This window comes from Oryctolagus cuniculus, chromosome 13, assembly GCF_964237555.1.
Source record: "Oryctolagus cuniculus chromosome 13, mOryCun1.1, whole genome shotgun sequence".
Classification (NCBI taxonomy): domain Eukaryota; kingdom Metazoa; phylum Chordata; class Mammalia; order Lagomorpha; family Leporidae; genus Oryctolagus; species Oryctolagus cuniculus.
In genome coordinates, this window is record NC_091444.1 from 132,903 (window position 1) to 202,094 (window position 69,192).

Genomic DNA, 69,192 nt, shown 5'->3' on the forward strand with positions numbered 1-69,192 from the left:
CTGAATAACGCAGGCTGGATAAAGCCGCAGCACGACATGGGAGGGCCTGCGTATTAGATTGTTGTTGTTTGCTTGTTTCCATTACAGCACGCTCGAAGCTAGGTCAGCGGTTTATTTTGCTCATAGTCCTGGAGGGTGAAAGTGCAGAATCAGGCAGCCCCAGGCTACCGAGGACTGGAAGCAGGAAGAGAAGCAGCCCCAGGCAGACGTGAGCGAGAGCTGATGGCCTTGCTGCCGTCCACTCCCACGAGAACTGCCCAGTCCCATGATGGCCACGTTCATCGCTCCTGACCTCAAGACCTCCCACTGGCCCAGTTCTTTGAGGCCTCATGACTCTCAGCCTGGCCCTACTGAGGAGTCCTGGCTGCTCCTCTTCCGATCCAGCTCTGCTATGGCCTGGGAAAGCAGCAGAAGATGGCCCAAGCGCTTGGGGCCTTGCCCCCGCGTGGGAGACCCGCAAGAAGCTTCTGCTCCTGGCTTCCATCTGGCCCAGCCCTGGCTGTTGTGGCCATTTGGGGAGTGAACCAGAAGATAGAAGATATCTCTCTGTCTTTGTGTCTCTCTCTCTCTCTCTGCCTCTCAAATAAATAAATGAATCTTTTTTTTAAAAAAAGGACCCAATAGCCCAATAGCAGTAGAATAATCTGAAAAGCTACACTAGCAGAATTTGGTGATCCCAGTCATCCATTGTGACAGGGGACAGTCTCACAGGACCAAATGCTTCCTTTGTAGACTGACTTCAGGTGTTAGGCCTGCACTGGATCATTAAATCCACTTATTTGGAGCACACTGGGGATGTCTCCACCAGCTTAAAATCCTGTAGAGAAAAGGTCCCAGACATCTGGTGCTGGACCCTGCTCCTGACGCCATCACTCACAGCACCTCACAGTGAGCAGTGAGCCTCTCGTCACAGGGGATGCCTCCCAGGGCAACTTGAACGCGGGCCCCTTCTGCCTGGGCAGACTGATCACACACCAAGTATCCTGACTGTGGGTTCTAGGGGTGCTTCCAGCTGTTCAGGGCTGCACCTCCAGTCTACAGGTAAACCTCCCACTTCAGGGCTGTCCCAGCGTCACCTGAGTGGTCCAAATGGGACTCCTGGTCAACTCAACCACTAACTTGGCACACAAGGCCAGGCTCTGGAGGGCCTCCTCCCTCCTTTCCCCAGCTGGGTCTGGGAGGGAGCCTCACTCACCGGGAGGGAGCTGAGGGCCGAGGAGGCACACGCCTGGCTGGCGGCACAACCCCAGTCTGGCTCTTCACCCCATGTTCCTTCCATGGACTCCACAGTTTCTGAAACGGCCGGAGCGTTTACGGGCACCTGACAGAGACCAGACAGAAGGCTGGATTCTACAGGAGAGACACGGGTCCACAAAAACTTTCCTATCTCAAGCCCTTTTAGAATCGATGAGGAAGAAACTTACAGATGCAGAAATTATGGGAAATGCGCAGAATACGATGCCTGGAAGCGCCATGCGGCCATGAGGCCCCCAGAGATGGATGGAAGGAAGTCGGTGCCTACGGGGGAGGGTTAGGGTTAGGGTTTAGAGGTGGGGGCCCCATGTCCTCCCCAGGTCCAGCAGCCACTTCCTGTCGGCTAGAGGCCTGGGGTGCTTCCATCCCGTGCTTCCAGGAGGCAGAGGGCCGAGAACGTCCAGACCAACTGCAGTTCTCTGAGCCAGCAAGAAAGAACCAAGCTCGGTGTTCTGGACACAGAAAACTTAGAACCTTACTTTAATTGGAAATAATTTCTCAATTGGAATGTTCCTGAACAAGACTATGAGCCAGGAACCTTAGTTTGCAATTCTGGCCGCCATCACTTGATCTTGTAAAGCCGTCTGCAGAAGTGCCTGGGACAGGAAGCGGCACAGGGCTGTCAGAGCACACAGTGGGAGTGAGACTAAAGCCAGGAGCCAGCCTTCCTAATGCCTCCCAGTGAGATTCTGTGCTCAGAACTTGGGAAACCTCCGCTGTCCTGTGCTGCTGTTGTTGTTTTTTTTGGGGGGGGGGGGGCAGAGAGCCGTTGGATAAGTGAATGCGTGGCCTAAAGGTGGATCTCAGACAGCACTCCCTTCTTGAGACGTGTGGTGGCTGGGTGCAGGTTGTTGTCCTTTGCCAGACAGAACATGAGGATGAGGTGCAGGTGCAGGTCAGCAGAGGCGAGACTCCCGTGCAGGGTGGAGGCACCATGCCCAGACGCAGCACCTGCAGGCAGGGGTGCTGTCTGGGGCAGGGCTGAATCCAATTCCAAAGCAGGTGGAGTTTGGAGCAGACCTTGAACGCTGCCCATTTCCTCACCTGGTGTGGATCGCTCAGAAATGTCGTGGCGTCAGAGCATGGTGGTAGTAGAGTGTCAGCCTCGGTGATTTTATTGTAAAGCTCATTGTGTGGACACAGCCATCCATCATGTTTGCTATTTTCAGCCAGGGCTGGTTGCTGTGGAAGCTGTGGCTTTTTTGCTGTGGGGAAGGGGGTTTGGGCAGTGCAGGGGCCACAGGGCGAGGCTGGTGACTTCAGCTGCTCCTTGCTATTGGACTGAACGTTGCTCTTGAACCTGTGCCCTCATCAACGTGCTCAAGGTCACTCCCCTCCTACACAACCTCTCCCACTGCAGTTTGGTTCTGAGCAGAAGCCATTGCTCTGGGCTGCAAGCGTCCTAGTTTGCCTGCTGTCCTGACACCGGCCTCTCTCCCTCATTAAGTCTTCGGTTGCAAAGGGTACTTGCTAACGTAAAGAGAACTAAGCCCCTCGGGACTCCAACATCTGGTGGCATAAAGGAGGGTCCTTGGCAACCATCGCCTGGCACAGACACTGCCATTCCTCTTGCCCTGCCCACGAGGCCGAAGTGCCCTCTCCTGGGGGTAAGATGTTTCCAGGCCAGGCTGGCAGGCACGGTGCCGTAACATGTTTTACCTCTGGGGGCAGGCATTTGGCACAGCAGTCAGGACACTGCCAAGGTTTGATTCCCAGCTCTGCTTCTGACTCCAGCTTCCGGACAACGTGCACCCAGGAGGGAGCAGGTGACAGCCCAAGTACTTGGGTCCCTGCCACCAGTTCTGGGCTTCTGGTTTTGGCTTGGCTCAGCCCCAGCTGTTGTGGGTATTTGGGGAGTGAACCAGCAGGTGGAAGATCTCTTTTCGCTGGTCCCTGTCTTTCTGCCTTTCAAATAAAAATAATTTTTTAAAATGCCCTATTTTCCATCACTGTATACTGCTCCTCCATTGTCTCTCCTGGAAACCTGTTCCCTGGGGGAGAATGGCAATTTGTTTCCTCCAATTCATGAATTCAACATGTGCGTGCTGAGGGAGACCCATGCCTGCCATGGACAGCACTAGGTGCTGACGGGATCCAGGGGCACACGGCAGTTAGTACCATTTTTCCATCCTGCCTGCTACAGGAAGGAAGTTTGCCAACTTCCTCTGATTTATTAGTGTTCCACACATCGTTGTCATCCATCCACTCACCCCAACACCTTAACAGCTCTTCCGCCATCCAAGGTGTCCCTTGGGCCACCGCTGGGCTGGACACTGAGGGTGCTCAGGGCAGTACTGGTACAGCAGCACTGCGACATGGCCAGTGTCCTGGCTGCCTTGGAAGCAGGGCCATAGGCGGAGGAACCGAGCCGCAGCCCCCAGCAGCTGAGGCTGGACAGGTGTCCTTTTTGACTGTAAAAGCAGCAAATCCAGAATCCAGTTTGCCATGCACGATCTCTTACACTTCAGGGACACAGCCTGGTCCTTGGGTCTCTCTGTCCACCTTTATCTTCCAGACGCTGTGCTGCCCATCTGATCCCTTTGTTCAGCTGTCCCAGGCATCCCCATTCCAGTCACATCCCCCTCACGACAGGAGATGCTTCAGGACCCCAGAGGGCCAGGGGGCAGAGCAAACAGACATGTGGGAGTGGGTGAGGCATCGTTCCAGGGAAAATGAGGAGGAGGGCAGAAGAGGGGCAAGGGTGATGTGGAGACAGAGGCGCGTCAGCGAATGAGGGGAGAAGTACAGGGGCCGGGTGCCCTGCTCCGACCTCGTCAAGGCCACGTGGCAGGTGCCGGCCTTTCTGTGAGGGCTCAGGTGCCTGACAGGGCCGGGGCGGCCAGCACAGCACGCAGCCAGTCTCCAAGGGTGACGTCTGCTTCGAAACTGTGAACTGGGAGAAGGAAGCCCTCCCAGCATCCATCATGAGCTGCTTTTGAAAATCACTGTTTTGGAGCACAGCTGCTTCCTGTCGCTCAAGCCTGCACTCTGCTCCCTTCCAGGTGGAGCCTGCTGCCTGCTGATTTAATCCCCGGGGTTCCCTCTGCCTCCAAGATCTCACAGCCGATTCTGGGCCCAGCTTCCCTTCACGCTGCCGCTGCCCCCAGGCTGGAGGGGGGCTCTCTGCTCCTCAGGCACAGACAAGCTAATTCAAGACAAACCTAATTCTCCTGTCCAATTAGAAACACACAAACAATGTAATATTGGCACAGGAACCAATCATAACAGCTTAAAACCTTTTACAAGCCTTAAAAAGAAGCACACAAAAGAACCTCATCATAAGGACAAGGGACAGCCCTAGCAGGCACAAAGGTGGGCAGGGGTACGGGGACCCCCGCCCTCCCCCGGGCCACACGCACAAATTGAGGGTCAAATGGAAGACGACCCAGAGTGAGAGTTGCTGGGGGCTCTGACCTCAGGGCCCCCGGGGATTCTGAAGCCTGAGGAGGGGCAGGGGCAGGGACCCCACGGTTGCACCCTCAAAGGCGACACACTGATCTTCCTTGATGGATTTGAAGTGACGCCCTGACAAGAGGGACTGCATTTCAGAGCACCCAAGAGTCCCTCTTGAGAAAGCACCCCCACCGTGAGACCATGGTCTAAACTCAGACAGGAACAGCCGCTGCATCCCACTGGGCAGGAGCTCAGGCTTCAGACAGATGGGCTGCACCTGGGTTAATGATCCGATTGTAATTTGTCCATGTTCCACATATGATTTAGGCTGACACCTGGATTAATGTCAAGAATATAATTGTGGGGCCGGCGCTGTGGCGGCTCTGGCCTGAAGCACCGGCATCCCCTATGGGCACCGGTTCTGGTCCTGGCTGCTCCTCTTCCTATCCAGCTCTCTGCTGTGGTCTGGGAAAGCAGTAGAAGGTGGTCTAAGTCCATGGGCCCCTGCACCCACGTGGGAGATCCGGAAGAAGCTCCTGGCTTCAGATCAGCACAGCTCCAGCCGTTGCGGCCAATTAGGGAGTGAACCAGCGGATGGAAGACCTCTCTCTCTCTCTCTCTCTCTCTCTGCCTCTCCTCTCTCTGTGTGACTCTGACTTTCAAATACATAAATAAATCTTAAAAAAAAAACATTGCTTTGAGCTTCGGGGTTGAGAGTTCTCTAGGGCATGGGCCACTCTGCACTGGCAATAAAGGACCATCATTTTATCAGCGTGTGGGGCTCCTCCGTTTGCACAGCAGATTCTGGTGTGGAACAAGGCTCCTCCCATGTGACTTCAAGGGTACTCTTCTAAACAAACAGTGATCTCTCGGTGTTTTCAGGGAAGCTGAAAGCAATGATCTCTCGCCGACAGAGCAGGACTCCAGAGAGGCTGGCAAGAGATCCTGGCGAAGGGAAGGCTCCGGGAGTCTTACAGCCGCCCGTCCTCAGCAGAGCTCAGGGTGCTGTCAGCACCAGCGCCTGTAATGCCTGAGCCTGCCCGTGTGCTGCAGCAGGTGTCTGCACAAAGCCTTTCTCAAGTGTGCACAGTCCACACGGCGTGGGTGTTTCTGAAGTGAACAAGCACTCGTGTTAGAATTCAGATCAGTGTTTCCATCTAAAAGGGGTTCAACACAGCCTATCAGCCACACGACCCATGGGGGTGGTGGGCAGAGGTTGAGGGGTCTCCTGCTGGCTGGAAGAAATACAGGCTGCCCCTGAGTGAGGTGCTGACACCACCAACCTGCAGGAAATGTGTAATCAGGGTAGGCAAGCAACTACCTTCTCGGTAAGCACATACTCCCAACAGCACGGTGGAAAAAAGCAGAGATCAAGGGTGGGGGTTGGCGCAGCAGCCGGGACCCCGCTCGGGTGCCCACGTCCACGTCGGAGTGCAGGGCTGCAGCCCCTGCTCCTTCCCTGACTCCAGCTTCCTGCTACTGGGCGCCCTGGGAGCAGCAGACTTGCCTCACATTCCCCGGTCCCTGGACTGGACGGAGTGCTTGGCTCCTGGCTCAGCTGCTGCGTGCATTTGAAGAGTGAACCAGTGGATGGGAGATCTCTCTTCAAGTATTAGAAAAGCACAATTGTCTAAAGTCAATCTATTTTATGTAAAAAATAACTTTTGCAGGGAAAGGGATAGGACAGGGCCATGACTATTATGGTCCAGGGTGAGATAAAACGAATTTGCAGTGATGTGTGGGTAGTAGACCACTAGAATAACTTATGTGACACACGGTAGCTGGCTGTTTGAATATCTGAGTCTCACACTTTGCGGCCTTTCAGTGTGCTTATCTCAAGGTTAACAGTCCTCTGATGTCATGGTGTATTCAGGGTGTGGATGTGAGTGAGGCAGGAGGCACTCACAACAGTGTTGCTGGCAAGTGAGAAGCAAACAAAACACAAAACAGAGATAGCGTTACCACAGGATACTGATTAGCACTGTGGTTTTATTTAAAGTTTTTCCCGTTAGACACACACACACACACACACACACACACAGCTCCCATCTGCTGTTTCACTCCCCAGATGCCAGCAATGGCTGGAACTGGACGAGGCAGAGTCCAGGAGCCTGGAAGTCCACCACGATCTCCCATGTGGGTGACAGGGCCCAAGTACTTGAGCCATCTTCTGCTTTCCCAGGTGCATTAGCAGAGAGCTGGATCGGAAGTGGAGCAGCGGGGACTTGAACAGGCTGATACAGAAGGTCACCACTGTAAGCGGCAGCTTAACCCACTGTGCCCCAGTGCGGGAGGGCGAGTCAGGCACCCCAGGAGCTCCCTTTGTCTCCCTGAGCCCAGGCCCCCTCGACCCTGACCCTGACCCTAACCCCCACAACCGCTTTGTAACTGCCTCTGGGCTACCCAGCACAGGTCCCTGTGGCCGTCACTCACTGAGTGCCTGCCGCCCGCAGCCCAGCCTGTCTCCCTCTCCACCGGCTCCAGGCAGCTGCCCAGCACAGCTGCCAAGTGCAACACTCCCCACGCCGGGCTGTGGCTCCTGCCACCTAACTCCCCGGCACACAGCTTCTTAGGTCAGACCTCCTCGTACCTGTGTGCCTGCCTTCCCACCACGGCCGCTGTAGGGTGAGGAATTCTGATAAGGAACGCACACACAGGTGCCGGTGTGATGTGAGCTTTGCCTGTGTTCTTACAAACACTGAGGGCAGCGCTGTCATTATCCCTGTGAGGCAGAGGGGAGGGCTTTGCACAGGTCACGGGGAAAGTACGAGGCGGGCTGGGATTCCAGCCCTGGAAGCTCGTCTCAGCCTAGGCTCTGGGCTACAGGGTGGTGGTGCCGCGAAGTTCTCTAAGTTCCTGGAGGGGGCCCCGGGTTTCAGCAGCATGCCTGGCCCCACTCCACAAGCTGTAGGCCAAGGCCCCCGACTGTGAGCTGGCCAGAGCAAGTCCGGGATCTCAGCCAAGCACAGCGCCTGGTAAAACCCTGGCGCCGACCAAGCCAAGCGCTGCGCCGGTTCCGGAATGTGTGGCTGCCATCACCTCCCACATAACACAGCAGAGGCGCGGGGCGCAGAGCTGCAGGGAAGGAGAGGGCCCCGGGGGTGCTGACTGCGCTCGGCCTCGGTCACGGTGCTGGACAGCCCGGGGTGACGGTCAGTGCACTAAATCCCGGAACATCCCCACTGCTATTCATCTTGACTCTAAATTAAACTATGACACCATCATGGGCCCCCTGTGCCTCCTTACGTGTAGTTGTCGAGTGCGCTAGGTTCTCCCAAGGGTGCCGCTGGGTCTGTGGTGGAGTACAGGGGCCGGGTGCCAGCTGCGGTCTGCAGAGGAGAAGCCCTGTGTCCCCGGTGAGGCCGGCCGGCGACTTCAAGGGTCGGCCCCGTGCTCGGACGGACGCTGGGCACCTGTGCGCCTGCAGGCTCGGTCGGGGGTGCAGCCGCGGGCAGCGGGCAGCGGGCAGCAGGCAGCGCAAGCCGGGCCCCTCCGCTGAGCTGGCCCTGCCCGCGCCAGCCGGTGCAGCTCAGCCTTTCGCACACCCCGCCTTGCTCCCTTTAAAGGGCCAGCTCCGCGGGGTTCGCGTTCGAACGCACCCGGCGCCCTGCTCGGGCTCCCATTGGCCGCGCGGCCGGCCCGACGGTTGGCGCCATCTGTGATTGGCGGCCGGGGCCCATATAAGGCGGGGCGGCGGCGGCGCCGCCGAGGCCGGACGCGGGCAGCGGTGCTGGACGCGGGCAGCGGCTGTGGCTGGGCAGGCGGCGGGAGCGGCGGAGTGTCTCCGGATCCGCGCTGCCGGGCACCGGCGGCATGGAGTTCCAGCGGGAAGCCCACCGCATCGTCAGCATCTCTCTGGGCAAGATGTCCAGCGCGCGGGCGCAGCGCGGCGGCGGGCGGCTGCACAAGAACCTGCTGGTGTCGCTGGTGCTGCGCAGCGCCCGCCAGGTGTACCTGGGCGGGCCGGGGGCCGGGGCCGGGGCTGGGGCCGGGGCCGGGGTGGGGCCGCCCGCGCGCCCCGCCGCGCCCCGCGCGCCCCGCGCCGACGGCGGGCCCCTGAAGCGCGTGGCGGCGGGCGCGGGCGGCGGCCCCGCGGAGCGCCCGGCGCCGCTCAAGAAGCCGCGGCGCGCGGGCGCGGACGACGAGGACGCGGACACCGACGGCGTGGCCCAGCTCGTCAGCGTCTTCGGCTCCGGCTTCTCGGGACTGGTGCGGGATGAGGCGGCGGAGGCGGCGGAGCCGCGCGCGCTGAGGGACCTGCGGCCCCGGAGCGCGGCCGTCGTGGCCCTCTAGGGCCCGGCCGCGGGCGCGGGTCCACTGCCCCGCAGCTCGCCGGAGGAGGCCCGATGGACGCCCGCATTCCGCGGCGGAGCGCACCCAAGCCGGCGCGGGAGCGCCCTGCGGGCCTCCGGCCTTTGTTGTATAAAGGTCGGGAGCCAGGCGGGGTTTGTGCGGCGTGTTCTCCGTGGTCGTGTCGGGTTTTGTATGAAGACGTACTTGCGTGTCCCACGCGTATTAAATATTTTGGAACAGCGTCACTGCCTGGTCTGTTGCGGGGGAGGCGCGGCGAGAGGCGCTGATGCCCTGGCCCGCAGCCCCTCTGCGGACCCTGTGCGATGTAAGGCCAGGCTTACGGTGTCTGATTAATGCGGACTAGTGTAGCTGTCATACACATACCAAAAAAGTTTTCTTAGCGGTGCTTTTGTCTTTGTGCATCTTCTGTTGTTACTGAAAAGGAAAAAAAAAGAAAACTGGTCTCGGTAATAGCTTGCTTTAGGAGCCTGTCTGGATCCGACCTGAGCCGTCCAGGCCCGGTGAATGTCAGGAGGGAAATCCCGTCTGCTGTGAAATTGTAGAAAACACGTTGGTGCAAGGGGACTTCCTCGGTCAACCAGAGAAGCTAGGCAGGTGCATGTCGGGAAGCAGAAATTCCAGACTTTGTCCCCAAGTGGTGACATCATTGTTCCGGGCGTGGTGACAGCCAAGGCACCTCTAGGTTTGACTACAATCATTGTTCAAAGCTGTCTAAAGGAAAATGTTCAGTGGTTGAAAGAGACGCAGTATTTCAGAAGCAAGCTGATGAGGGAATGGTGTCGCCAGTCCCCTAACGGTGGCACTGGCGTAGCAGCTTGGAGTAAACTGAGCAGGAAGTAGACAAAACCGCAGGCTGTGGGCATTGGGCAGAAGGAGCTGTGAGGGTACCCTGGCCTTAGCTGAACCCCAGCCCTGAGAGCTTTGGTATTTCTGCAAATCCAAGTGGTTCCTTGCGCATAGTGAAGTTTCTGTGTTACGTAGTCCTCCATCTCCAGGGAGGGTCTTGTTAAACTGACTGCTTTTTCCTTCAGAAATTAGCTACTGAAACTGTTTTGGCCACCAGGGGCCATTGCGAGTGCTGACTGCTTAACCTGGAGGTGTCCCAGCACTGATTGTGCAGGCATTTCCCCTCTTGAACAGTATCCTGATACAGCTAGCGTTTGCTGAGGGCAGGGGAGATGCTTTCAGCGAGACCAGAGTTCCTGCTGATTCTTGGGTCTGCACTGAGATGAACCCTCGACCATGAGTCTGCTTGATGGAAGTGTAAGTGGACATCGGTGACAGGGAGGACGCCTCGCAGGGGTCAGAAAACACCGCTCTCTTCTGCTGTAGGTGGTGCGATGGTTAGACAGAGTACTTGGGTGTTTGTGTTGTGTTGTTTTGTCATCTTAACTCTGCCCTGAGCCAGGAACCTTGGACAAGTTCATCTCTGTGCCTCCGCACTTTTCAAGTGTGAAACTCAGATGATTGTACCTACCTCGTGGCTGTGAGAATTAATGTGCGGACACTCTTCAAAAGTGTTTCATGCGTAGTAAGCACTCAGTGGCCACTCACATGAAAAAATACTTGAAAGATCTCCCACCCACTGGTTCACTCCCCAAATGCTGTGACAGCTGGGGCTGGGCCAGGCTGAAGCCGGGAGCCTGGAACGCAGTCCACGGTCTCCCGTGTCGGTTCCAGGAACCCAGGTACCTGAGCCCTCACTGCTGCCCCCGGGTGTGCGTTGCAGGAAGCTGGAGCTGGGAGCAGAACTGGGACGGACCCACACACTCCCGAGTGGTGTCTTAGCTTCTGTGCCAAGCGCTGCCATGTGGTTGTGCATTGTGTGTAGTTGTGAGAAAGAAGGAAGGAGGATGTTTTGAAGTTCAGTCTGTGAATGCTGGGTTGTTTTTCTTCAGGGCACCGAGAGCCAAGAGGCACAGTTTGTGGCCAGGTGTGCTACCCTGAAGCCTTCGGGTTGTGGTTGACAACCTTTGTCGGGGGAGTAAGCGGAGTGAACAACTCTGGAGGGAGCAGAGTGCTGTGGAATGCAGGTAGTTCCTGTGGGGAGTGAGGGAGACTGGCTCAGTCATTTTCGGCCTGAGTGCTTGGTAAGCCATACTCGATGGGGTCCTGGACGAAAGCCTTCCCACCGCCGAGATATGGTTTTCACACAGCTAAGTCAGTGCTGGGACTCCAGGTTTTGGCACCAACCCTGTCTTGACCACCGTGGGAGAGCAGGACCTGGTCGTGTGATCAAATTAGCCTTAGTTCTGCTACGGGAAAAAGGCTCTGACAGCCACATCAAAAAACCAGCTCTCTGAAGTTCTTTTTGAAAAGTACCTCGAGAAAAGTCCATCTATCGGGAGTAAGTGATGTGTCAGCACAGTGCCGTTCAGACGTGTCAGGCTAAACCTGGCCCTTTTCAGAGACTGTCAGTTGTACTTGGGTGGGGGGATACTAAGCGGGAAGCCTGACCTGCCCCCCAAGTCGCCCAGCTGTGCTGTATGGCACTCAGTAACCCTGCTCCCGTTCCCCCAGGCTGGATGTGGGAGCGAGCACTGGGAGGGAATGGGTCGAGAGGCTTGGTGGGATAAAGATGTAGAAGTATGCGGACGATGTGAGTGGCAGCTCCGTCTCATCACTGGCATCCAGAGCTTGCAAACCTCAGCCTGGCAGCCTGGGCAGCCCGAGCTGGAGCCTGTGTGATGCAGTTGGCGTGGGGCTTGATGGACTTTTTTTTCTACTTCAAAAATTTCAGTTCACTGAATAACCAAAGAATTTCTGATCTCTTGCCCTAAATATTTTGCTCTTGTCCATGAATATTTTTATTCCCTAGCCTGCCTTTTATCACAGCAGTTCTTGAAAATGAGAACCAGGGCAATGCTGAGCCAGCCTTCCCATGACTGAGACACCGTTGCTGCGAGGTGGGAGTGAGGCCACCCGGGGGCCTGGCCCGCCGCGGGAGCAGTTGGCCGCCCAGCCTGTGAGCCGCCAAGCAGATTTAGAGTTCTACAGTAGAAAGCCTTGGGAGGAAAGCGGTAGCGGCAGCGGCACGGTTGGTGCTGAGTCGCTGTGAAGGCAGGAGTTCGGTGCAGTGGTTTAGATGCCACTCAGGACGCCTGCATCTCCGTTCCTGGCTCCGGCTTCCTGGGAGGCAGCAGGTGATGGCCCAAGTACAAGGCCCCTGCCCGCTGCGTGGGAGGCCTGGGTGGAGTCCAGGCTCCTGGCTCCAGCCTGGCCCAGCCCAGCAGTTAGAAGAGCTCTCTGTCTTTCACATAAGGTTGTAAGTTGTGATCTAACTCATGCCCCAGAGTTTTCCAGAAACAACTGTTGAAGATGCAGTCGAGAATGAGCATGGGAGAGCAAAGTGTGAAAGGACCCACACATTCGCGAATGCCTCCAGTTCTTTGAACTTCCGAGTTTTGACAGATCTCACTGATTCACTCCCCAATGCCTGCGACAGTGGGGCTGGGCCAGGAGGAGGCCAGGAGCCTTGAAGTCAGGCTGGGTCTCCCACACGGTGCAGCACCCAAGCGCTCGAGCCACTGCCTCTGCCTGGCAGGAGTGCTTACCAGGACCCAAACCCCGGTTCTCTGGCATGAGCTGTAGGTGTCCTAGGAGCAACCCTAGCCACTGCACCGCCTGCTTGTCCTGCTCTCACCTCACCTCCCTCCTCCATGGGCTGAGGGTTTCAAAAACTTAGTCCCTGTACAGCACGCGCTTTCTCCCAAGAGACACGGGCCAGCGTCCTCACAGGGCTGCACCCCTGGGGACATCAGCCAGCGTCCTCACTGAGCTGTATCCCAGATGACATTGGCCAGTGCATCCTCCCTGGGCTGTACCCCAGGGGACATCGGCCAGCGTCCTCCCTGGGCTGCACCCCAGGGGACATTGGCCAGTGCGTCCTCCCTGGGCTGCACCCCAGGGGACATGGGCCAGTGTGTCCTCCCTGGGCTGTACCCCAGGGGACATCGGCCAGCGTCCTCACAGGGCTGCACCCCAGGGGACATCGGCCAGCGTCCTCCCTGGGCTGCACCCCAGGGGACATCGGCCAGCGTCCTCACAGGGCTGCACCCCAGGGGACATCGGCCAGCGTCCTCCCTGGGCTGTATCTGGAGTTTGCCTCAGACCTCTGGATCCCTGCAGGAAGGAGAAGCCTCCAGGGCTGCATTCCTGGCAGAGCTGGTGGTTTCTGCTCTCAGGTCGGAGCTGGAGTTGCGAGTGGGGGAGAAAGTTGATTGGCAGCTTTGGAAGGTGTGGGAAGGGCTGGTTCTCACTGCTGCTGGTCATCTTTATCAGGTGAGTCCACTGGCCTGGCCGGGAGCAGGCCTGGGGTGTTTGCTGGTAAATGTACTTACTGCGAGTTTTAGGTGATACTGCGTCAGGGGACTTGGTCGTAGGAAGCTCCCAGGCTGTGATGCGCCCTATCCCTCGTTTATAGGATGAGATGAGACTGCTGCCGCGTTCCCGTCCATGTAGAATGAATCAGCCCTGGCCCCAGCCACACTTTTTCCATATAAACTGCATCTCTACCAGAGTGTCTCAGTCCCGGGACCGCCGTTGGGCAGGTGGGCACTGTCCAGCCCCTGGTGCCTCAGCGTGGTCTGTGGGCAGCACAGGTGACCTCTGAGCTCACTAGAAAGGCAGTCTCAGTCTGCAGTGCAAAAATCTGTCTGTGGTTTAGCAGGATGCGTGGGTAATTCGCCCAGAGTAAAGTGTGAAAAGTGGCTTATGTCCACTGCTCTCAGCATCAGGTGTGAACCCCTCAGGCGTAGGTCACCTGTGTCAGGTGTGAACCCCTCAGGTGTAGGTCACCTGCGTCAGGTGTGAACCCCTCAGGCGTAGGTCACCTGTGTCAGGTGTGAACCCCTCAGGTGTAGGTCACCTGTGTCAGGTGTGAACCCCTCAGGTGTAGGTCACCTGCATCAGGTGTGAACCCTTTAGGCGTAGGTCACCTGTGTCAGGTGTGAACCCCTCAGGTGTAGGTCACCTGTGTCAGGTGTGAACCCCTCAGGCGTAGGTCACCTGTGTCAGGTGTGAACCCCTCAGGTGTAGGTCACCTGTGTCAGGTGTGAACCCCTCAGGCGTAGGTCACCTGTGTCAGGTGTGAACCCCTCAGGTGTAGGTCACCTGTGTCAGGTGTGAACCCCTCAGGTGTAGGTCACCTGTGTCAGGTGTGAACCCCTCAGGCGTAGGTCACCTGTGTCAGTGTGAACCCCTCAGGCATAGGTCACCTGTGTCAGGTGTGAACCCCTCAGGTGTAGGTCACCTGTGTCAGGTGTGAACCCCTCAGGCGTAGGTCACCTGTGTCAGGTGTGAACCCCTCAGGTGTAGGTCACCTGTGGCCCAGCTCCCTCTTTCCCACACAGGACTGTGCAGGCTGAGTCACTTTCCTGTGCTGCTCTGGGCTCCCAGGAGGGGGCGTGGTCAGGGTCAGAGACTGCCCTGGAGGGAAGGGTGGGGCTGGGAATGGGCTTGGCCACAGGGAGCCCTGGAGGAAGAAGGGGCAGTCTCTCCAGGGAGGGAGGTGGGCGGCAAAGGAGATGGCTCCTGAATGCAGTCGCCCTCAAGGTCTGGTGAGGGTGGGCGGGAAAACCAGAATAGGAGGGGAGTGAGGGGCACGGAGGCTGTGATTGCAGCCTCTCCAGGAACAAGAGAACCAGGGCCAGCAAGAAAGGACCCAGGTGCAGGCCTTCAGGCTGCCCAGGGTGCGGGAACAGTGGAGCGGGGGCAGCGGGGTCTGACTCAGGAACTCCTGCGTGTGTGTCTACAAACACGTTTCCTTCCCCTGCCAAATAAACATGACCAGAAACACTAGGACCTCGTCACGATCGGCAGCTCAGCCCCAGCAAGGCAAACGGCCAGGGGCTCCTGCCCAAGCCCTGGTGCCACTCAGGGTTTCTGAGGTTTCGGTCCCTGATGCAGTAGGACTTTAAAAATCTGGCATTTTAGGCCGGCGCCGCAGCTCACTAGGCTAATCCTTCGCCTGCGGCGCCGGCACACCGGGTTTTAGTCCCGGTTGGGGCACCGGATTCTGTCCCGGTTGCCCCTCTTCCAGCCCAGCTCTCTGCTGTGGCCCGGGAGTGCAGTGGAGGATGGCCCAAGTGCTTGGGCCCTGCACCCCATGGGAGACCAGGAGAAGCACCTGGCTCTGGGCTTTGGATCAATGCGGTGCGGTGCGGTACGCTGGCCACAGCAGCCATTGGAGGGTGAACCAACAGCAAAAGGAAGACCTTTCTCTCTGTCTCTCTCTCTCTCACTGTCCACTCTGCCTGTAAAAAAAAAAAAAAAAAAATCTGGCATTTTAGCATGCGTTATGAGCAAGACAGGATTTGGCATCCTTGCCGCAGAAAATGCACACGTGTGCTCACTGCTCTCTCTCTGTCACGCACACACACCGCCTCTTATTTGGAAAGCCAGTTATGAATGACGGTGGTTTCGTGGTGAGAAATTTTCTCCGCCCTCCCTCCCTGCCACATCTGCCGCTTTCGGTACTGTGCCAGGTTAGTCTGAGGCTGGCGGCAGGTTGGGGCTTGTCTAGCACGGGGGCCCTGGGTGCTGCGAGGACAAGGAAGAAGCTGGGCAGTCGGGTAAGGAGATGAAAGTAAGAGTGGGCAGGAGACACAGATGGCTGTGATGGTTTAAAGGGAAACAAGATAAAGTAACTCCAGACTCAGACCAGGAGGAATGTGAGACTAGGAAAACGGAGTGGACCCTAACCCTAGCTTGTGCCCCTGTCAGGTGGAGAGAGTTGTTGGGAACATGGGGAGGAGCAGCTCTGCGTGGTGTTGGGGTCCTCTCACCCCGAAGTTGTGAGAGTGCAAAGCAACACCACCCCTGTGCCTTTTCACGGTGTTCTGCGAGAAGGGGATGCCCAGACCACCCCAGGACACAGCTCGACTGGAGCCCAAAGCTTCCTCTGGCCTTTTTTGCTTTCTGTCCTGAATAGCTGCAGCTGTTTCTAAAAACAGACAGCTCCATCTTGTTTCTCCTGCAGCCACCGGCGCCTTCATCTGGTGCCTTCTGACTTTTGGTTGACTATGCGGGCCCAGCCCGGGAGCCAGGGCTGCACAGCCTGGCCTAGCCTGGCCTGGCCTGGCCCCGCCCTCCCCCCCGCCCCCTCTGCCAGCACAGCCTGGCCCGGCCCCCTCCCCGCGCTGCCAGCACAGCCTGGCCTGGCCCCGCCCTCCCCCCCGCCCCCTCTGCCAGCACAGCCTGGCCCGGCCCCCTCCCCGCGCTGCCAGCACAGCCTGGCCTGGCCCCGCCCTCCCCCCCGCCCCCTCTGCCAGCACAGCCTGGCCCGGCCCCCTCCCCGCGCTGCCAGCACAGCCTGGCCCGGCCCCCTCCCCGCGCTGCCAGCACAGCCTGGCCCGGCCCCCTCCCCGCGCTGCCAGCACAAGTGCTGTAGGAGCGGTGCCGCTCCACTGTGGTCACTTCCGCTGTTGTTTTCCAGGTCCCACCGTCACCATCTTCATTTTTACTGTAAACGCGTTCCTTCAGTCTGTTCTCTGCCCCAACACTTCACTTCCTCCAACCTCAGCTGTGACAAGAAAACACTCAGCCGCATACGGCTCCAGTGATGTCAGCAGCCTCTGACTCAGAAGCCTCTGTGACTTCCTGCTGTCTCTGCACTCTGCTGAGCCGGGCACCAGGTTCCGTGTCCAGAGGCGGGTGAGCAGCTGGTCATCATCGCTCCACTTGAGACCGGACGCGGGGATATTTACGAGGGGTGCCTAACCCGGGAAGGGTGTTAGGGGAGGGTGATGGGAAGAGGGCGCTGTTTCCGTGCTGAGCCCCAAGCCGTGCTGGAGTGGGCCAAGTGGGCAGTAAGGGAGGAACCATTCCAGGTAGCTGAAGCCGCTGTGCGAAGGCCCTGGGGCCAGAGAGCAGGGGTCGCTGGATGACAAGTGCTTCCCTCTGGTGGAGAATGAGTATAACTAAGGGGGATCATCCCGGCTGGGGGTGCTGTGTTGGGGGGGAGCTGAGGAAGGCTTTTAAGATCCATCACTGGCTAAAAAACAGACAACTGAGTGAGAGAAGAAAAACTGGAGGCAAGGAGAAGCAGCGGCCAGCCAGCGGGCAGGAAGTGGCCCCACGGTGGCGCCTCTGAGGCATCTGTTGTGGTCGCCTTTTGTTGTGATTTATGTGCATATTTTTTTTTTAATTTTATTTATTTGAAAGGCAGAGTTAGAGAGAGAAGGAGGAGGAGGAGGAGAGAGAGAGAGTCTTCCATCTGCTGGTTTACTCCCCAAACGACCTCAACGGCCAGGGCTGGGCCAGCCTGCAGCCTGGAGCTTCTTCCAGGTCTCCCGTGTGGGTGCAGGGCCCAAGCACCTGGGTCATGTCTGCTGCTTTCTCAGGCCATCAGCAGGGAGCTGGATGGGAAGTGGAGCAGCTGGGACTTGAACCCCATATGGGATGCTGGCGTCACAGGCAGCAGCTTAACTGGGGATGCCACAGCACCAACCCCTTGTGTGCATATTAGTAACTTTCCTAAAATTCCTTACTTCCCCATCCTGACCAAGTTGTACTCTGTTTAGATAAGTGCTGGATATTAATCTCAACTCCGTGGAAGCTTTTGCATGGCAGATCTGCCCTGGTCTCCAGAGCGGGTGGGGCGGGGCCGGTTCAGAGCAGCAGGTGGGACCCCACACTTCCTGCAGCCCAGCTGGGCTTCCTGTGATTTCTGAGAAACAAACTTGAGTTACCCCTCCTCCCCACGGAGGACAGAGGACCCTCTGACGCCCTACCCTTCTCACAATACGGTCACCCTGGGAAAATGGCTGCTGCTGGGATCAGCCACGCTTGCCCAGCAGCTGAAGGCACAGGCGGTGCACGGGCCTCCAGGAGCCGGGGGGAGGCGGCCGTCCCCAGCAGGGGCGGGAGGCCCAGTTTGGGCTCTGCTGCTCACTGCTCGTTCACCCACTCCCCGGTTCTCAGGCTGCCGGACCCTGGCTGCTCTGGGAGTTGTGGCCTTGCCTGTCCCCTCCTCCTCTCCTAGAACCCACTGGGAAGTACACAGAGTTCAAGCCAGCGAGGTGGAGGGGACAGATGGCATTGCTGAGGTCACCGACCCAGGCTCAGAGGGGCCCTGGAACCTGGGAGACGCCCTGTGGGGGCCCTATTTCTCCCCCAGACGGTGTTTGGATTAGAGATGTGATAAACAGAAGCATGCAAACTGTACCCACAAGGAGAGCTAAGTGACTCCCCCTCAGTGGAATCTGGAGGGCCCGAGCCCTGCTTCCCTTCATCACACGCGCTAGGCGGCAGGCCTGGGGGCTCCCTGGCCGTGGATCCCCACCCTGCCGCCCCGCACCCCTGCGTGGCCACTCGCTCAACCCTGCAGTCACGAGTTTGTCTTCCTGGCCTGGACTGGGCCCTCCCCACCTCTTCGTCACAGTCACCTCTCCGTAGTCTGGCCCAGAGCCTGGCAGCAGTGAGAATTACACCTTGTCTGGGGCGACCCGGCTCTGAGTTTTGTCATTCACCATCTCTGCTCCATCATTTCAGAAGAAACCTGGCTGATTCCAGCTCCTATCGCCGCCAGGGAGGTGCTGAGCAGAAGGCAGGTGGGGGGGTGCCTGCAGCTAGGGGAGGAAGTGCCAGGGCCTGGGAGGTTGAGGCGAGATCGTTTTCCTGGTGTCTGGAGCCTGGAGTCGACATCCGGCACAAGTGCTGGGATCCGGGGAGGGGCCCCTTCTGGGTGTGCAGGGGCCTGGCGTAGGGAGAAGGTGAGAAGGGCCTGGCCCTGTTGAGAGCACCATGCCCAGCCTGGGCTTCAGCACTGTCACCCCCACGGTCGCGCCCCCCCCGCCCGCCTCCAGGATTTGTGGCTGCACTGAGTGGGTCATGACTCCACACGGGTGTACACTCATCTCGGTGACAGCACCGGCTCTGGCGTCACCTGCAAGAAGTGGAGGCTGCACGCGCTTTGCAGGACGCCCGCACCTGGGCTCCACTGCCACTCGCTAGACCCTGGCTTCCCGCTGCGGGACCTGGGAGGTGGCAGGAGGAAAGAGCGGGAGCGCAGAGCGCCGCATTCTGCAGGAGGGGCCCTGAGAGGCAGGGGGCACGTGTCACGCCCGTGGTGCCGGCACACTTCCCTGGGGCGTTCTCCAACTCAGGACGCGCACACAGGGCAGTGGACCCTCCCACAGCGCCTGAGGGCCCCTTCCCTATGCGGGTGCTGGAACCGCGCAACCCTGCACAACTCTTCCCACCCAGGGCCCTGGAGCTTCCCAGCCCACCTGCGAGGGGTAGAGGCCCTGCGTCCTTCCCCGGTCTGGGTACCCTGGCCGGGGGCTCTGGGAGCACCACATGCGGAGCCGGTGCAGGGTTGGCGGGAATGGGCTTAGAGTGAGGGCGAGGCTGGGAAGTAGCCGGGGGCTGGGCCTCCATCAGGGCCTGACGCTGGGTGCCTACAAGTGGAAGCAGGAACCCGGGTGGAACCACACTGGCCACGGAGGGCACGGATGCCAGTGCCCTCCTTGGCGTCTTCAGCACCAGGCCCCAGCCTCGGTTTTTAATGTATCGTATCTTTTTTCTGTACAAAGTCAGCTTTTATCTTGCCTTTTCTAACAAAGACAGAAGGCAAGCTCCAGGGTGGAGCCACGCCCGACATCTCACATACACACACACACACACACACACACACCCCTACTGGGTACAGCAGGTGTCCCAGGGGCTCCCACTTATGGCCTACTTGCCTCCGCCCTTATCACCTAGCTTGGTCCCTGTCGCTCACCCCTTGCTCGCCCAGCCATTCAAGGCCAGCCCTGTAGGAGGAGGCAAGAGGTGAGTCAAAACAAGCTGTCACTGAGATCCAAGAGCATGCTGGGAGACTTTATCTCCCTGGGTCCTTGAGAAAGACGAGTGTCGGGCAGGGGGCCCGGGCTCAGCAGGCAGATCTGCCCAGGAGCCTGGGGATGGAGCAGGTGGGGGCTCAGGAACGCCCAGAGCCCAGTGCGTGTGCAGCCCTTGGGAAGCCTCCAGCAGCTGCAGTGACCCAGCACGTGTAGGGGAGCAGGCGGTGGGCCAGGGGTCCCGAGGGTCTCGTCTGCTCAGAAGTCAGTTCTGCCTGCTTCCTGAGCGTCCTGGGGTGGGAACGCTGCCTTGCTGGTGTCTGTGTGTCCCAGAGGAGCCTGCAGTGTGGATCTGTGGACTCTTAGGCCCAGGACGTCCTTCTGGGGAGCACCTCTCGTAACTTGGGAGGACTTGGGCATGATTCCAGGGGTCTTGGGGAGGGAAGGGACACCTCTGACCCCTGACCATGTGTCCTACCAGCCCAGGACTTCCTGTGGGACATTCTGGTTTTGAAGCATGATTTTTAGGGCTCACTGCAGTGCAGGGCAGATGCTGCCTTTGCAGAAATGGGCGCCCTTGAATCACCGTCCCCTGAACAGCACAGACGGAGGCTGGAGGAAGGGGATCCAGGACCGGGACACTTTGATGGGGTGAGGGCAGATCCCAGGGAAGAACATCGGTCCCCAGGGTCAGGGCCGGAAGCCTTGGCTGTCCTCACTTCCTGCTTGGTGGGGAGCAGAACTCTGGGGATGCCCTGGCTCCTGGACGCCTCCGTGCGCGTGACGGCCGCGCGTGCTGAGGGGGACTAAATGTGTGTAGGGGCTGCTTGTGCGCCCCATGCTCTGGTCTGCCTTTGATCCTCTCTGAACGGAAGCCAGGCAATCAGTGGGATCGACAGGCCCCATGAGGGAGGCAGCCAGGCCCAGGCTGCGTTTCTGGGATGAGCTCCTGCTGGTGGATTCCAGATGGAAAGCCCTGGCAAGTGTGTCCCAGAGCCGAACAAGGGTGGAGGCACCTTCCCGGGGCTTGGGGGCCCCATGCTGCCGACACCAGGAGGCGCCCCTGGGGGAGGGGCTGAGCTGGAGGCTGGCAGAGGTGGAAGAGAGGGTGAACGGACTACAAGCAGCGTGGCCGAGGGTGAGCCCTGTGTCTTGCCAGATTTTGAAGAGTGAGTGATTGACATGTGACCCAGACAACTCAGGCCCCAAGCCCGAGGCCCTTTGCCTGCACGTGTCATCCCAGCCTGCGTGGGCCTGTTTGGTTTTATCTTCCTCCGAGGTTGAGATGGTCAAGACCACATGGACTTGGAGGACGGAGACAAGCTGGTGTCCATGTTCAGAAGAATCCAGACCTCCCAGTACTGGATGCTCGAGCTTTGTAGCCCTTTCCCTGCCTTCCTGCCAGGCCTCAAATTCCGGCACCATCCACACCCAGAGCCGGGTTCTTCCCCCTGGAGCTTGGCTGCCCCACTCACCCCAACGCCTGCTGAGGCCTTCAGGTGAGCAGGGGTCTGACTTGTGCAGGGAGGCCTCCTGACACGGAGTCCCTTCTCCATCCCCCAGGGGAGTGTACGTAAGCCCTAGTTATGACAGCTGCGAATGCCTTCTCCTTGTCCCAGGGGAGCCCACCTCCGTGCCCTGGTTACAGCAGCCAGGAGCTCCTTCTCTGCCCCAGGGGAGTGTGCACAAACACCCCATTAGTGTGGCCTGCACAGAGTGTGGACTGGGATCCTTTGTCTCCCTGGAAAGAAGCGAGGTTCCTGGGGCTTCCCAGGATGTGCAAAAGGGCTGCTGGGGAGCCAGCATTCCTTCAGGAATGTGGGCTCCAGGAGAGCAAGGATCTTCCTTCCTGCGAAACCCTGGGGTCTCCACATAGTGCCAGGAAATAAAGACCTGTGGAAGGCAGGCACGGGAGCAGTGCGCTGTGATCCACTCTTGGCTCTTCCCGAGGGCCCTGGTGACACGCAGGGCCCCTCTGTGCGCCGGCTGCCGCCTGTGTTGGCAGCTCTTCCAGGCTCCTCTGTGTGGAGTCTTTCTTTAAATGTTTACATTCATCTATTTGAAGGGCAGAACGACAGAGATGGGGGAGAGAGAGAGTGGGAGCGAGCGAGAGAGCGAGCTTCTATCCGCTGGTTACTAGCTGAATGTCCACAACAGCTGTCTGGAACCAGGAGCCAGGACCTCTCCAGGTCTCCTATGTGGGTGGCAGGAGCCCAGGCACTTGAGCCATCACCCACTGCCTCCCAGCATGCATCAGTGGGACACTGGGTCAGAAGTGGAGTAGCTGGGACTTGCGCGAGCACTCCAATGCAGAAGTGGAGTAGCTGGGACTGGAGCGAGCACTCCAACACAGAAGTGGAGTAGCTGGGGCTTGAGCGAGCACTCCAACTCCAACACAGAAGTGGAGTAGCTGGGACTGGAGCGAGCACTCCAACTCCAATTCAGGAGTGGAGTAGCTGGGGCTTGAGCGAGCGCTCCAATAGAGGATGCAGGGGTCCCAGGCCGGGGCGTGGCCCACCGAGCCTCAACTCCCACCTCTGCTGCTGCGGTCATTCTGTGCAGCGTTCCCAGCTCTGGGCAGGCTCCCAAGGACAGGGACACTGCTCCCTGGTGGGCAGCTCTTGCCAACAGGGAAGCAGAGTGTTACCTGTCGTGGAGGGGAGGGCGGCTGCGAGAGCGAGTGCTGTGGGTTCTTTTCCTCAGCTCGGTATAGAAATAAAAAGCTGGCAAATAACTTGCAAAGAGGCAGAAACTTCTATTAGACAGAAAAGAAACTTTTTTATTTGATTGGCAAGAGACAGAAAAGTGTCTGGCCCAAGAGGAGAGCAGGCAGAGTGCCCGAGCTGGTCACTGGCTTTGAGGAAGTGTCCCGGGTTTTTAAGGCATTGCTGTCTGTTCATTGGTCATCCTACTGGGGTGCCCATTGGACAGGGGTTTCACATACGTATGTTGATTGGCTTGGGGCCCATGGAGATAGCAGGGGTCTCCTGGAGACTGTCCATCTCCTTAGGGGCTCAGCCCCCTCCTCTGGTAGCTCTGCATGATTTCACACATGCAACACGAGAAGCTGTTAGTGGGGGAGATGCCAGTTAGTGTGGTGACAGCTTTCCAGCCACAGCTGGCAGCCTGCTTGTGCAGGACGTTCTGCCTGTGTCTGAGGGGCCCACGGACCCCCAGCCCACTGGACGGCCTGTGTGCTTTCCCCTTTCTTCCCAGGGGTCATCCTGGGGTGTGCTTTAGTTTGCTTGTGTCCCCAAGGGTTGAGTAAAGAGCTGGGACTCGGGGACTCCCTCCAGGGTGCTCTTGCCTTTCCTGCTTCTGCCTCCTGGGACCAGTCCCCAGATGCACCTGACGATAAGCCTTTGTGGCTGTGTGTGTTGGGGGACAGCCGGGTGATGTCACCGTCACCATCACCATCACCATCACCATCACCATCACCATCACCATCACTGTCACCATCCTGGCTCCAAGCTCGTTACCTCTGTCTCTGCTTCTGCTTCCTGGGACCAGTCGCCAGATGCACCTGATGATAGCCTTTGTATCTGTGTATGGGGGTGGGGGGACAGCTGGGTGACGTCACCATCACCGTCCTGGCTCCAAGCTCATTACTTCTGTCTCTGCTTCTGTCTCCTCAGCTGAAAGATGGGCAGCAAGACGCCTGGCGCTCGAGGTTGTGTAACACGTGAGGGTGTGGTGTGGTTCACGCAGGACCAGGAAGCCTGCTGGGCCCTGGCTGCAAGGCCTCGGGCACGAGCACAGCTGAGCCTGCTCCAGGCCCGTGGAGCGGGAGGTGGCTTGGTCATGTGACACAGGGATCTCTGGAGCAGTCTGCAAACAGTGGCTGCTGAGTCTTACAAACAGGCCTGCAGGTGGGAGACAGGCAGAAGGGAAGGTGTGCAGGGTGTGGAGGCAGGGAGGGGCCAAGTGTGCCGCTCCCGGGGCGTGGGCACGTGGGGGTGCTCTGTCCTCAGGGGCGGGATGAGCCTGGGACGTCTCAAGCTCTCTGCTTTCCGTCGGCTCCACAACCTCTCCCAGGTGACGTCCTTTTGTGGTGGAGGAAAGCCCAGGGGTTCTCCATGTTCCACCATCCAAAATAGCTAAAAGTCCCAGGCAATAAAAACTAAGAGGACAGCTCTGGCCTTACGACACGGGAGCTGGAGAGGGTATGGGAGGAGAGCTCTGCACAGCTGTCCGGTAACTGACTTATGCGTCCCCTGCCCCCTGCAGGGCAGGCACCTGGCCTCAGCCACTGGCTCCCCAGGGAGGCCTCAGGAGCGCTGGGCCTGCCTTGCATTTGAGCACAAGGGCCCCACTCCCTGTGCTCATGGCCTGCAGGGAGGTTTGTTGTCCTGTGAAGGCTCTGTCACCCCAAGACAACCACGTCTTGGCTGGGACACGGACAGGGGCCAACCCTGGGAACCTGGCTGAGGGGGCCCAGGAGGCGTGAGGGGCAGTAGTCTCCCACCGGCCACACATTGGTATTTGCTGCAACCCTGCATACATCTCCCTGTCCTGTGCCTAGGCAGTGGTATGTGAGCAAGGCCCAGGGCCCCTTGCTGCCTGGACAGTGAGCTATGGAGCGCAGTGCCCTGGGGTCCCCCTGCCTGGACAGTGAGCTGTGAACTGCAGTGCCCTGGGTTCCCTCTGCTTGGACAGTGAGTTGAGGAGTGCAGTGCCCTGGGGTCCCTCTGCCTGGACAGTGAGCTGTGGAGCCCAGTGCCCTGGGATCCCTGTGCCTGGACAGTGAGCTGTGGAGTGCAGTGCCCTGGGGTCCCTCGGCCTAGACAGTGGCCTGTGGAGCCCTGTGCCATGGGGTCCATCTACCTGGACAGTGAGCTGTGGAGTGCAGTGCCCTGGGGTCCCTGTGCCTGGACAGTGAGCTGTGGAGTGCAGTGCCCTGGGGTCCCCATGCCTGGACAGTGAGCTGTGGAGTGCAGTGCCCTAGGGTCCCCCTGCCTGGACAGTGAACTGTGGAGCCCCGTGCCCTGGGGTCCCTTTGCCTGGACAGTGAGCTGTGGAGTGCAGTGCCCTGGGGTCCCTCTGCCTGGACAGTGAGCTGTGGAGCCCCGTGCCCTGGGGTCCCTCTGCCTGGACAGTGAGCTGTGGAGCCCCGTGTCCTGAGGTCCCTCTGCCTGGATACTGAGCTGTGGACTGCAGTGCCCTGGGGTCCCTCTGCCTGGACAGTGAGCTGTGGAGTGCAGTGCCCTGGGGTCCCTCTACCAGGACAGTGAGCTGTGGAGTGCAGTGCCCTGGGTTCCCTCTGTTTGTACAGTGAGTTGAGGAGTGCAGTGCCCTGGGGTCTCTCTGCCTGGACAGTGAGCTCTGGAGTGCAGTGCCCTGGGGTCCCTCTAGCTGGACAGTGAGCTGTGGAGCCCAGTGCCCTCGGGTCCACCTCCTGGACAGTGAGCTGTGGAGTGCAGTGCCCTGGGGTCCCCCTGCCTGGACAGTGAACTGTGGAGCCCCGTGCCCTGGGGTCCCTTTGCCTGGACAGAGAGCTGTGGAGTGCAGTGCCCTGGGGTCCCTCTGCATGGACAGTGAGCTGTGGAGTGCAGTGCCCTGGGGTCCCTCTGCTTGGACAGTGAGTTGAGGAGTGCAGTGCCCTGGGTCCCTCTGCCTGGACAGTGAGCTGTGGAGTGCAGTGCCCTGGGGTCCCTCTGCCTGGACAGTGAGCATTGGAGTGCAGTGCCCTGGAGTAACTCTGCCTGGACAGTGAGCTGTGGAGCCCAGTGCCCAAGGGTCCCCCTGCCTGGACAGTGAGTTGTGGACCCCAGTGTCCTAGGGTCCCTTTGCCTGGACAGTGAGCTGTGCACCCCAGTGCCCTGGGGTCCCCCTGCCTGGACAGTGAGCAGTGGAGTCCAGTGCCCTGGGGTCTCTCTGCCTGGACAGTGAGCTGTGGAGACCACTGCCATGGGGTCCCTCTGCTTATACAGAAGGCTGTGGAGCCCCGTGTCCTGAGGCCCCTCTACCTGGACAGTGAGCTGTGGAGTGCAGTGCCCTGGGGTCCCTCTGCCTGGACAGTGAGCTGTGGAGTGCAGTGCCCTGGGTTCCCTCTGTTTGTACAGTGAGTTGAGGAGTGCAGTGCCCTGGGGTCTCTCTGCCTGGACAGTGAGCTGTGGAGCCCAGTGCCCTGGGGTCCCTGTGCCTGGACAGTGAGCTGTGGAGTGCAGTGCCCTCGGGTCCACCTCCTGGACAGTGAGCTGTGGAGTGCAGTGCCCTAGGGTCCCCCTGCCTGGACAGTGAACTGTGGAGCCCCGTGCCCTGGGGTCCCTTTGCCTGGACAGAGAGCTGTGGAGTGCAGTGCCCTGAGGTCCCCCTGCCTGGACAGTGAGCTGTGGAGTGCAGTGCCCTGGGTCCCTCTGCCTGGACAGTGAGCTGTGGAGCCCCGTGCCCTGGGGTCCCTCTGCCTGGACAGTGAGCTGTGGAGTGCAGTGCACTGGGTTCCCTCTGCTTGGACAGTGAGTTGAGGAGTGCAGTGCCATGGGTCCCCCTGCCTGGTCAGTGAGCTGTGGTACAGTGTCCTGGGGTCGCTATGCATGGACAGTAAGCTGTGGAGCCCAGTGCCCTGTGGTCCCTCTACCTGGACTGTGAGCTGTGGAGTGCAGTGCCCTGGGGTCCACCTGCCTGGACAGTGAGCTGTGGAGCCCCGTGCCCTGGGGTCTCCCTGCCTGGACAGTGTGCTGTGGAGTGCAGTGCCTTGGGGTCCCTCTGCCTGGACAGTGAGCAGTGGAGTGCAGTGCCCTGGGGTAACTCTGCCTGAATAGTGAGCTGTGGAGTGCAGTGCCCTGGGGTCCCTGTGCCTGGAGAGTGAGCTGTGGACTGCAGTGCCCTGGGGTACCTCTGCCTGGACATTGAGCTGTTGAGTGCAGTGCCCTGGGGTCGCTCTGCCTGGTCAGTGAGCTGTGGAGCCCACTGCCCTAGGGTCCCCCAGCCTGGACAGTGAGTTGTGGACCCCAGTGTCCTGGGGTCCCTGTGCCTGGACAATGAGCTGTGGAGTGCAGTGCCCTGGGTTCCCTCTGTTTGTACAGTGAGTTGAGGAGTTTAGTGCCCTGGGGTCCCTCTGCCTGGAGAGTGAGCTGTGGACTGCAGTGCCTGGCGTACCTTGCCTGGACAATGAGCTGTGGAGTGCAGTGCCCTGAGGTCCCTCTGCCTGGACAGTGAGCTGTGGAGTGCAGTGCCCTAGGGTCCCCCTGCCTGGACAGTGAGCTGTGGAGTACAGTGCCTGGATTCCCTCTACCTGACAGTGAGCTATGGAGTGCAGTGCCCTGGGGTCCCTCTGCCTGGACAGTGAGCTGTGGACTGCAGTTCCCCGGGTACCTCTGCCTGGACAGTGAGCTGAGGAGTGCATTGCCCTGGGGTCCCTCTGCATGAACAGTGAGCAGTGCAGTGCAGTGCCCTGGGGTAACTCTGCCTGGACAGTGAGCTGTGGAGTGCAGTGCCCTGGGTTCCCTCTGTTTGTACAGTGAGTTGAGGAGTGCAGTGCCCTGGGGTCCCTCTGCCTGGAGAGTGAGCTGTGGACTGCAGTGCCTGGGGTACCTTGCCTGGACAGTGAGCTGTGGAGTGCAGTGCCCTGGGGTCCCTCTGCCTGGACAGTGAGCTGTGGAGCCCAGTGCCCTGGGGTAACTCTGCCTGAACAGTGAGCTGTGGAGTGCAGTGCCCTGGGTTCACTCAGCCTGGTCAGTGAGCTGTGGAGCCCAGTGCCCTAGGGTCCCCCTGCCTGGACATTGAGCTGTGGAGCCCAGTGTCCTGGGGTCCCTGTGCCTGGACAGTGAGCTGTGGAGCCCAGTGCCCTGGGGTCCCTGTGCCTGGACAGTGAGCTGTGGAGTGCAGTGCCCTGGGGTCCCTGTGCCTGGACAGTGAGCTGTGGACTGCAGTGCCTGGGGTCCCTCTGCCTGGACAGCGAGCTGTGGAGCGCAGTGCCCTGGGGTCCCTCTGCCTGGACAGTGAGCTGTGGAGCGCAGTGCCCTGGGGTCCCTCTGCCTGGACAGTGAGCTGTGGAGTGCAGTGCCCTGGGGTAACTCTGCCTGGATAGTGAGCTGTGGAGTGAAATGGCCTTGGGTCCCTCTGCCTGGACAGTGAGCTGTGGAGCTCAGTGCCCTGGGTTCCCCATGCCTGGACAGTGAGCTGTGGACCCCGGTGCCCTGTGGTCCCTCTACCAGGACAGTGAGTTGTGGAGTGCAGTGCCCTGGGGTCCCCCTGCCTGGACAGGTAGCTCTTTAATGCAGTGCCTTGGGTCCCCCTGGCTGGACAGTGAGTTGAGGAGTGCAGTGCCCTGGGGTCTCTCTGCCTGGACAGTGAGCTGTGGAGTGCAGTGCCCTGGGGTTCCTCTGCTTGGACAGTGAGCTGTGGAGTGCAGTGCCCTGGGGTCCACCTGCCTGGTCAGTGAGCTGTGGTACAGTGTCCTGGGGTCGCTATGCATGGACAGTAAGCTGTGGAGCCCAGTGCCCTGTGGTCCCTCTACCTGGACTGTGAGCTGTGGAGTGCAGTGCCCTGGGGTCCACCTGCCTGGACAGTGAGCTGTGGAGCCCCGTGCCCTGGGGTCTCCCTGCCTGGACAGTGTGCTGTGGAGTGCAGTGCCTTGGGGTCCCTCTGCCTGGACAGTGAGCTGTGGAGCCCAGTGTCCTGGGGTCCCTCTGCCTGGACAGTGAGCAGTGGAGTGCAGTGCCCTGGGGTAACTCTGCCTGAACAGTGAGCTGTGGAGCCAGTGCCCTGGGGTCCCTGTACCTGGATAGTGATCAGTGGAGTGCAGTGCCCTGGGGTCCCTCTGCCTGGACAGTGAGCTGTGGAGTGCAGTGCCCTGGGGTCCCTCTGCCTGGACAGTGAGCTGTGCAGTGCAGTGCCCTGGGTAACTCTGCCTGAATAGTGAGTTGTGGAGTGCAGTGCCCTGGGGTCCCTGTGCCTGGAGAGTGAGCTGTGGACTGCAGTGCCCTGGGGTCCCTCTGCCTGGACAATGAGCTGTTGAGTGCAGTGCCCTGGGGTCGCTCTGCCTGGTCAGTGAGCTGTGGAGCCCAGTGCCCTGAGGTAACTCTGCCTGAACAGTGAGCTGTGGAGTGCAGTGCCTGGGATCGCTCTGCCTGGTCAGTGAGCTGTGGAGCCCAGTGCCCTAGGGTCCCCCTGCCTGGACAGTGAGCTGTGGAGCCCTGTGTCCTGGGGTCCCTGTGCCTGGACAGTGAGCTGTGGAGCCCAGTGTCCTGGGGTCCCTCTGCCTGGACAGTGAGCTGTGGAGTGCAGTGCCCTGGGTTCCCTCTGCTTGGACAGTGAGTTGAGGAGTGCAGTGCCCTGGGGTCCCTTTGCCTGGACAATGAGCTGTGGACTGCAGTGCCTGGGGTACCTTGCCTGGACAATGAGCTGTGGAGTGCAGTGCCCTGAGGTCCCTCTGCCTGGACAGTGAGCTGTGGACTGCAGTGCCCTGGGGTCCCTCTACCTGGACATTGAGCTGTTGAGTGCAGTGCCCTGGGGTCGCTCTGCCTGGTCAGTGAGCTGTGGAGCCCAGTGCCCTGAGGTAACTCTGCCTGAACAGTGAGCTGTGGAGTGCAGTGCCTGGATTCCCTCTACCTGACAGTGAGCTATGGAGTGCAGTGCCCTGGGGTCCCTCTGCCTGGACAGTGAGCTGTGGACTGCAGTTCCCCGGGTACTTCTGCCTGGACAGTGAGCTGAGGAGTGCAGTGCCCTGGGGTCCCTCTGCATGAACAGTGAGAAGTACAGTGCAGTGCAGTGCCCTGGGGTAACTCTGCCTGGACAGTGAGCTGTGGAGTGCAGTGCCCTGGGGTCCCTCTGCCTGGACAGTGAGCTGTGGAGTACAGTGCCCTGGGGTCGCTCTGCCTGGTCAGTGAGCTGTGGAGCCCAGTGCCCTAAGGTCCCCCTGCCTGGACATTGAGCTGTGGAGCCCAGTGTCCTGGGGTCCCTGTGCCTGGACAGTGAGCTGTGGAGCCCAGTGTCCTGGGGTCCTTCTGCCTGGACAGTGAGCTGTGGAGTGCAGTGCCCTGGGGTCCCTGTGCCTGGACAGTGAGCTGTGGACTGCAGTGCCCTGGGGTCCCTCTGCTTGGACAGTGAGCTGAGGAGTGCAGTGCCTGGAGTCCCTCTGCCTGGACAGTGAGCTGTGGAGCCCAGTGCCCTAAGGTCCCCCTGCCTGGACAGTGATCTGTGGACTGCAGTGCCTGGGGTCCCTCTGCCTGGACAGTGAGCTGTGGAGCGCAGTGCCCTGGGGTAACTCTGCCTGGATAGTGAGCTGTGGACTGCAGTGCCCTGGGGTCCCTCTACCTGGACAGTGAGCTGTGAAGTGCAGTGCCCTGTGGTCCCTCTGCCTGGACAGTGAGCTGTGGAGTGCAGTGCCCTGGGATCCCTCTGCATGGACAGTGAGCTGTAGAGTGCAGTACCCTGGGGCCCTCTCTCTGGACAGTGAGCTATGGAGCCCAGTGCCCTGGGGTCCCTCTGTCTGGACAGTGAGCTGTGGAGCCCACTGCCCTGGGGTCCCTCTGCCTGATAAGTGAGTTGTGGATTGCAGTGCCCTGGGGTCTCTGCCTGCACAGCGTGGAGAGCAGTGCCCTGGGGTCCCCCTGCCTGGCAGTCTGGTGCCCTCAGAGACCCAGCATTTGCCCCCAGTGGCCTGCCCTTTCCCAGCCCCTACCCAGCTGTGGTACCCTACCCAAGCCAAAGGTGGAGGACTTTGGACAGCAGGGAGGGCAGACAAGGAATGGGCCACCGAGTTGCCCCCGACTTTGACCTCCAGGGTCGTGGCTCCCAAGCTGCCACCCTCATCCCAGGGTGAGCATTGCCTGCACATGCACAGGACTGATGAGAGTGGCCGGTGACTCCCTCCAAGCCCCAGTCTCCTCTCCTACCTGGGGAAGGCCCCGTCCCCCAGCCGCCAGTCCGTGGGTCACGAGGGTTGTGTCCTTCGTCACGCGGCTCAGGGTGTGGTTTCTTGGCCAGGCAGGAGGCATAGGAATCACCCGGGAGCTTGCAGTGCCTACCCACAGCCCCACAGGCTGAACCAGCAGCTCTGGGGTCTGGGCCCCGGCACCACTGCTCCACCACAATGCCCGCCGGCTCTGAGCCTGGGAGCCACTCCGGGGCAGAGGGCTCCAGCAGGTTGTCTCTCCTCTCTGGGGGAACGCTCTTCCCCCGAGGGCATGGAGAAGCTGGGAGAGGGGCAGGGGACAGAGGGGGAGAGGACAGGACAAGGGAAGCACAGCTGCTCCCCAGAGCGGCAGGGCAGGGACGCAGGACTTGGCTCAGCTAAGTGCGGAGTGGGTCCAGCTGTGAGTGAGGCCTCACCACGAGCGGCAGCCGCGTGTGGTTAGAGGCAGGGATGTGCGTGCTCCCAGGAGGCCAAGCAGTGGGCAAGGGGTCCAGACATGGGAGCCCTTCCCTCACCCTTCACCTCGACACTGGGAGCACCTCTTTCTGGCCCATTTCCCAAGCTGCACAGCTGAGACGTGGCTTCAGGGATGGGATAAGACCCTGTCCTTTACCAGGGGCAAAAGCTTCCCAAAAGTTGAGAGTATTTGGTGTCTGAGCTCTGTAACGCCAGGCTTTTTAAAATAACTCTGTGTCTAGGGTCGGACCCCAGTTGCAAACATAATCAAGGGGCAGGTGCTTTTGAAGGACTGATGGAGCTCGGGGTGCCCGGCTCTGATCTCACTTCCTCCAGTCAGCGGTGACTGGGGCCGACGGCCTCCCTCTCCGGACCTCAGTTGCCCGTCTGTAATGTGGGGTGTCAGATGAGGCCATGCCTAACCTCAGGCCAGAGCTGTGCAGCTCAGGAGCCCATGGCCGGCTTGTGGTCCCCTGGGCCTTATCCTTGCAGGCTCTTTGCCTAGCGGAGGGAGAGAGGCCGGAGGCTGCCCGGAAGGGCAGAGGGTCAGTTGGCAGAAAGTCTGGTTTTTCAGGTCGGCAACTCACAGCCAGGAGAGGCAGAGCGCTGGCTGCAGAGGCTCCCGGCTCCTCCCTGCTGGCTGGTGACAGCTGGCACAGCGGAGGTCAGGTGGGAAGTGGCGCTCCCGCCTCCACATCTCCCTCATGCGTAGCCTGGCCCTGAGTGGGCTGCTGGCCTTGGGAAGGAAAACAGAAACGAAAAACCAAGCCCAGCATCCCCTCGCCTGAGGGCTCCCTGCCGCCCTCCCCCACCCACGCCTTCCTCCCTGGGGAGCAGCTGAAGGGGCAGGACCGGTCTGCAAGTGCCCTGGACTCTCTGAGCCACAGCTTTTCCTGGGGGCAGCCAGAAGCAAGGTGGGCGGGATGAGGCCCTGGACACCCACGGCTCCATCACCCCGGGAGCAGCACCTTCCCCAGGGGCCAGGCCTGCTCCTTGTAGCACAGGTGGTATGTGTGTGAGTGTGTGTGTGTGTGCGTGTGCATGTGTGTGAGTGCACACGTGTGTGTGAGTACACGCGTGTGTGCGTGTGTGTGTGTGTTTGTGTGTGCATGCTGCAGGCATTACTGCTGCTGGCACCGGGCAGCTGTGTCTGAAGGGGTTAGGGTTGGGGTCTCTTGAGGAAAATGAGCCCGGGGCTCTTACCTCCTAAGTCTCTCACCAAGGAGGACCCTCCTCAGCAGGAGGGGCAGGGGCTGGCCTGAGCAGGGCTGGGGGAACTGAGGGAGGGAGCCGGCCAGCCTGTTGGCCAGGACTCTGCTCGGAAGTGCTTGTCTTCACTGGAGAAAGTTCGGGCGTCTCAGAGCCCGGTCTGCACCCCGACTGCAGTGTGACCCTGTTTCTTCTCCCCACCCTCTTCTGGGAGGTTCTGGGTCGGGGATTTTCTAGGTCTGGAATTCCCACAATCCTCCATGACCTTATCAGCACGGTGCCATGGGGCCCAACAGCCCCCTTGGCGCAGGGTGGGGGGGGGATTCCCCTGAGCTGCCCCCGGAGCAGGCTGGGACCCACTGGAGCTGCTCTGCCTCAGGCCTGTGTCTGCACCCCCCTTCCCTCTTACACACACAGGCGAAAGTCACAGACCCAGAGCAGAGGCTGGCCCAGCAGCTGCCGGTGCAGCTGAACTGCGGTGGGCTCAGGAGAAGCAGCCATGCTGTCTGCCTTGGGCTGGCCACGGCAGTCTCAGAGGTGGCGCGGCTGAGAGTCCGTGCGGAGGGAGCAGCTGTGTGAGCCGGCAGTGTCCCGTGGCAGGTGCCAGTGGGTGACCTCCCCTCCAGAGCTCTGTGGACTGGTTCAGGTCCATGTCCTTTGAACATTTCTATCTAAAGCCAAGCTCACGACCACAGGCTCATGGGCTCCCTGTGTAGCCGACAGCCCCTGGCCAGCTGCGGGATGCCTCCCTTCCTCTCGATCCCACTGTCCGTGTCACCCAATCCATTATCCTTCCCTGGTCTCTGCCACCTGTGGGGTACTTACCCTTTGTCTGCCAGGTCCTCAGAGAGGCCTCAGGGCCAGTTCCTGCCAGAGCCGTCTCCACCCTGTCTGTCCACATGCCATGTCCCTGTCCTGTGTGCTCACAGACTCCTGTGTCCAGGACACAGCCTGTCTCCACCCTGTCCATCCACATGCCATGTCCCTGTCCTGTGTGCTCACAGACTCCTGTGTCCAGCACACAGCCTGTCTCCACCCTGTCCATCCACATGCCATGTCCCTGTCCTGTGTGCTCACAGACTCCTGTGTCCAGGACACAGCCTGTCTCCACCCTGTCCATCCACATGCCATGTCCCTGTCCTGTGTGCTCACAGACTCCTGTGTCCAGGACACAGCCTGTCTCCACCCTGTCCATCCACATGCCATGTCCCTGTCCTGTGTGCTCACAGACTCCTGTGTCCAGGACACAGCCTGTCTCCACCCTGTCCATCCACATGCCGTGTCCCTGTCCTGTGTGCTCACAGACTCCTGTGTCCAGGACACAGCCTGTCTCCACCCTGTCTGTCTACCTGCCATGTCCCTGTCCTGTGTGCTCACAGACTCCTGTGTCCAGGACACAGCCTGTCTCCACCCTGTCCATCCACATGCCGTGTCCCTGTCCTGTGTGCTCACAGACTCCTGTGTCCAGGACACAGCCTGTCTCCACCCTGTCTGTCTACCTGCCATGTCCCTGTCCTGTGTGCTCACAGACTCCTGTGTCCAGGACACAGCCTGTCTCCACCCTGTCCATCCACATGCCGTGTCCCTGTCCTGTGTGCTCACAGACTCCTGTGTCCAGGACACAGCCTGTCTCCACCCTGTCCATCCACATGCCATGTCCCTGTCCTGTGTGCTCACAGACTCCTGTGTCCAGGACACAGCCTGTCTCCACCCTGTCCATCCACATGCCGTGTCCCTGTCCTGTGTGCTCACAGACTCCTGTGTCCAGGACACAGCCTGTCTCCACCCTGTCCATCCACATGCCGTGTCCCTGTCCTGTGTGCTCACAGACTCCTGTGTCCAGGACACAGCCTGTCTCCACCCTGTCCATCCACATGCCGTGTCCCTGTCCTGTGTGCTCACAGACTCCTGTGTCCAGGACACAGCCTGTCTCCACCCTGTCCATCCACATGCCGTGTCCCTGTCCTGTGTGCTCACAGACTCCTGTGTCCAGGACACAGCCTGTCTCCACCCTGTCCATCCACATGCCGTGTCCCTGTCCTGTGTGCTCACAGACTCCTGTGTCCAGGACACAGCCTGTCTCCACCCTGTCTGTCTACCTGCCATGTCCCTGTCCTGTGTGCTCACAGACTCCTGTGTCCAGGACACAGCCTGTCTCCACCCTGTCCATCCACATGCCGTGTCCCTGTCCTGTGTGCTCACAGACTCCTGTGTCCAGGACACAGCCTGTCTCCACCCTGTCCATCCACATGCCGTGTCCCTGTCCTGTGTGCTCACAGACTCCTGTGTCCAGGACACAGCCTGTCTCCACCCTGTCTGTCTACCTGCCATGTCCCTGTCCTGTGTGCTCACAGACTCCTGTGTCCAGGACACAGCCTGTCTCCACCCTGTCCATCCACATGCCATGTCCCTGTCCTGTGTGCTCACAGACTCCTGTGTCCAGGACACAGCCTGTCTCCACCCTGTCCATCCACATGCCATGTCCCTGTCCTGTGTGCTCACAGACTCCTGTGTCCAGGACACAGCCTGTCTCCACCCTGTCTGTCTACCTGCCATGTCCCTGTCCTGTGTGCTCACAGACTCCTGTGTCCAGGACACAGCCTGTCTCCACCCTGTCCATCCACATGCCGTGTCCCTGTCCTGTGTGCTCACAGACTCCTGTGTCCAGGACACAGCCTGTCTCCACCCTGTCCATCCACATGCCATGTCCCTGTCCTGTGTGCTCACAGACTCCTGTGTCCAGGACACAGCCTGTCTCCACCCTGTCTGTCTACCTGCCATGTCCCTGTCCTGTGTGCTCACAGACTCCTGTGTCCAGGACACAGCCTGTCTCCACCCTGTCCATCCACATGCCGTGTCCCTGTCCTGTGTGCTCACAGACTCCTGTGTCCAGGACACAGCCTGTCTCCACCCTGTCTGTCCACCTGCCGTGTCCCTGTCCTGTGTGCTCACAGACTCCTGTGTCCAGGACACAGCCTGTCTCCACCCTGTCCGTCCACCTGCCATGTCCCTGTCCTGTGTGCTCACAGACTCCTGTGTCCAGGACACAGCCTGTCTCCACCCTGTCTGTCTACCTGCCATGTCCCTGTCCTGTGTACACATAGACTCCTTGCCCAGCGCACAGTCTGCAGCCTTCCCTGAGCGTCCCAGCCGCGTCCTCACTCCCCTCTTCTGTGAACTGAGTCCTTTCTGGTTGTCATTCTTCCCACTCCATTCTCTCCCCACTCCTGTTTGTGCCCAGGGACACCCGAGTGCTTCCTCTGTTGCCCCTGCCTTGTGCGGCCTGGGCTCTGCTGACCACAAGTGGAATTGTCTGGTGCTTGACCGTTGTAGCTGCTGTCTGACAAATGAGCACCCTTAGGAAACAGTGTTCTGACCAGTTACAAAGAGGAACTTGTAGAGCCACATGTATACATCGTGTGGCTCGTTGTTCAGAGGGACTCAGTCGGTGGCTTCTGAAGCCCACTGCGGCTGTGCCAAGGCCCTGTGGGTGCCACCTCATCACAGCAGCTGTGCTGGGCAGAGGCCTAGTTGGGCGTCCAGCCACACTCACCAGTCACTCAGCTGCACCTGGGCTCCAGGCCAGCAGATGTGCGTCTCCTGTCCAGGGTGAGGGTCATCTTCTGGCTGTGGCAAGAAGGCCATCAGGATAGGGGACGGGGCCCAGACAAGCAGCCGGGATGTCCAGGGGCCACAGTTCAACCTGCCAACAGTGGTGTTCCTACTACACCCCACTCTGCACCTACTGAAGCCGTGGGGTGTTGCCAGGAGGCCTAGACACAGATCATGTGACATGGGCTAGGCTCCTTGGGTCCGTGCCCGGTGGCCCCTGATCAGCCTGGAGACGGACAGACACGGAGCCTGCCCCGTCCACCTGCCTGCCTCTTCCCTCAGCCCTCTTTTCTGATCCCATTTCCCCGCCTGGGATTTGGGGGTCCCCTTGAAGATGCACGTTCAGAACTTTCCCACCAAACACCCACTGGGTGCTTTTCTGCTTTGCAGGAAGAAGGAAGGCTGACAGCCCCTGCCTGATGCACAGGGGCTCCCACAAGTTGGACAGGCGGTGACAGGTGGTCACAGGGTGTGTGACTGGCATGTGATTAGTAGTGAGAGTGGGAGGGGCATCCAGGAAGACTTGGGTGGCTGGGATTCAGGAGGACTTCTTGGAAGAGGTGGCAGCGGGACGGAGTCCCAAGACCTTGCAATGGCTCCTTCAGGCTGCACTAAGACACGTGGTCTGGGGGATGAAGTGATGGTGAGGGCCGCTGGCCACGGCTCTCCGGGCGCGTGGCATGCCACCGGGAATCTCATGCAACCGTCTTGTGAAGCTTCTGTGGATTCATGGGGAAGAACAAAGCAAACAAAAAACCCCAGCAGCAGTTAAAGAACTTCCAGAAGCTGTAAGAGCGGAGAGGGGACGGCCCGGCGCAGATGGAGGGGAGGCCCAAGTGCGAGGCGCCCAGGGCAGGGAGCAGCCTGGGGCAGGCAGGGGCTGGTGTGGCCGTGGGGGACCAGGCCCAGGGGCCGGATCCCTGCCGGCCGTGAGGGAGGGGCAGTCTCTTGAGAGAGAAAGGGGAGGCCAGGCCTTCATTGTGGGTGGTGCCAGCCTGGCCGGGGCAACAGAGGGGGGACACCTAGATTCGAGGTGGGTTTTAGGGGCTGGCACCGTGGGGTCCAGAGCCCTGGGGTTGAGTCCCAATCCCCACCCATCGGCTGTAGCCTTGTGTGGGTGGACGGATGTTTCCGTCAGCATCCATCAAATCAGACAGCCCCTGCCTGGCGTCCCCAGGGTAAGTGGGGTTCTGGGTGGTCCAGGGGGGCATTACCTGGACGCTGCTTCTATTCTGTCACTCAGGTGACAAGGAAGGGACCTAGGTCAAGCCCCCGCCAGGCGACTCAGAGCAGGGTCAGTGCTGACGGGGAACAGTGTGTGTGGAGGTCATTTGTCACCAGTAAACGGAAAGTGGCCTTAGGTGGGGGCTGGTGGTGGCCTGGACCTGGGTGAGCCTGTCACTCACCTTGAGAGCCTATCATTCACCAGGGGAGCCTGTCACTCACGAGGGGAGCCTGTCACTCACCAGGGGAGCCTGTCACTCACGAGGGGAGCCTGTCACTCACCAGGAGAGCCTGTCACTCACCAGAGGAGACTGTCACTCACGAGGGGAGCCTGTCACTCACCAGGAGAGCCTGTCACTCACCAGAGGAGACTGTCACTCACGAGGGGAGACTGTCATGAGGGGAGCCTGTCACTCACCAGGAGAGCCTGTCACTCACCAGGGGAGCCTGTCACTCACCAGGGGAGACTGTCACTCACCATGGGAGCCTGTCACTCACCAGGGGAGACTGCCACTCACCATGGGAGCCTGTCACTCACCAGGGGAGACTGTCACTCACCAGGGGAGCCTGTCACTCACCATGGGAGCCTGTCACTCACCAGAGTAGCCTGTCACTCACCAGGGGAGCCTGTCACTCACCAGGGGAGCCTGTCACTCACCAGGGGAGCCTGTCACGAGGGGAGCCTGTCACTCACCAGAGTAGCCTGTCACGAGGGGAGCCTGTCACTCACCAGAGGGGCCTGTCACGAGGGGAGCCTGTCACTCACCAGGGGAGCCTATCACTAGCCAGAGGGGCCTGTCACTCACCAGAGGGGAGAATGTTACTCATAATGGGAGCCTGTCACTCACCATGGGAGCTTGTCATTCACAGAGGAGCCTGTTGCTCACTAGGGGAGAGGGTCTGGCTGGCTCTAAGCAGCATGCGCTGGCGGTGAGAGGAGGAAGGCCAGGCGAAGTTGAGGGACTGACAGAGGTTCAGGGCCTCTCATGAGGGCTGGACGCTGATTTCCTTCAGGTGTGGCGGTCACTTCCTGGGAAGCTGTGGGAGCAGCAGTCTCACCTGGAGGTCCCAGTCCATGCTGTCTCCTCTCAGTGGAGCTGGCAGCCCCAGGAGGACACGGGCAGTGCCCTCTCTAGCTCTGTGCAGTACAGCTGGACCCTCAGGCTTCCCGAGGGAAGGGAGGAGAAGCAGCTGCAGCCGGCATCCACCCAGCTCCTGCTCCAGCCGTCTCACGAGGCCCCAGCACCTGCTGTGGAAGCCAGGTCATGATGGGCCGTGTCTGCAGGCGTTGCCTTGGCAAGGCTGGAGGGAGCCCTGACTGGGAAGGGGACTGAGCCAGGCTCGCCCGCTCCCGAGCAACCTCTGGCCCTCGTTTCTTTGTCAAGTGGGCCGAGTTGACCGAAGGGTTGGGGAGATGGCGCCAATGATGGGACAAGAAGCCTGGCTCCACTGAAGGGGTGGTGGCTGCCTCATCACCTCACCCTTGGGGTGGCCTGGGGGGCCTGGGGGGCCCTCCTCCTGTGTGACTGCAGCAGAGGAAGAGCAGTCACCACACACTCCCCTGCTCCCTGGTGTGGGGCAGCCGTGCTGGGAGCCGGCCTCGTGCCGCGGAGGCTGGCCCTGTGCCCTGCCCCTCTGCCAGCTGGGCCGCTGCAAGCAGCAGCTTGGACGGCTCGAAGGCTCAGCAGGGCCTCTGCAGGCCAGCTCCCGAGCCCAGCCATCTGGTGCCTCCGTCCCCTTTGTGTGCCAGCCAGAGGAGGGGCTCTCGGTGGCCCGAGGAGGAGGGGGTGGGCCTGTGGGAGGCAGGCCGTGCGCTCTGGGAGACCCAGGAGGGGGCGGCCAGGAGAGCCAGAGCTGAACGCTGTGTGGAGGAGGAGGCAGGAGCTCTGCGGGTGCTCTGTGCTGTGCCACATGTCTGTGGGACAGAGGAGGTGGGGTGGGGCCCTTCCGGCCGACCGAGGATGAGAAGGGGAGCCTGGGTTTCCCAGCAGAGCAGCCTGAAGTCCAGCTGGCCCGTGCAGGTCAGGCCTGGCCAAGCTGGCCATCAAAGGCAGCTTTGGACAAGGCCTCTCGGAGTCACGTGGGCGAATGTCCCCTCCGACACTGTCTGTGGGGGCTCTGGTGTGGGTTTCACAGTGGCTCTGCAGGAGCTGACCCTCAGCCCACGCAGGGAGTGCACACAGGCTGTGCCCCACTGCCCTGGTGGGGCCTCCCCTGGGGGACTCGGAGCACTGGCTCCCCCCTGCTCCTGGCAGGGAAGGGCTCTTCCTCGACTCCTTTTCCGGAAGACTTCACTCCCGGATTCTGCTCAGAATTAAGCTCGCCTCCCTCTGACTCTCCGGGGTCTGCCCATCAGCGTCTGGCTTCCGGTCCCATATGGAAAGCAGGACTAATCCCTGTTGTGGCCCTACCTCCTTTTTTAAAAAAATTTATTTTTTTGACAGGCAGAGTGGACAGTGAGAGAGAGAGACAGAGAGAAAGGTCTTCCTTTTGCCATTGGTTCACCCTCCAATGGCTGCTGCGGCCGGTGCACCGCGCTGATCCGAAGGCAGGAGCCAGGTGCTTCTCCTGGTCTCCCACGGGGTGCAGGGCCCAAGCACTTGGGCCATCCTCCACTGCACTCCCAGGCCACAGCAGAGAGCTGGCCTGGAAGAGGGGCAACCGGGACTAGAACTGGTGCCCCGACCGGGACTAGAACCCGGTGTGCCGGCACCGCAGGCAGAGGATTAGACTATTGAGCTGCGGCGCCGGCCCAACAAAAGCCTTACCTTCTTTTAAAAAACGATTCATTTATTTCTTTGAAAGGCAGAGTTACAGAGAGAGAGGTCCTCCAACTGCTGGTTCACTCCCCAGATGGCTCAGAGCGCTGGGCCAGGCCGAAGCCGGGAGCCTCACCCGGGTCTCCCAGGTGGGTGCAGGGGCACAAGCACTTGAGCCATCTTCTGCTGCTTTCCCAGGCTGTTAGCAGGGAGCTGGATTGGAACCGGTACCCATATGGGATGCCGGCATTGCCGGTGCCAGCTTTACGCGCTATGCCAGGACGCTGGCCCTGTCCACTGTGTGCTTGGAGCAGGAAGGGAAGCTGGGCGAGGTCGAGCTGCCGCCGAGCCCACCACGGCCTCCCACCCTTATCACCGGATGACCACAGCAGGCAGCTCTGACTGGGGCAAGGGGTGCGTGGGAGGCTGTGGAAGTCTGGCTGCAGCCTGTGGGGCTCGCGAGGGGAACTGCCTCGGGGGAGGGGCAGGCCACGGGGGCACTCGGGGCCCAGAAGCAGTCACCTCCAGGGAGCGCAAGTGTGCTGGGAAAACCTGTGGCCAAGGCCTGCACGGGAGACGCCCCCCACGGAGGGCAGGCCAGGAGGCAGCTGCTGAGCTCCGTCCCGGTGTGGGCCTCCCACACCCTCTCCTGCAGAACAGCCCAGGGTCCAGGGCCTTGGGTTGTCTGGGGGCCAGGGGTAGGGCCGTGCTGGGGCCACGCGGCAGCCACTGTCCAGGCAGTGGCCTGAGGGGCGAGGCAGAAGGGACCTGTGCAGGATGTGTGACCAGAGTGCTGGCCGAGCATCTGTGACAGAGAGGGGCTTTCAGATGGGGAGGAGGTTGTGACTCTGAGCCCGAGAGGGGTCAGCCGAGAGTGGACAGCAGGGACTCCCTGAAAACCAGCCCCTGAGGGCTGAGCTCACCCAGGGACCACCGGAGCCCACACCCAGGGGAGCCCAACGGCGCCTCCTGCTGCACAGCACCTGCAAGGAAGTTGACTCTAGGAACATCCCTGGCCAGGGCTCCAGGGGAGCCCAGGCTGCCCCACTGCCCCAGGGAAGACTTCTGGCCGGAGTGGGAGGAGGCAGGGGGTGTGTGGCGTCTACTCTTCCTCTGCTGCAGCCACACAGGAGGAGCTGCCCCCCCAGGCCACCCCCAGGGGTCTGGGACAGTGTGGACAGCAAGCACAGGCCAGGGTGGGGGTGTGAGGAGTGGGGTTGGGGAGTTGGGGGGCAGGGCAGTCCCTGTGAGCTGCATCGGTCCCTTCTCAGGAACTCGGCTCGCTCCCTGCAGTGCGTCTGCTGCAAACCACAGCTCTGAAGCCAGGCTGGAGATGCCCCCTCCCCCTGCCCACACTCAGGGTGCAGCGAGAGGGGCAGCCCAGCAGTGGGGGGTGCACAGTCAGCTCTCCTCATCCTCCAGGGTCCTCCAGGAGCCAGCGAGGTCCCTGCTGGAAGTAAAGCCTCTCTGGTTTCCAGGGCTACGGTTTGGGCAGCCTCTGTCTCCTCCCTCCCCTGCCCTACTGAATCTTTCTGGAAGGTTTCAGTTCTGCCTCCAGTCCTGTAATGTGGGTTTGCAGACATGCACAGACACACAGATACACCCACAGACACACAGACGCATACATATAGACACACATACAAACACACATAGACCCACAGAGACATACAGCAGACATAGATACACATAGACCCACAGCTACACACACACACAACAGACACAGACACAAAACACACACAGATACACCCACAGACACACACAAACACACATAGACCCACAGATACACACATGCACAAACACACACAACAGACACAGATGCACAAAATACAGACACACATAGACATGCAACAGACACAGCCGTAGCAGACACACGGATACACACATACAGAAACACACAGACACACAACAGGCACACAAAACATACACAATAGACACAGACACATGCAGACACATAGACACACACATAGACACCAACAGATATACACACACAGAGACACACACACAGACACACATAGACACAGACACACAATAGACACACAGACAGCTACAGAGACAGACACACAGAGAACACACACAATAGGCACACATAGACACACATGCAGATACACATAGACACACACAATAGACACACATAGACCTACAGATATACACACGCAGACATGTACAGAGACACACACACAGACACCTACAGAGACACACATGCAGACACATAGACACAATAGACACATAGACACCTACAGATACACACACGCAGACACATAGACACACAGAGACACACACATAGACACATAAACACACACAGTAGACACACAGACACCTACAGAGACACACATGAAGACACACGCACACAACAGATACACACGAAGCACAGTGGCTGATCGCACCCACTGCTTGCTGGTCATCCTCCCTGCACTCTGATTCCAGGCCCTGAGTCGTCCCCAACGCCTGCCCTTGCTGCTGCCTCTGCTGGTGTGGGCCATGCCCCCTGGGCCAGCCTGGCGCCTCCCACAGGGGGCCAGAGGGACTTTGCATGCTGCCTCGGCACTGACCCTTCTCTCTGGACCCCAGCCCGCCCTGGCTCTGGGCTGCTGCCCCAGGCACCAAGGTCTTTGTTGGCGTCCCTCTCCTCTCTGGTGTGGGCGGGGGCCAGTCCTGCTTACTGGGGAGGCGTCCGTGAGCTTGTAGGGGGGCATTGGGGGAGCTGCAGCTGCAGGGGCCCCAGCATCTCGTCGACTGGGGGCTCATGGGCAGTGCAGGCCAGGCCCAGAGTGTGGTCAGGCCTGGATGTGCTGCCCCATGCTTCACAGCAAACACAGTGGTCGGGCATACATAGGCCTTCCCTGGTCTGCGTGTGCTGATGCCCGTGTGGGAAACAGCGCTGGGGCGGATGGCCGCACAGCTGAGAGCTGGGACCTCGGCCACACATGTGCAGAAGCAGGCCCAGATGTGTTCACGAAGAGAACCCAGGTGCGTGAGGTTTGGGGGTGCAGAGTGTGGGGGGCAGGGGGCCAGCTCTTCGGCTGCCTCGAGACAGGGGGAGCCAGCCTCACTCAGACATGGACGGGCCCTCCCCTGTCGATCACGAGGCTCCTGGTCTCAGAAGCAGGGGCTTTGTGGCTCCAGGGGAACCCCAGCATCTGGGAGCAAGGAAGGCCCCTTGGCTGTGCCTGTCCGTCTGGGTGGACGAGCCCACAGCAAGCCAGCAGACAGCACTGGTGAAAGGCAAGAAGGCCCGCATCCGTGCCCTGACCATGGCCTGTGTCCAAGCTCAGGGCTTCCTTGGAAGAAGAAGGGTCACCATCCGCAGCTGGGAGGGGAGAGTGCCTCGAACCCCAGCCGCCCAAGGACTGGGGACAAGGTTGGGGGGGGGGGCTGCGGGTTGATGGGAAGTGGAAGGAGGAGGGGCTCATGCCCCTGTCACACTTGGATCCCTGGGAAGAGCCCCTAGTGTGTGTCTGAGCACGGCCTGGTGGGAAGCTGGAAGCTCAGTGGGCCTGAGACAGTGACCTGTGTGAGGGTGCCTGGGATGTTCCAGGTGACCCATGGGGTATTTGAGGAGGCCAGTAATTAAGAGCAGCAGAAGGCCTCCCAGGGGTGACTGCACCACTGGGAACCCCTTGGCGGCATCTCAGAGTGGACAACTGCAGCTGGGGCCGGCAGGAGGAAGTGGCTGAGCCCCAGGGGCCAGCATTTGGCAGGCACGGCCTCCATGGAGAGAACAGGTCTCAGGCAGATGAGGGGTGGGAGAGGATGTGGGAAAGGCACTGAGGGGCTTTCATTTGCGATGAGGTCACAAGCCCAGCATGCTAAGGGCTGTCTTTCCAGTGTGGTCTGGCCTGTCCTCCCTGGGCTGGTCAGCTCTCTTCTAAGTGTTAACCCCCACTGTGGTCCAGCTAGGGACTGAACAGAGCAGCTGGACCCCACACCCGGGGTTGCAACGGGAGAGCCGCTTGCTGGAATCCAGTGCAGAGTCTGGAGGAGGAATGGGGCCACCGGCCCTCCCACCGCAGCCCCGGGGCCCGCTGTTACAGGGAGGGAGACTGCAGTCCAAACCCCAAAGAGCCAGCAGCTGTGAACCGGCAGGTGCTGAACCAGGGCTCTTGCTGGACTTGGTGTGTCCAGGTGAACGCTGGACGTCGGGCAGGGCACTCAGGTGCCAGCCTGGGCCATGGACCTCACGGCCTGCAGAGTTCCTTCAAGCCTCAAAGTTGTGTGGTGTGTGTGTGAAATTCTGAGTTCGTGATTTCCAGCTCAGGCACGGGGGCTCAGCCCCCTGCAGACAGGCAGCTGTGGCGCCTGGGCCCAGCTCTGACTCTGTGTGTGCCCTGGACACCTTCCTCATCCTCCACCCCCGGGTGTTTGCCGGGCGGGGCTGTGTTGGCTGACACGTGGTGAACCAAGCCGGTGCTGGCATTGGGAGTCCTGTGAGGCTGCAGTCTGTCTGTTGGTTAACGAGCCCAGGAGCCTTTGTGACACAGATGGGGAGGGTCTCACCAGAGCAGGGAAGCAGCCCCTGGTGTGTGGGGTGTGGCCTGCACACCTTGGCCAGTCAGCCCTGGGGCTCCCGGCGGTAGCACCCGCACTTGCCCCAGCCCCAGCCCCTCTCACTGAGTTCCCTCCTGGTCCTGGGTAGCAGCTCACCTGTGTGGAGGAGTCCCACAGGGACACCCCTTTCAGCCCTGAGTGGGTGGGCTCTGGGCAGGGTGGGGGCAGCACCTCACCTGCCCAGGGCTGTTGAGCACTGGTGCACAATGCCCACACCCATGGAGGCGGGAGGCAGGCAGTGGTTCTGCATGGGGGCCCCGGCCGAAGCTGACTCTGTGGTTGGGAGAAGGTGGTGACCTCACGGGGACACACAGGTGCCCTCACAGCCCGAGTTTCAGGGCCGCGGGTGGCAAGCGTCTCTCCTAACCACAGAGCCTGAGGCTCTCCGAGGAGCAGCCATCCACCGGACGTGCAGACCACGGACCCCACCCTCTGCGCTGTCCCCAAGGTTCTCCAGTAGCTGGACCTGCAGAGGCTCGGTGGATGTCACACACCTGCCTCTCTGGTCTCCGCATCTGTGAGTTTATGAGTCGCAGAAGGCCGCCCATGCCTGAGTGCACGCCGGGCCCCCTGGCGCCCACTGTGCCCTGGACTTGCTCCAGCCTCACACCTGCACCACCAGCCGCTCCATAGCCCCCGCGTCCCCTTTGTTTCTCTTAACCCTCCCCCACCCAGGACTCCCTCCCGGGACTGAAATGCTTATGGGGGGTTGGGGCCTGGTCTTGTCCTTGTCAAGGCCCCGCCCACTGCTTCGGATCCCTAGGAGGGCTGTGATGAGAGCCGGCTGTCCTGGTGCAGAACTGGGGACAACCAGCCGGACTGCGTTACTTTGTAAAATCTCTGGCTGCTCCCTGGCTGACCAACGGCCAGGTTGCCTGGGAGGCCCTGGTCAGACCCTCAGCAGTAAAATGAGTCCTTTGTCAGCCAGAGAAGATGGCGTTCCCGAGGCTTTACACTGCCCGATGCTGCCCCCTGCAGGTGGTGTGCGGCTTGCCATCCTAAAGGCGTCCACCTGCAGCCAGAACCACCGATAGCAAGGGGACAACCCGGGAACGGGGCTTCTCTGAGTGCCTTGGGGTCTGGGACAACCCGGGAACGGGGCTTCTTGGGGTCGAAGACACGGAGATAACTGGTGGAGGCGGGAGAATGCTGATGGGGACTCAAGTCTGAAACCCGCAGGGGAAAAGGTGGGAGGGGCCCTCTCATCTGAACCAGGGCTCCTGACACCCTGAGCATCAGCTGCTCCGAGCTCCTGGGCCTTAGGCTCGACGGGGGGCTTGGGATCCCATGGGGAGCAAACGCTGGGGACAGGACAGCTCTGTGGCCCCAAGCCCGTGAGGGACCTGCACAGGAGGAGCCCCTCGCCCTGGCGTGTGCTGGCTCTCAGAGGGAAGTCAGCTCTTGGCTCTCTCCTCGAGGGTTTTGCACTGGCCAACACCATGTGGCTGGGGTGCCAGGAGGGGGTCCCCAGCCATGAGCACCCAGCACACTTGCTGTGATGTCTCGGATCTCACAGCAGGGGGTGCTCCGTTGTTCACAATTCACTGAGTCCTGCTCTTTTGTTAAATGAAAACATGTTCCCAAGGGAAGTCACGCATTAAATCTTTATGAATAAATTTTTGTGTATTTTCACCTAGGGCTTGGCAGGGGAAGCCGAGCTCAATGCAGGTTCCCCAAGTGGGTGCAGGACACAGGTCCTGGAGCCACCATTGCTGCCCCAAGGATGCATGGGAGAAAGCTGGCAGGACTCGAACCCACAACTCCAGTGTGGGATGAGGGCATCCCAGCTGCTGTCTTTACCCCAGGTCAGGCGCCCGTCCCAGGTGCTTGAATCCTCGCGCTGCTCCATGGACTTAGCCGGACTTGGTCTCTGAGAGGGAGCTCCACGTGTGAGAGGTGAGGACGGGTCCCCGCGGCGCTGGCTTGGGGGGGCACACGCTGGGTGCACCGCCCTCCCCTCCCAGCCTCTCAGCTCCTGCCCACATCTGTGCAGCCTGCTCTCAGCTCTGACCAGGCCACGGGACAGCACTGCCTTTCCTCCCCCCGAAACACCTCGGAGCCTCCTCTGTGCTCCCTGGTTCCTGGCCTTGTCCCCCACATCTGCTCACAGCTCCCTGCCTCTGTCCCCGCTTGGTGTGTGGCTTGAGAGTTCACCCCCGGTGGTGGTCTGGGCCACTGCCTGCCTCGGCGGAGCTGGGCTTGTGTCTGTGACCACCCCCCAAGCCTGGGTGCCTGAATGAATGAACAAATGAGGGAGTGGGTGGCTCTGCAGCTGGAAGCATTGCTGGTTCTGAGTTGCATACAAACGCTGCCGCGATGCACTAAGTGTGCAACAGTGTCAGGACGTCACCATGGAGACGGCGAGGCCGGCCGTGGCAGACGTCATGGAAATGGGCTCATGGGCACCTTGTCAAAAAAACCTCCTGGCTACCGGGAGACAGAAAGTCCTGAAGTTAAGGAAAGAGAAGCTGCAGGGCAGGAAGAAGATAAATTCTGAGACGCACGGGACGACGGAGGGTGTGGAGGCCAGCGAGTGGCCAGGACGCGAGCAGAGGCAGCTGTTTCCAACACCGACGGAGCCTGACGTGGGGCAGTCTCCCTGGCAGTTTCTCGACTCTACGATGCACAGGGGGCGGGAACTGAGTTAGGACCCAGGCTTAGCATGCGTTTCCCTGCCCCCACCTGCATCGGCTTCTGCAGCCGGGCTTCCCTTCCAGCTGAAGGGGCAGCTGAGCCAGGCCGGCTCTGCCTGCACTACTGTCCCCAGGCCCTTGCTGCCTCTGGGTGCTGTCCGAGCCCACGCTCAGGTGGATGCCTGTCTGAGCACACGCTCACGCCTGTAGCTGTTTCCTGTCTGAGCACACGCTCACGCCTGTAGCTGTTTTCTGTCTGTGCACACACTTATGTTTGTAGCTGTGTTTCCTGTCTGAGCACACGCTCACATCTGTAGCCGTGTTTCCTGTCAGCACACGCTCACGCCTGTAGCTGTTTCCTGTCTGAGCACACGCTCACGCCTGTAGCTGTTTCCTGTCTGAGCACACGCTCACGCCTGTAGCTGTTTCCTGTCTGAGCACACACTCACACCTGTAGCTGTTTCCTTTCTGTGTAAATGCTCACATCTGTAGCCCTGTTTCCTGTCTGACCACACGCCCGCGTCTGTAGCTGTGTTTCCTGTCTGAGTACACACTCACATCTGTGCCTGTGTTTCCTGTCTGTGCACACACTCATGTCTGTAGCTGTGTTCCCTGTCTGTGTAAATGCTCACATCTGTGCCTGTGTTTCCTGTCTGTGCACACACTCATGTCTGTAGCTGTGTTTCCTGTCTGTGTACACACTCACATCTGTGCCTGTGTTTCCTGTCTGCACACGCTCACGTCTGTGGCTGTTTCTGTGTCTCCTGTTCATGAGCTGTGAGCAGTAGGCTGATGACGCTCACCCTCTAACTGCAGCCCAACTGCGGGGTTCTTGTAGCCTCCCTCTTCCTGGGGGACCTCTCCTCTCTGGTGCTCTCGCCTGTGTGAGAAAACCAAGCTCCAGTCACACAGACATCACGCAGGGCCCCACATCTTTGGGTATCAGTGCCTCCAAAGAGCAGCCCTGGCTCTGGCAGGACCCTTCAGTGCCTGAGCCAGCTGCATCAGTGTGCGGAGCTGCAGCAGTGTGTGCACCTGTGTCAGTGTGTGCACCTGTATTAGTGTGTGCCCCTGTATTAGTGTGTGCACCTGCATCCATGTGTGCACCTGTGTCCTTGTGTGCACCTGCATCTGTGTGCGCCTGTGTCCATGCGTGCACTTGCATCCATGTGTGCGCCTGTGTCAGTGTGTGCTCCTGTGTCTGTGTGCACCTGCACCTGCATCATGTGTGCTCCTGCATCCATGTGTGTCCCCTGTGTCAGTGTGTGCACTTTGTGTCTGTGTGTGCTCCTTGTCCGTGTGTGCACCTGCATCCATGTGTGCCCCTGTATTAGTGTGTGCGCCCACATCTGTGTGCATCTGTGTCTGTGTGTGCCCCTGCACCCATGTGTGCGCCACTGTCAGTGTGTGCTCCTGTGTCAGTGTGTGCTCCTGCATCCAAGTGTGCTCATTGTGTCAGTGTGTGTACTTGCGTCTGTGCACTCCTGTGTCCATGTGTGCACCTGCATCCATGTGTGCGCCTGTGTCAGTGTGTGCTCCTGTGTCTGTGTGCACCTGCATCATGTGTGCTCCTGCATCCATGTGTGTCCCTGTGTCAGTGTGTGCACTTGTGTCTGTGCACTCCTGTGTCAGTGTGTGCTCCTGTGTCCATGTGTGCTCCTGCGTCAGTGTGTGCTCCTGTGTCTGTGTGCATCTGCATCATGTGTGCACCTGTGTCAGTGTGTGCTCCTGCATCCATGTGTGCCCCTGTGTCAGTGTGTGCTCCTGTGTCTGTGTGCATCTGCATCATGTGTGCACCTGTGTCAGTGTGTGCTCCTGCATCCATGTGTGCCCCTGTGTCAGTGTGTGCTCCTGCATCCATGTGTGCTCCTGTGTCCGTGTGTGCACTTTGTGTCTGTGTGTGCTCCTGTGTCATTGTGTGCTCCTGTGTCCATGTGTGCACTTGCATCCATGTGTGCGCCTGTGTCCGTGTGTGCTCCTGTGTCTGTGTGCACCTGCATCATGGGTGCACCTGCATCCATGTGCGCCTGTGTGTGTGTGCAGCTGCTGTCATTCAGCTGTTCATGACTGTGTTGATATTCCCATGACATCTGATGGTGGAAGAGAATGATGGTTTGGCTCACAGTTCTGGAGGTGCACAGGTGCATAAAGAACGTAGCAGCCATCCATAGATGTGACTCTCCTCTCCTAAGACAAGGCCTAGGATCAGATCAGCACTCCCGGGGCATTTGTGAAACACCTGTCCCCTGTCCACCCCCTGCCCTCAGCTGGGCCACTCCTGTGCAGCCTCCTCAGGCTGCTGTGTCTTCCACCCTTCCACCCTTCCCAGGCTGGGCCAGAACGCCCTTATCTCTGGGCAGCAGGACTCTGATTCCTGCCCTTGGGCGGTTGTGTGAGGTCTACAACCTGAGGCCGTCCAGTGGGCCGGGGGTCTGTGGGCCCCTCAGCTAGGCAGTGTCCTGCACAAGCAGGCTGCCGGCTGTGGCTGGAAAGCTGTTCCAGACTGACCGGCATCTCCCCCACTAGCAGCTGCTTGTGCTGCACGTGTGACCTTGCAGCTCTAAACCTCACCTCCAGGGTGGGTGCCATCTCACCCAGAGCTGGCAGGCGAAGGGGCTGAGTACCTAAGGAGACAGTCTCCAGGAGACCCCACTATCTCCATGAGCCCCAAGCCAATCAACATACGTATGTGAAACCCCTGTCCAGTGGGCACCCCAACAGGATGACCAGTGAACAGACAGTAATGCCTTAAAAGCCTGGGACACTTCCTGAAAGCCAGCGTCCAGTGAGGGCACTCTGTCTGCTCTCCTCTCGGGCCAGATGCTTTTCTGTCTTGCCAATCAAAAGTTGCTTTTCTGTCTAATAGAAGTTTCTGCCTCTTTGCAAATTGTTTCCCAGCTTTTTATTTCCATACTGAGCTGAGGAAAAGAACCCACAGAACTCGCTCCTGCAGCCGCCCTCCCCTCCTCTACGGGGAACACACTCCCACTGGGCGCCTCTCCATTTCCATGGAAACGTGGCCAACAGCACTACACACAGCCTCCAATAGAGGACGTTCGCTGGTTTTGTGGGCAGGGTGGGTGCCAGGCGCTGAGACAGACTCTCGGGCTAGCAGGGGACAGCATGCTGTTCCTCTATGTGCTGGCTCCTGAGAATCAGACAACTTAATGTGGAAAGGCAGCTGTGTGGTGCATACTGGTGGTCAGGACTTAGCTACAAAGTGCTCCTGCTCCAAGCCACCAGGCCCTTTCCAGACGGGATGGTCGTCCGGAGGATAAAGCGTGAACAAGTGCCAGGTGCACGAGGGACAGAAGATCAGGGACACGGAGGACAGTCACTGCCATGATCAGGGACATGAGGGACAGTCCCAGCCATGTCCGAGGTCATGAAGGACAGTCACAGCTGTGCCCGGGGATATGGGGGACAGTCACAGCCATGTCCAAGGTCATGAAGGACAGTCACAGCTGTGCCCGGGGATACGGGGGACAGTCACAGCCATGTCCAAGGTCACGGAGGACAGTCACTGCCATGATCAGGGACATGAGGGACAGTCCCAGCCATGTCCGAGGTCATGAAGGACAGTCACAGCTGTGCCCGGGGATACGGGGGACAGTCACAGCCATGCCCGGGGACACAGGGGACAGTCATGGCTGTGCCCGGCGATACGGGAGACAGTCACAGCCATGCCTGGGGACACGAGGGACAGTCACAGCCATGCCTGGGGACACAAGAGACTGTCGCGGCTGTGCCCTGGGTTGGGTCAGCCCACATTGGTGGCCTTGTGTCCTTTCGCCTGGGCCATGGTTACCCTGCCAGACGTTGTTCTGAGTCTGTTGGGTGAGGCCATCGTTTGGACTGGAAGATTTTACATAACAGAGTGGGTGGGTCTTGTCCACTGTGGTGGAGCCTTGAATGGAATCCCTGCTGGCCCTGGCAGGCCTGGACCGTCTCTCTCACTTTTGGGTCCAGTCCAGGGCTGGACCTCACACCTTCTGCTCTGCTGAGGCTGTCACTCATCAAAGTGGGTCTGGGGGCTCCTCAGCCTTCTTCCAGTAGATTAATCAGTCTTTACGTACACCCTGTAGGAGCTGAGTCTGTAACGCATTGATAGAAAGTTACACAGGTGTGCGGGCGGGAGGTTAGTGTGAGTGGAGTAAGTTGGAAAAGGCGACTGTGCTCGAAAGAGCATGATCAGCTATAACACATCCTAATCAATGAATTCAAAGCTAATTCTTTGAAAAAACTGTGAGGCTTACAAATGAGGAGAGAGGCCTTAGAGGCTGTTGTGCACGGCTCCACTGAAGTTGCAACCAGAAATCCTCAGAGCGTCCTGCCTGGGTCTGGTAAGATGTGGTGGGGACTCAGGACCCCGGGCTCGAGGGGCTGCTCTCCAATCCCAGGGAGGGCGACCCAGCAGCCAGTGTGCGGGGGGCAGGCTGTGCATGCAGCGGGAGGGAGGGCCCCTCCTGTGTCCAGCTGTGCATGCAGCGGAAGGGAGGGCCCCTCCTGTGTCCAGCTGTGCATGCAGCGGGAGGGAGGGCCCCTCCTGTGTCCAGCTGTGCATGCAGCGGGAGGGAGGGCCCCTCCTGTGGGTGCTGGTCATTCCTCCTCCGCCCTACCCAGGTTTAGGCCAGTAGCTCTTGATGGAGGTGGAACTCGCACGTCCCCAGGTGGCAGCCAAGGTCAACCACAGGCTCCCAGGAGCCCCAGGGCTCATCCAGGCTTGTATCCTGGGGTCCAAATGCGTGGCTTCTGGGGGAGCCCTGACTGATGCTGAGTACAGGGGTTCCTGATGCAGGGCCTGGGCTGGGGCACCCCAGCATGTGCACCACCTCCCTTCCAGCCGGGGCTGGCACAGTCCCTCCTCTCGTCCCCAATAAACCCCACAGGCACCCCCGCTTCCAGCTGCAGTGGCTCTGCACAGACCCAGACCATCAGGCGGGGTGCTGGCCAGCTTTGGAGGCTGTCACACATGCACGGCTGTCACAGCACACATGAACAGGGCTTTCACAGACACACAGCTGTCACAGCACACACATGGCTGTCACACGCACATGGCTGTCATAACACACAGCTTCACACGCACATGCCTGTCGCAGCACCCATGCTCATGGCTGTCACAGCATACACACATACATGGCTGTCACAACACACACATGCTGTCACACATACACATGCTGTCACAGCACACACACACACAGCTGTCACAGCACACATGAACAGGGATGTCACAGACACACAGCTGTCATAGTCACACATGCCTGTCGCAGCACCCATGCTCATGGCTGTCATAGCATACACACATACATGGCTGTCACAACACACATGCTGTCACACATACACATGCTGTCACAGCACACACACACAGCTGTCACAGCACACATGAACAGGGCTGTCATACACACACATGGCTGTCACACATACACGGCTGTCACACGCACATGCCTGTCGCAGCACCCATGCTCATGGCTGTCACAGCACACACACATACATGGCTGTCACAACACACACATGCTGTCACACATACACATGCTGTCACAGCACACACACACAGCTGTCACAGCACACATGAACAGGGCTGTCATACGCACACATGGCTGTCACACATACACGGCTGTCACAGCACACATGAACAGGGCTTTCACAGACACACAGCTGTCACAGCACACACATGGCTGTCACACACACATGGCTGTCATAACACACAGCTGTCACACGCACATGACTGTCGCAGCACCCATGCTCATGGCTGTCACAGCATACACACATACATGGCTGTCACAACACACACATGCTGTCACACATACACATGCTGTCACAGCACACACACACAGCTGTCACAGCACACATGAACAGGGATGTCACAGACACACAGCTGTCATAGTCACACATGGCTGTCACACATGCACATCGCTATCAAACACACACACAGCTATCACACATGCGCATGACTGTTATAGCATACTCACAGACGGCTGTCGCACATGCACATGACTGTCACAGCACACATGAACAGGCTGTCACAACACATACATGGCTGTCACACACACACACTGTCACAGCACATGCACATGGCTGTCACAGCACACACACATGGCTATCACAGCTCATATGCACATGGCTGTCACAGCACACATGCACAATTGGAGGGACTCAGGTACACACACACACACACATACATACACTTTCTCATACCTGCAGATCTGGCAAGTCCGGGGTCAGAGTACCAGTATGGCCGGGATGTGGTGCTGGCCAGGCCTGGTGCTGGCTGGGCTCTGGTGCTGGCTGGACCTGGTGTTGGCTGGGTTCTGGTGCTGGCCAGGCCTAGTGCTGGCTGGGCCTGGTGCTGGCTGGGCTCTGGTGTTGGCTGGGTTCTGGTGCTGGCTGGGTTCTGGTGCTGGCTGGGCTCTGGTGCTGGCCAGAACTAGTGCTGGCTGGGCCTGGTGCTGGCCAGGCCTGGTGCTGGCTGGGCTCTGGTGCTGGCTGGGTTCTGGTGCTAGCTGGGTTCTGGTGCTGGCTGGGTTCGGGTGCTGGCCAGGCCTGGTGCTGGCTGGATTCTGGTGCTGGCTGGGCTCTGGTGCTGGCTGGGTTCTGGTGCTGGCCAGGCCTGGTGCTGGCTGGGTTCTGGTGCTGGCCAGGCCTGGTGCTGGCTGGGCTCTGGTGCTGGCCGGGCCTGGTGCTGGCTGGGCTCTGGTGCTGGCTGGGCCTGGTGCTGGCTGGGCCTGGAGCTGGCTAGGTTCTGGTGCTGGCTGGGCTCTGGTGCTGGTTGGATTCTGGTGCTGGCTGGGTTCTGGTGCTGGCTGGGTTCTGGTGCTAGCTGGGTTCTGGTGCTGGCTGGGTTCTGGTGCTGGCTGGGCGTGGTGCTGGCTGGGTTCTGGTGTTGGCTGGGTTCTGGTGCTGGCTGGGTTCTGGTGCTGGCTGGGCCTAGTGCTGGCTGGGTTCTGGTGCTGGCCCAGCCTGGTGCTGGCTGGGCTCTGGTGCTGGCCCAGCCTGGTGCTGGTTGGGCTCTGGTGCTGGCAGGGCGTGGTGCTGGGTGGGTTCTGGTGCTGGTTGGATTCTGGTGCTGGCTGGGCTCTGGTGCTGGCTGGATTCTGGTGCTGGCTGGGCTCTGGTGCTGGCTGGGCTCTGGTGCTGGCTGGGCCTGGTGCTGACTGGGCTCTGTTGCTGGCTGGGCCTGGTGCTGGCTGGGCCTGGAGCTGGCTGGGTTCTGGTGCTGGCTGGGCTCTGGTGCTAGCTGGGTTCTGGTGCTGGCCAGGCCTGGTGCTGGCTGGATTCTGGTGCTGGCTGGGCTCTGGTGCTGGCTGGGCCTAGTGCTGGCTGGGTTCTGGTGCTGGCCCAGCCTGGTGCTGGCTGGGCTCTGGTGCTGGCCCAGCCTGGTGCTGGTTGGGTTCTGGTGCTGGCAGGGCATGGTGCTGGCTGGATTCTGGTGCTGGCTGGGCTCTGGTGCTGGCTGGATTCTGGTGCTGGCTGGGCTCTGGTGCTGGCTGGGTTCTGGTGCTGGCCAGGCCTGGTGCTCGCTGGGCTCTGGTGCTGGCTGGGCCTGGTGCTGACTGGGCTCTGGTGCTGGCTGGATTCTGGTGCTGGCTGGGCCTGGAGCTGGCTGGGTTCTGGTGCTGGCTGGGCTCTGGTGCTGGTTGGATTCTGGTGTTGGCTGGGTTCTGGTGCTGGCTGGGTTCTGGTGCTGGCTGGGTTCTGGTGCTGGCTGGATTCTGGTGCTGGCTGGGCTCTGGTGCTGGCTGGGTTCGGGTGCTGGCCAGGCCTGGTGCTGGCTGGATTCTGGTGCTGGCTGGGCTCTGGTGCTAGCTGGGTTCTGGTGCTGGCCAGGCCTGGTGCTGGCTGGGTTCTGGTGCTGGCTGGGCCTAGTGTTGGCTGGGTTCTTGTGCTGGCTGTGTTCTGGTGCTGGCCAGGCCTGGTGCTGGCTGGATTCTGGTGCTGGCTGGGCCTGGTGCTGGCTGGGCTCTGGTGCTGGCTGGACCTGGTGTTGGCTGGGTTCTGGTGCTGGCCAGGCCTATTGCTGGCTGGGCCTAGTGCTGGCTGGGTTCTGGTGCTGGCCAGGCCTGGTGCTGGCTGGGTTCTGGTGCTGGCTCGGCCTAGTGCTGGCTGTGTTCTGGTGCTGGCTGGGTTCTGATGCTGGCTTGGCCTAGTGCTGGCTGGGTTCTGGTGCTGGCCAGGCCTGGTGCTGGCTGGATTCTGGTGCTGGCTGGGCCTGGTGCTGGCTGGGTTCTGGTGCTGGCTGGCTTCTGGTGCTGGCCCAGCCTGGTGCTGGCTGGGTTCTGGTGCTGGCTGGCTTCTGGTGCTGGCCCAGCCTGGTGCTGGCTGGGTCTTGGTGCTGGCTAGGGCTGATGCTGAGTCTAGAAGACCATGCCTTCTTGCTGTGCCCTCTGCAGCTGGACACAGGCAGCTCTGGTGTCTCCTGCAGGAGCTCTGATCCCAGCACTGTTCCCATGGCCTCCTCTAAGCCCGGTCGCCTCCCAGCGCCCCATCTCTGAGCACTGACCCTCTGGGAGACGTGAGGGATGCCCACCCTGCTCTGTCCCAGCATGCGCTCTTGTCTCCTACCCCCGGGACTGCTGGTGCCTGGCTCATTACCCGGCTGGGGCTGCAAGGTGGTGGCTGGGAAGCATGATATCACGTCCGATTCATGTTGCCCCACTGTGCTCGGGTGGGCGGGCTCGTGTCTCCCCACTGTGCTTGGGCGAGCGGGCTCGGGTCGCCCCACTGTGCTCCTGTGGGAGCTCAGGTCGCCCCACCACCTCGGCGCCATGGCCCACAGACTGCTAAGTATCTCATGATGTGACTGCTGGTCCCCCCTCGCTTCTGAAAGAACTGCTGGGTTGGGAGCAGCTTTGCCAGCGTCTCTGAGCCCTTCCTGCCTGTGTGCACTGCTGCCGTCCCTTTTCTCTCTTCTGCGGCGAGCCTGTCGTGTGCCCTCTGACACATTCTCTTCCTCACGTGTTCCCTGTTCCCTGTGACTCGTGGACGCCCAGGGATGCCACAGTGGAACTCAAGCACGGGGCCAGCTATCCATGTTCACACTTCTCAGTGAATTCCATCTTCAGTGCTGGAAACTTGGCCCTCTCTCTCCGGCCATCACTGCTCCAGCGATGCCTCTCTTGAATTTCTCTTGGCTGTAAGTTGGTGCCTGTAAGTTTATTCTCTTTTTTTATACAATTAATTTTTTAAGATCTATGTATTTTAAAGTCAGAGTTACACAGAGAGAGAAGGAGAGGCAGAAAGAGAGAGAGAGAGAGGTCTTCCATCCACTGTTTCACTCCCCAATTGGCCGCAATGGCCAGAGCTGTGCTGATCTGAAGCCAGGAGCTTCCTCCAGGTCTCCCACGTGGGTGCAGGGGCCCAAGGACTTGGGCCATCAACTACTGCTTCCCCAGGCCATAGCAGAGAGCTGGATCAGAAGTGGAGCAGCCGGGACTAGAGCCGGTGCCCGCGTGGGATGCCGGCACTGCACTACGCCACAGCACCAACCCCGTGATTCTTATTTTTAGTCCGTGTCAGGCTGCCCCACTATTTTCACCTCATCTGAAGTGAATTTAGTTCTTACCATGGCATTCGTAGAGCCGCCGTTCTAGGGTGCTGTCGTCCCCCTGACCTTGGGCATTTCTGGGGTCACTTTTACTCTCCCACCCCCTTCCCAGCCTGGCGGTGCTGCCTATTGGACCCCAGGTGCTGTGCCACTGACTCCAGGTGCTGTGCCACTGACTCCAGGTGCTGTGCCACGGACCCTGGTGCTGTGCCATGGACCCTGGTGCTTGTGTGTGTTGGACCTGGGTGGTGCTCCTTCCTCTTGGAAGGAGCTCTGTCTCAGACCCCAGGGAGTGCCTGAGCCTTGGACTCCAGGGCCCCAGCATCTGAGATGCAGATTTTCTCCTCTGGTGTTGGTGCTGTCAGAGTTTTGGTTGTTGCTGATCCTGTCCTAGGCTGGGGCACCTTGGTGGGTTTGTCTGCAGTTGGGGTAGAAGCTTTGTGTAACCTCAGCCAGGAATCAGTTGGTGTCTTTACACCCCTGGAGAGGGGTGGACTCTTGGCCACCTCTGCATCTGCCCAGCCTGCAGCCAACTTTCTTGCCCCCACATTTTCCAGATCTCAGAAAAGGATTTGACTTTTCAATGTCTTATTTTTGCATTTTATCTACCACTGACAGGTGTTTGCAGTGAAGTGTGATCCTGGGTTCCTCCTGAGAACTTGGGGAGCCGGGGAGGGAGGGCTGTACCTTCCCACTGTGTAGCCCTCACTGAGGCTGATGACTCGCTCCGCACCATGCACCTGCCCAGAACACAGGTCTCCATCACACCAGCCCCGCCTCCGGCCAGCCCCGCCTCCGTGGCCACCCGCTCCTGGGAGGGAGGCCCGAGGACTGAGAGGGAGGGGAGAGTTGGGCTTTTAGACCTGACCCGGACCACCTGCTCTGTCTTCTCAGGTGGAGGCGTGTTCACATCTTAGGGACTCCACTGCCCCCAAGTGGCCAAAGCGGTTAACAGTTTAGAAAGCACCAAGGCACCCCAAGACCAGTTTGCAGCAAAGCTTAGGGCTTAGGTCATGGAAACGGATTCGAGTCCTGTTCGTTTGTCACTTCCACGCCTCGCACATTCAACACCATTACCCTGGTGCTGCCAGGCCCGGGAGAGGCGCCTGGCTGTGAGCAGCGAGACTGCTGCCTTTACACCAAGTCCGGGTGTTCCAACCACGAGCGGGTCATCCTTCTGCCCAGCTGGCATGAGGCACCTGATCCTAGGAGTCTCCATGTGGGGCAGCTTGCCCCCTGCCTGGACAACTGATGCTCAGAGACTGGACACAGGCCAGCGGGGCCGTCGGGTCCACGCCACACCGCTCTCTGCCTCACAGAGCGAGCAGATGCCAGGGCGTCGGCATGGCTATGGGGCTATTCTTGTCCCTGCAGGACAGAGATGTCAGTCATTTGCAAGCCCAGCTCCTGGGGTGATCAGGAACAAATGTTGGTGCTGTGAACTGTGGAGGAGGAGGGCAGTGCAAGGCTGTGGGCCTGGCTGTGCAGCAGAGTGGAGGTGGGCATGATGTGGAGACAGACAGCCGCGGCCCGTGGCAGGTCTCTCCCACCCACCCTGCGCTGGGACAGGCCTGCACCGAAGCTGCTGTGTAGTTCTCCCTGCTTCTGGCCGGGGTGTGGGGGGAGGGCTCCCACCGTGCCCTGTGGGCGTGTCTACTTGTGACCCCAGATTGCTGCGTGGTCTCAGGGTCCCCGCATCGCCAACCAGGCTTGTGTCCACCCTGCAGGCGCAGGCCCTGTGGCCACTGTTCACACTCCAGTCACTCAAACACTGAGGCACAGTGGGGAAACATCCCAGCACACTGAACTCTTGTAAGTCAAATCATTCTGATTGCGCTGGGAACTCTGTGGTGAATTGTGTCGTGTTACTGTTTACTTTCTGTTTCAAACATTCGACTTTCATACATGATCTTGCATGGGAGGATGAGTCTACACATATGACAAAGGGTGCCGAGCAGAGCCCTCCTTCCAGCACCTCTGGGTGTGCACAGGGTGTGGCCGCAGCTGCCCCCAGCAGCTCACCGGGTGCTGGTGCGGTCCCCCTCGGGCCATGCCCAGGGAAGCTTGGGCTGAGGGTTGGTGAGAGGCCCAGCAGCTAGCAAGGGAGCAGGGGCGTCGTCTCTGGCTCACACCCCTCTGCGTGTTCACGTCTCAGGCACGGCCACGTGGGAGGGGGCCGGACGCCAGCAGTGTTGGGCCCTGGAAACTTGCTTCTCCCCAGGACGGCCGACCTCCTCCAGGGAAACCGAGGCAGCTCCAGGCCCCTCCCCTGGAGCCCTGTGGGACGTGGCTGCCCACGTGCTTCATCCTCACCTCTCCCGTGCTCCCCGTCATGCATGTTTTGCCAAATGTTACACCAGGATATTCAGGATCACAAGGGGCACTGTCGGGGCATCGGGGGTCGTATCTGTTTGATGGACAAGGAAGCTGTGCAGTGGGGTGTGGGTGGTGCCCTTGGAGCCAGTGCTGATCTCACAGTGGGTATCCCACTGTGAGGTGGGGTGCAGGACAGGGGAGGAGAAGCAGGGGCCACCAAAGGTTAAGATGAGAAACTGGGGCCCTAACCCTGTGGCTCCTGTCCCTCCTGTCTCCCGCCCTCCCCTCTAGGAGAAGCACTTCGGCCTCGGCCGCAGCAAAAGGACGACGGTGTCCAGGCCCAGCAGTGCTCCAGGGCCCTGTGAGAGCCAGGGTTGGGGGTGCAAGGGCTGTAGGAGACAGGGCCCACGCAGGAGGCCAGGCAGGCGCCGGCGCAGCACAGGGGTGAAGGCAGGCCTGCCCCATGCCACCTGCGCTCAGGGGGATAATGGCGCCAGCACAGCCTTGACCCAAGTCCCGGGCCTGGGAATGTTACAGAAGTCAGATGGGTTTTGCGGTACCACCCTTCAGACCCAGCCCATGTCACCAAAAGACCCTTCAGACCCAGCAGTTGCTCAGAGGGAGGGGCCGGCTCTGGGGAAGGGGTCCTTTGAGAGGGAGGGGTCAGCTCTGGGGGAAAGGCGGGCTTTGAGGGAGGGGTTGGCTCTGGGGGAGAGGCGGGCTTTGAGGGAGGGGTGGGCTCTGGTGGAGGGGTTAGCTCTGGGGGAGGGGTGGGCTTTGAAGGAGGGGTTGGTTCTGGGGGAGGGGTCAGCTGAGAGGGGAGGTGTGGGCTCTGGGGGAGGGGTCGGCTCTGGGGGAGGACAGTGTGGTTGCTGAAGCAGCAGGCGACCCCCAGGGACTGAGGGTCAGGGCCGGCAGCAGCGTACGCCTGGCTCAGGGTCAGGGCCGGCAGCAGCACACGCCTGGCTCAGGCCTCGGGACTGCAGAACAAGCCTGTGCTGTTGGAAGGCAGGGGTTCAGAGACGTCTGCCCCCAGGGACCCAGGGCGGGGCAGCACCCAGCCTTCATGCCGGGGCTGGAAGGAAGAGGGCTGTGGCCAGTGGGACAGACAGGTGAGCCCTGGGCCTTGCCCTCCTTGGCCTAAGGTGAGGCCTTCTGGGCCCATGGGTGCCTGGGCTGTGCCCAGGGGACGACACTGCCCGTGGTGTCTCCCCCGTGTGGGTGTGGAAGCTCAGGACACCACCGGCAGTGCAGGCTGGACATGGGCAGCAGCAGCCTTTATCTGAGGACAGCTGACCAACACGTCCTGCCTCTGTGGTGTCCCCTTCTGGTGGAGGGGCACAGGCAGCCCCTGGCAAACCCTGGGGTCCCAGGAGGAAGGGCCAGGGTGCAGACACGCCTGAATGCCGGGGACGGGGAAGCAAGGAGGAATATGCCAGCAGAGGGCGCAGCAGGACAAAGTTGGGGTGAGGGGAGGGGTGTGTGTGTGTGTGTGTGTGTGTGTGTGTGGAGAGAGGGAGAGGGAGAGGGAGAGGGAGAGGGAGAGGGAGAGGGAGAGGGAGAGGGAGAGGGAGAGAGAAAGGGGAGGGCAGATGCCTGTGGAGGAGGGGCTGTTTGAGGGTGGGAACAGAGGGGCGGGGGTCTGGGAGCGCCCAGGTCTGTGCTTGGGCTCTCAGGGAGTTGCAGGGAGAAGAATGCTTCCCCAGGAGGGGAGAGGTCGCGCCCTGAGTCTCCAGGAGGGGAGGTCGCGCCCTGAGTCTGCAGGAGGGGAGGTCGCGCCCTGAGTCTCCAGGAGGGGAGGTCGCGCCCTGAGTCTCCAGGAGGGGAGGTCGCGCCCCGAGTCTGCAGGAGGGGGAGGTCATGCCCCGAGTCTGCAGGAGGGGAGGTCGCGCCCCGAGTCTGCAGGAGGAGAGGTCGTACCCCAAGTCTGCAGGAGGGGAGGTCACGCAAGTCTGCAGGAGGAGAGGTCGCGCCCCGAGTCTCCAGGAGGGGAGGTCACACCCAGGGTCTGCAGGAGGGGAGGTCACGCCCCGAGTCTGCAGGAGGGGAGGTCGCGCCCCAAGTCTGCAGGAGGGGAGGTCGCGCCCCGAGTCTGCAGGAGGGGAGGTCGCGCCCCGAGTCTCCAGGAGGGGAGAGGTCGCGCCCCGAGTCTGCAGGAGGAGAGGTCGCGCCCTGAGTCTCCAGGAGGGGAGGTCGCGCCCCAAGTTTGCAGGAGGGGAGGTCGCGCCCCGAGTCTGGAGACAGCTAGCTGCCTTTCTTGCTGTGATAACCCCAGTAAACTGAAGCCAGCCATGCTATGTTTTGGGGTCTCCTTTCTATTGGTGAAATTTAAGATTTTATTCCATCCAAAGAAATATCTGGAACCCCGAAAGCCAAAAATCAGCTTAGGTGAAGCAGCTTTGTGTTCTGGGGGACCCTGGGCTGTGTGGGAGCTCAGCAGTGCCTTTGCTATGGTGCCTGGGGAGTGGGGGGCTGGGCAGCCTGGGCTCCAGGGTGGGGGTGGGGGGCTGTGCAGTGCTGGGCTCCAGGGTGGGGGTGGGGGGCTGGGCAGCGCTGGGCTCCAGGGTGGGGGTGAGAGGCTGGGCAGTGCTGGGCTGCAGGGTGGGGGTGGGGGACTGGGCAGCCTGGGCTCCAGGGTGGGGGTGGGGGGCCGGGTAGTGCTGGGCTCCAGGGTGGGGGTGAGAGGCTGGGCAGCCTGGGCTCCAGGGTGGGGGTGGGGTGCTGGGCAGTGCTGGGCTGCAGGGTGGGGGTGGGGGACTGGGCAGCCTGGGCTCCAGGGTGGGGGTGGGGGGCCGGGTAGTGCTGGGCTCCAGGGTGGGGGTGAGAGGCTGGGCAGCCTGGGCTCCCGGGTGGGGGTGGGGTGCTGGGCAGTGCTGGGCTCCAGGGTGGGGGTGGGGGAGGGGCACCTGTTACTCATCGGGGCTTTCCCTTCACATCCGTTCCTGGGCCAGGGCACAGGGTGTGTGGACCATGCGGTGGCACTATCCACAGTGGCACCTGCCTGCCAAGGGGCCAGGGGCTGGCTCGTGTTCCTCGGCGCAGAGGGCACAGCACAGACCCTGCCACAGCTGTGTGCCCTTGAGAAACCTGGGCTTGTGGAAGAGGATGGCCCCTTTTAAATAAAAGCCTCAGACCAGGCAAACCCAGAAACACAAAGCAAACGTGATTGCCAGGGCTTGGGGGAGAGGGTAATGGGTGCAAGGTTTTCCTGTGGTGAACATTCTGGAACCAGGCAGAGGTGATGTCAGGATGCACAGTACCGTGAATATACTGTTGTTCCCGGAGAATAGCAGGGTTCTTGCCTTTACGCAAGAAAGAATTCAGGCGTGAGACAGAGAGTAGCAGAAAGTAAAATAGCAAGGTTTATTAGGGCAGGGACATCTGTAAGAACGGATGGGCCCCCCTCCAGACAGAGCCTGAGAGAGTGCCCAGTCACTCAGACTGGGAGAGAGTACACCTGGGCAGGCCAGGCGGGCGGCTCAGCATGGAGGCAGAAGGTTGAGTGCACAGTTCGGTTGAGGCTGGGGATTTTTAAGGGGATGGATCTTGCCTCCCTACCTCTGTTCCTCCTGGAACAAAGGACTTTCTGGATGTAAATACAAGAAATTCCTATCTGAGTTTTTCCCTTTAAGTTATCAGACAGGAGGAAGCCTGGCTGGTGGCCCCAGGTAGAGGAAGGATGGGCAGGACCCCCTGGAAGACTGGTAGGATGTTTGAAGTGCAGATACTGGGCTGCCCCTGGAAGGTTATCGGGATGACTTTGAGATGCGTATGCTGAACCTAGATGTCTCCTTAGGCCTTTGTCACACACACATAAGCTCATATCTGACTTCCTACCTAACAGCTGTCACTGAATCACACGCCATAAATGATTTAAAAAACCAGCAACCCAACACACTTGTCCAGAGCTTTCAGGTCCTGGAAACGTCAATGAAGAGACACACATTCGGCAAGAGTGCCAATGAAACAGTGGTGGCTGGACAGCCCAGGAGGCTGTGTGGTGGGGGTGGGGCAGGCCTGGACCCCTGGACCCCAGGGGGCCCACTGGAGTCTGCTAGGGGATGGAGTCGCACTTGTCCGAGGTGGTCATGGCTCTCCCCTGTGCAGCTCCCAGGGCGGGGAAGGTGTCTGTGGCGTGTTCATTATGCATTTCCACAAGGACCCACCCCCAAGGACAGTGCCCCCCGGCTCTGCTCTTTCTCCTTGCACACGCTCCCCACTCCCTGGGGCACAGCCGGTATCTGTCCTGGCTGGTTTCATGTCACAGCAGCCTGGCTGCAGGACCCAGCTGTCCAATCAGACATAACCTGGAGTGCCTGCATCGGTCCCACAGACATGGCACACACTTGAAACTGGTTGTCTCCATGGAAGGACCTGGGCCCGAGACAGCAGCCTGCCAGCCCCGCAACTGGGCAACCCATTCCTTGGAGGTAATCAGTCTGCCCAACGCCGAGTCTGTGAGTCTGTGACTGCACCTGCTGACAAGGAATCTGCTTTATCCTTGCCCCCTGTGCCCATGGTGTCTGGGACTGAGCCTAGGCATCCCCGTTTTTTGTTTGGTGTGGCAGTCGGCTCAGTTTGAAAGTCATGAGAAAGGGGCCGTAGCAGGTAAAGCTGCCACCTGCAGTGCCAGCATCCCATATGGGCATCGGTTGAGTCCTGACTGCTCCACTTCCGATCCAGCTCTCTGCTATGGGCTGGGAAAGCAGCAGAAGATGGCCCAAGTCTTGGGCCCCTGCACCCACATGGGAGACCTGGAAGAAGCTCCTGGCTCCTGGCTCCTGGCTCCAGATCGGCCTGGCTCCAGCTGTGTCAGCCATCTGGGGAGTGAGTCAGCAGATGGAACTCACTCACTCTCTCTCTCTCTCTCTCTCTCTCTGCCTCTTCTCCTCTCTCTGTGTAACTCTGACTTTGAAATAAATAAATCTTAAAAGAAAAAGTCACGAGAAAGGAGATGAGGGAAGACAGGGAAAGCAAGGAGCAGTCCTGACTGAGGCCGGGACTTCCTGTCTGGGCCCAGCACGTGGTGCAGCACTGGGGGTGGGGGAGCCTCTGTGCTTTGCTCTCCTAGCAACACGCAAGCCCCCACCGCTGGGCGGTGTCATGCCAGCACCACATGTGTGCAGCCAGGGCTTCGCCTTTGCTTCCCAAAGTGACTGCGTCCAAGGTGAGTAAGGAGGGCCAGCGGGTGCTGAAGGGGACGCTTAGTCCCCATGTCGGTCTCTCAGTTTAGGGTCTTGGTCCCCAGCTCTCTGTTTTAGGTTGGAGAAGAGCCTCTCGTTTTCAGAATGTGTCCCAGTGGGGACAGAGTGAGCGCACTTGAGAAACAGCCAGTTCTCTGTACTGCTGGGCTCTGGGCAGCCGGGGGCCACCTGGGCCAGCGGAACATGACGTGTCGGGGGGCTGGGGGCGGCACAGGTTGGGCACAGAGGACCGGGTTTCGGTGTTGTGTTCCTTTAACTTCATTCCCAGATGCTCCCAGCCTGCTCTGGAGCCCCAGGACCCAGGCACCCACAGCACTTCCTCTCCCGCAGCCTGGACTCCTGCTTGGCCTGGGGCAGGGGTGCTGTGAGGGGCAGGGGCACAAGGGGAGGCCACGCTGGGCCCTTCCTGGCACCCCTGTATTGCCGCAGCTCACACACAGCTGGCTGCTCAGTGAGGACTGAGCCTGACTCCTCCTCCCCCACCCTCCACAGCCTGGGGGCCTGGGCCAGCTCCAGCCACAGGATTAGAGGGAAAACTTGGAGTGCAGCTTTGGGCCTATTTTCCAAGAAGAAAAGAAATCCAGTTCCCCGGTACTAGAGAAAACTCCCCCATGTTCCAAGACTGTCCCAGCTTCTGCCACATCAGGCGGTCCTGGGCCTGCCCCCGGCTCTCAGCTCCTCCCACCCTCTGGCTGCATGCAGGACCAGAGTCTCTGAGTGACACCCCAACACTTGGTCCTCCTGGATCACGAGTGGAAAGTCTGCCTTGGCTGGCCCCAGCCCCTGAACTCCGGGCTCTGTGTGACAGGCCATGCAGTGTGGGTGTGGGGGGCAGCATGGGGTGTGGCCACGGTGCCCCTGGGACAGCGGGGTGAGGGCCAGTGCCCCACCTGAGAGGCAGCCCCTGGAGGGCCCTTCCTGAGCTGCACCAGCAGGCTCTGCCCTCATTGTATCCTCACTCTGCATCCCTGGGACGGCGCCACCTCACCTTGTGGGCAGGGATGCTGAGGCCAGCAAAAAGCTAATGGCACGGCCAGCATGGGGTCCAGTGGCCCGGCTCTCGAGCCTGCCCCTCACACCCATGCAGCCCTGCGTCCAGCAGGCATGAGGAGTTTGTATTTGGTTCCTGGGGTGCCGTTCGGTCCTCTCTGAAATGGCTCTTGGTGGGGGAGAAGGGAGCCCCTGTCCAGCCAGTGTCCTGTCAGGGGGTGGACCTGCAGTGGGGGGCACTCGCTCTACCAAGTCTGCCAAGCCCACGCACAAATGCTGTTAACAAGAGGCCAGGGGATGTCCCAGCTGCTGGAGCGGCCATCGTGAGCAGGACAGCGTGGGCCCTGCCCTCACAGACCTGGACACCAGGCACTGGGGGAGGCCAAAGGGTGGAGGGCTCAGAAGGCTCTGCTGAAGGCTCACTTACTGCAGGTGGGTGTGGACAACCAGCTGCTGCACCTAGTGGTCAGTCATCTGCCAGAGCTCTCAAGTGCATTGCTGGTTGGGTGAGGGAGTGTGAGGGCACCCTCACCTGGGCTCACTTTCCACAGGAGCCAGTGGGGGGCTGTTGAGCAGGTGCAGAGTATGAGCAAGAGAGGGTGTGAGCAGGTGAGAGGGTGTGAGCAGGTGAGGGTGTGAGAAGGAGAGAGTGTGAACAGGAGTGTGAGCAGGAGTGGGTGTGAGCAGGTGAGGGTGTGAGCAGGAGTGGGTGTGTGTAGGTGAGGGTGTGGACAGGTGAGAGGGTGTGAGCAGGAGAGGGTGTGAGCAGGTGAGAGGGTGTTTGCAGGTGAGAGGGTGTTTGCAGGTGAGGGTGTGAGAAGGAGAGAGTGTGAACAGGAGTGTGAGCAGGAGTGGGTGTGAGCAGGTGAGAGGGTGTCAGAGAGGGTGTTTGCAGGTGAGGGTATGAGCAGGTGAGAGGGTGTGAGCAGGAGAGAGTGTGAGCAAGAGAGGGTGTGAGCAGGAGAGGGTGTGGGCAGGTGAGAGGGTGTGAACAGGTGAGGGTTGTCGCTCCCCCTCTTTGTGGAGGAACGACACTAAACCCTGCCTAGGCTTCATATCCGAGTCACGGCACCATTATGTCGCTCCCCGTCTTTGTGGAGGAACGACACAGGACCCTGCGTTGTTCTTTCGTCTGCTCGGCCCTCCCCGGGTTTGCTGCTGGTTCTTCCCGGGTTGGCTACCGACCCTTCCACCTCCGTGGAAGGGCGGTTCCCCCAGCCACTTTCCCCACTTCCGAGGGGGAGCAGCATACCGCCGGCCGGCTCTCTCGGGGGCTGCTCAGATGTTCCTCAGGTGTTCCCCTTAGATGTTCCCAGTGCATGTTGTCTCTCTCCTCCTTTATAGTCCTTTTCCACCAATCCCAACTCTGCTACCCACAAGCCGAGTACGCTGCTCTCCTCCAATCAGGAGCAAGATCAGCTCCTGCAGCTCAGTCAATCAAATTGGCGAGAGGCAGCTGCGTAGAAGTTGTTACTCCCTTCTCAGCGCCATATTGTGGGAGAGCAGATGCATAGAATAAGTCTTAATTCCAGTAACTTAGTCTAGTCCGAGTTGCTCCCCAGAAGGGTGTGAACAGGTGAGGGTGTGAGCAGGTGAGAGGGTGTGAGCAGAGAGGGTGTGTGTAGGTGAGGGTGTGGACAGGTGAGGGGTGTGAGCAGGAGTGGGTGTGAGCAGGAGAGGGTGTCAGAGAGGGTGTTTGCAGGTGAGGGTATGAGCAGGTGAGAGGGTGTGAACAGGTGAGGGTGTGAGCAGGAGATGATGTGAGCAGGTGAGGGTGTGAGCAGACAGGGTGTGAACAGGAGATGTGTGAGCAGAGAGAGTGTGAACAGGAGAGGGTGTGAGCAGGAGAGGGTGTGAGCAGAGAGGGTGTGAGCAGGAAAGAGTGTGAGCAGGTGAGAGGGTGTGAGCAGGAGAGGGTGTGAGCAGAGAGGGTGTGAACAGGTGAGGGTGTGGACAGGTGAGGGGTGTGAGCAGGAGTGGGTGTGAGCAGGAGAGGGTGTCAGAGAGGGTGTTTGCAGGTGAGGGTATGAGCAGGTGAGAGGGTGTGAACAGGTGAGGGTGTGAGCAGGAGATGATGTGAGCAGGTGAGGGTGTGAGCAGACAGGGTGTGAACAGGAGATGTGTGAGCAGAGAGAGTGTGAACAGGAGAGGGTGTGAGCAGGAGAGGGTGTGAGCAGAGAGGGTGTGAGCAGGAAAGAGTGTGAGCAGGTGAGAGGGGTGTGAGCAGGAGAGGGTGTGAGCAGAGAGGGTGTGAACAGGTGAGGGTGTGGACAGGTGAGGGGTGTGAGCAGGAGTGGGTGTGAGCAGGAGAGGGTGTCAGAGAGGGTGTTTGCAGGTGAGGGTATGAGCAGGTGAGAGGGTGTGAGCAGGTGAGAGGGTGTGAGCAGGAGAGGGTGTGAGCAGGTGAGAGGGTGTGAGCAGACAGGGTGTGAGCAGGAGAGGGTGTGAGCAGAGAGGGTGTGAACAGGTGAGGGTGTGAGCAGAGAGGGTGTGAACAGGTGAGAGGGTGTGAACAGGTGAGGGTGTGAACAGGTGACGGTATGAGCAGGAGAGGGTGTGAGCAAGTGAGAGGGGTGTGAGCAGGAGAGGGTGTGAGCAGGTGAGGGTGTGAGCAGAGAGGGTGTGAACAGGTGAGCATGTGAGCAGGAGAGGCTGTGATCAGGAGAGGGTGTGAGCAGAGAGGGTGTGATCAGGAGAGGGTGTGTGCAGGTGAGGGTGTGAGCAGGAGAGGGTGTGAGCAGGAGAGGGTGTGTGCAGGAGAGAGTGTGAGCAGGAGAGGGTGTGTGCAGGAGAGCGTGTGAGCAGGAGAGGGTGTGAGCAGGTGAGAGGGGTGTGAGCAGGAGAGGTGTGAGCAGAGGGTGTGAGCAGAGAGGGTGTGAACAGGTGAGGGTGTGAGCAGGAGAGCGTGTGAGCAGGAGAGGGTGTGTGCAGGAGAGAGTGTGAGCAGGTGAGGGTGTGAGCAGGTGAGAGGGTGTGAGCAGGTGAGGGTGTGAGCAAGTGAGAGGGGTGTGAGCAGAGAGGGTGTGAGCAGAGAGGGTGTGAACAGGTGAGGGTGTGAGCAGGAGAGGGTGTGAGCAGAGAGGGTGTGAACAGGTGAGGGTGTGAGCAAGTGAGAGGGGTGTGAGCAGAGAGGGTGTGAACAGGTGAGGGTGTGAACAGGTGAGGGTGTGAGCAAGTGAGAGGGGTGTGAGCAGAGAGGGTGTGAACAGGTGAGGGTGTGAACAGGTGAGGGTGTGAGCAGGTGCGGGTGAGCAGGAGCAGGGCTGCAGGGCTCGAGTGGAAACGTGGAGGACTTCTTCAGTAGGAAACTGCTCAGAGCAGCCCTTCTGTTTTCACCGTCGCTTGGGGTCTGCCTCTGGTTCCCTCAGTGCCTCGGGGGCCTGGATGGGCTGAAGCCTTGCATCAGATTGGAGACGCAGCTTGCCATGCATGCAGGTGGCCTTTCTTCTCCATGCCGACCGAGCGCCAAGCTGACCGAGTGCCAGGGCTCTGATGCGCTGTGTGGCAGGGCAAGGACATGCTCTCCGCGGTCTGAGTGGTGCAGGGCCTCAGAGGGAGCGTCTCCCTCGGCTCCAGGCCCCCAGCACATCAGGTCTGCCCTGACTCCCCAGGTCCCACGAGGGGCCCCTGTCCCCTGGGGAGCCCTGCAGAGCCTCTCTGAGCAACCCCCCACTCAGCCGCACACTCCTGGGGCTCTTGCGCTGCAGGCTCTGTGTGCTCTCCCACTGTCCCCTCTCTGTGCGTGGTTACTGTCCTGCCTGCCACCTGGTCCTCTGGCCCTTGTGCTGTCCAGCTCAGTCCACCCTGCTCCTTCTGCCAGTTTCTTCTCTCTGGACCTCCTGACCACAACTCTTCCCTCTCAGTAGCTTTCGGTGGCTCCCATGGCTATGTGCTCCAGGAACCCACCGTGGAGCTTCCTTGTGGGCCCCACACCCCCAGACTCGCACGGCTGTACCAGATCTCCAAGGCTGCTCTTGCCCGCGGCCGCCTGGTGCCTGACACCTTGTCCAGCTCTGCAGTCGACCCCATGTAGCTCCTTCCTCTCACGTGGGCACTGTCCTAGCCTTGCTGCTGAGCGGCAGGAGGATTTGAGGGTGCGG

General features: G+C 60.1%; 1 protein-coding gene across 1 annotated transcript; it reads left to right on the forward strand.

Moving 5' to 3' along the window:
* The first annotated feature begins 8,340 nt into the window (after nucleotides 1-8,340).
* IER5 (immediate early response 5) lies at nucleotides 8,341-9,180 on the forward strand. The gene has a single exon (XM_070056224.1). The coding sequence runs from the start codon at nucleotides 8,461-8,463 to the stop codon at nucleotides 8,938-8,940; it is 480 nt and encodes a 159-aa protein (XP_069912325.1). The 5' UTR covers nucleotides 8,341-8,460; the 3' UTR covers nucleotides 8,941-9,180.
* The last annotated feature ends 60,012 nt before the right edge of the window (nucleotides 9,181-69,192 follow it).

What these genes read in the sequence shown, in the direction of transcription:
- IER5 (XM_070056224.1), top strand. Translation starts at nt 8,461, where the DNA reads ATGGAGTTCCAGCGGGAAGCCCACCGCATCGTCAGCATCTCTCTGGGC.